This window comes from Trichosurus vulpecula, chromosome 3 (genome assembly GCF_011100635.1).
Source record: "Trichosurus vulpecula isolate mTriVul1 chromosome 3, mTriVul1.pri, whole genome shotgun sequence".
Taxonomy (NCBI): domain Eukaryota; kingdom Metazoa; phylum Chordata; class Mammalia; order Diprotodontia; family Phalangeridae; genus Trichosurus; species Trichosurus vulpecula.
The window spans coordinates 101,648,767-101,720,270 of NC_050575.1; the positions used below are offsets into that span (position 1 = coordinate 101,648,767).

The 71,504-nt window shown below is 43.2% G+C and overlaps 1 protein-coding gene across 1 annotated transcript; it reads left to right on the top strand.

The window, feature by feature from the left end:
- Nucleotides 1-11,618: 11,618 nt before the first annotated feature.
- CEP250 (centrosomal protein 250) lies at nucleotides 11,619-56,240 on the top strand. Its single transcript, XM_036750358.1, has 33 exons — nucleotides 11,619-11,781; nucleotides 16,772-17,075; nucleotides 17,425-17,481; nucleotides 18,316-18,398; nucleotides 18,606-18,771; nucleotides 19,209-19,315; nucleotides 19,673-19,921; nucleotides 23,272-23,368; nucleotides 24,838-24,939; nucleotides 26,914-27,072; nucleotides 27,665-27,843; nucleotides 28,147-28,329; nucleotides 29,950-30,094; nucleotides 30,343-30,489; nucleotides 30,610-30,840; nucleotides 31,937-32,130; nucleotides 33,004-33,131; nucleotides 33,287-33,456; nucleotides 34,810-34,989; nucleotides 35,353-35,487; nucleotides 35,793-35,936; nucleotides 36,502-36,626; nucleotides 43,586-43,724; nucleotides 45,985-46,333; nucleotides 46,614-46,735; nucleotides 47,854-47,974; nucleotides 48,468-48,589; nucleotides 50,007-52,538; nucleotides 52,724-52,837; nucleotides 53,067-53,225; nucleotides 53,401-53,502; nucleotides 54,189-54,251; nucleotides 55,569-56,240. The coding sequence occupies exons 2-33, from the start codon at nucleotides 16,893-16,895 to the stop codon at nucleotides 55,830-55,832; spliced, it is 7,251 nt and encodes a 2,416-aa protein (XP_036606253.1). The 5' UTR covers nucleotides 11,619-11,781; nucleotides 16,772-16,892; the 3' UTR covers nucleotides 55,833-56,240.
- The last annotated feature ends 15,264 nt before the right edge of the window (nucleotides 56,241-71,504 follow it).

Below are 71,504 nucleotides of genomic sequence, written 5' to 3' on the forward strand. Positions count from 1 at the left end.
GGCCTAATCATTTCCTCCTTTTGGAGGATGTTATCTCTATATTATTTTAATTTTTATTTGGCTATGAACATAGGTTAAAATTGTTTAAAATTGTAAGTTATTCATTCCTGCATCCTATTATAAGAACTTAGAGATATTCCAATATTCACCTATTACCTAATAGATTTAGCATTGTGCTTACAAAACTTCTTGACAATATAAATTTGCTATGAAAGAAAAGAGGCACAATGTCATATATCTTAACAGAAGGAAAGAACTCCCTTAGTTCTGTTTGATTCTAGGCATGAGTCATATCTGGTAGCCAATCATATAGTCACTATATATTGAAAGCAGGGCTTAGGAGTAATAGGTGGGAATTTTTCCTTTTCAGAAAGGAAACAGCAGAATTGGGAAATAGAGTCAAGAAGATCCTACCTAGGCCATGTCCAAGGTCATCTTTAAAACTTTTTCCCAGGCACAGACACACTTTAGAAGTTCTCAGCCTGTAATGCCTGCCATTCTACTACTGGCTTCATGAGATCTATCCCTGTTATCAGAGCTTAAAACAATATTAAATTGTAGTCCCATAAAATCTTGAATAGCAAATAAATATCCTTCAGATAGGACTCTCCCAAATTTCATTGAGCTAATAATTATCAAATCAAGCTACATAACTTTTCTATCTTTTAAAATACTTTCTCATACCCTCTTAACTTAAACCATCTGAAACTAGTATTCTCTCAGGACAGGAGAGGCTTAGCTAACTCCCATTTGTCCCCAAACCTTCGTATCAGCCTTTCGTATTTCCAATCAAACCTTTATTTATCTTTCCAAATCTTTCAAACCCATTATTCAGCCTTCCTTTACATTTCAGCCACCTCATAAGTTAGTACTTTTTACTGACATAACTATAACTGTCTGTACTGAAATCCCATTCCAGCTTAAACAAAGCAAAGAGGTTAATGACTAACCTCACAGGTTGATGAATTTGTCCTTGCTTCACAAGTTTGTTTATTCTTCCCTAATTATACTCATTCTGGAAGAATAAGGCACTTCAAGAATTAAATCCTATACACACATGTTAAGTTCAAACACTAATTTTAATGATTCAAATGAAAGTTTAATAGGTCTTCTAAAAATCACAAAAAAATTTTTTAAACATTTCTTCTAAAAGTGTTTCCTCTTTAAAAACAGTCTTAAAATTCATTCTGATGTGAAGAGGAATAGTTACTAAACTTTTCTGAAGAAAATTATTTAGAAAGTTTTAAAATGATATATGTCTCTCTCCTCTTCCTTAAAGCAAAAACTTTTCCTTAGTCAAAAAGGTGTTGTAATGGGGAGGACACTTAGTTTCTATAAATTACACACCCAATTAAATTAGCCTTGTCACAATAACAAAGTTTACCAGGGCTTTAAAACTTCCTCCATAGGAATTCCTCTACACAGAAAACTTTACACAAGATTGATAACAATCCATGACTAGATGGTTCCAAAAGTCCTTGTTTCAGTTAACAACCTCAATTTCTTAATTAAGTACAATTCTAATCTAACAACATCTAGATTATAAGAGGAATTGTTTTTCTAACAGCATAGGTAACACAATGTTAACCAAGTTGCATAATATAACAAATTTAGAAATATAAGTACACCACAAGCAATTATCATGTATTTAAAACTTGAAACAGAACTAATTAATTACCAATCAAGTGATCATAACTCAGTTAGATGAGCAAATCAAATCTGGATTCATAATCACTAGTGGTAGCATTTTAATTTCTAAGGCCCCATACTCTTAGCATTGTAAAAGAAAAGATTATTATCTATAAAATCACATTTTTAACAGTTTACAATGTATCCTGAATTGACAGGGATTATAAGAGGACCCAACAAGGCCTCTGTATAAATACTTGATTTATAGCAAAAACAATTTTAACTGAACTTCCTTTTAAATAAAGACAAAACTTGGAAGTTTATAATTTTTTAAGTTACAGCAATTGTCCAGCTTCTTAACCTAATACAACTCTAACAAAATTTAGACTATAGAAATATAATAATGCCCTAAACATAATTATGTATTTTATAACTTGAAACAACCCATTATCAATTTAGGTGAATGCATTTTTTTTAAATCTCCTTGCACAGAGAATCTTTCATCTCATCATTAATATATTGAAACTATAACTTCAAAACACCACATATATTCTCACAGTAGAAAAGTTTTCACATGGAAAATCTGCTCTCATAGTAAATATCAGTATTATTACTTATTACTTGTTATAACCAAATATAACAGTTCCAAATCACCAAATTTTTATCATATCCCTTTAAAAAACCAATTCACATATATCAAAATCAGATTAAAATTGCTATAATATCATTTCTATCACTCCATGGTCTTCTTAAACTTCACAATCCAAGACAATGCTAGAAATACAATATAATTTTAGAAATACAGAAACAATAAATTTCAGATGACATCAATTGCATTTCCAGATTATCACATACAGAAATTATTCAACTTATTACTTTTGATATTTAAAAACCACTTCAAAGTTAACAATTACATTAAAAAATGTAGTTTCTAACATATGCCAGTCATTATGAAATTTTGAAATTGTTATATCATTTTTGATCCCATAACAACCACCATCATTATCTTCCCTTTACAAATCAGGAAACAGGTCAGAGATAAAATGCAGTTTGCAATTGGAACAGAGAAGTATGATAAAGTTGCCTAGAGCAGAGGCTGGTTTCTCAGTGAAAACAATTCTTGGAGGCAGAGCTTAGGGATTGCTAGCTATAGTCCAAATCCATCTACTGCTCCCTTCCCCTACAACTGCAGAATTTCCTGGGCCTAGGGCGGTCTGCAGCTGCTGGAATAGGATGGGCAGAATGCACAGGACAGAATGCATCCTTTTGCCAGGTGGGGAAGAGTGATTTAAGTTTTCCCTCTTCTCATAATCTGATCTGGGATGAGAGGAATTTGTTTTAGCTACTCTAACTTTTACTGCAGCCCTGAGACAGGATAACAGGGCGAAAGATCTTAATGATTCTAACTTTTACTCAAGTAAACTTCACCTTTGTGTTCACTCCTTAAAAACTTTTTTTTTTGTACTTAAATCTAAGGGAAAAGATTCCCTCTTAACTCTGGGGAGGGAAGGGGGAATGATAAGTGATCAGGATTAGAAGGGGGTGTTTCAGCAAGAATGAGCAAGAGTATTAAATGATCCTCGGTACACAACCTAGGGCCCACAACGGATCCTTACCCTAGAAGGCCATCTCTAGGCATAGTGTGAGAAACAAAAGAAGGAATTCTGTTGCCACGGGATTAAAACTACTCCTAGCTTTGAGTGATAACAGGATGTGAGAGGTAACTGGTTCTAAGCAGAGCTGTGACGTAGAAGAACCAGGCTTCTGATTAAATAAAAGGTCAGAAGCTTGTACGCATGCTTAATGAGCTGTTTGAGGGGGAACATAACAAGTAAGAGAACATGAAGTAAGCAGTTCAGGATGTTGCATCTAGCCAATGGGGAGCAAGGGGGGGGAATTCGAATTGGGAACAGAACAAGAAAAGCCTTGCATTTGTCTGAGCAAAGGGAGTTACCCATTCACTAAGAATGTAAATAAAATGAGAACTTTCCTGACTTCACAACAAGTATTGCTCTTTCTAGAGTGAGCACATTTCTCACAATAGGTCCCCTAAATCTGTCACCTGTAACTAGGTAGAGAATGACAAAGCTGCCAGTTGGTATGTTTCCGCATTCTGCACAAGCCTGGGGTCCTCCCATATGGATCTGGGAACTCTTCTTGTCATGGTGCACAGCCTCAATTCTCTTTGCCAGTTGTTGGAAGGTTCTTTTCAATGTGCCCCTGATCAAACCAAGTCCCCAGTGTCCCTTTTGTATCCTTAGCATTTAACACAGTGCCTGGCACATGCTAAGTGCTTTAAAAAATGCTGGGTGACTAATCGACGTATAGATTTTTCCACATTTATTTCAAGTGTTAACATCCCTAATTCTGAATAAGTGTTGAGAGTGAGAAATAAAGAGTGGCAGAATCCTATAAAAGTTAATATCAAGAACACTAAAGCTCAGAATAAGCTTAACATGGTAATATGTTTTAAGGACAACAAAAAAGGGCCTTTTCTGCTATATTGGGGACATGAAGAGCATCAAAGAAGGAATAAGAATTTTGCTTGAGATGGATGGGATGATAAAAGATTCAATTCAACAAAATAAAAAATATATTACATGCCTAAGGTTCACAAGACACTCAGCAGATTAGCAAGAGATAGTAGAACTATTCATCTCTCAGTTTGCTTGTGCTTTCTCCACCAAGAAGAACGACCTATTGACTGGGAATGAAAGAACAAAAATAGTTCCTAGGAAATTGAAATCCGAGATAAGTGAGAAGATGGAAAAAGAGTATCTAGCTGCCTTCTATAGAGTTTGAACATCAGGTACAGACAGGCTGTTGTTGTTATCTGTCCTTTGTTCTCAAAAAGGATCAATGACATCATGAGCATGATGTCTTGACTTGCCCATGAGTTGGATTTAAGTGAGGCAGAGTTGCACAAAGTCATCAGTCTCACTCTCTCCTCCAGAGTCATTGGAGTCCAGAGGCAAGACAAAGGTCAAGAAGACTGTGTTAAGTGCTAAGGATACATGGTCCAGGATGTAGTGGGTGACCTTGGTCTTTTTAAATCAAGGTCTTTCTTCCCCTCCCCATTTACCCATTTTCACCTAAAGAACTCAGGACCAGAGTGGGTAGAGGAAGGCATTTATTACAATCCTTGCAAGAGAGGCAGGTACAATGTTCACTATGTATGGGACAGAATTTTCAGATAATAGGAGAGCCATCTTTAGGAGAAACAAAGTAAATTTATTTTACAAACCTTGCAAGATTTGGGCACACCTCCATAATGGAGGAGGCGAGATAAAAGGGAACCTGCCTTAATTTATACTCATCCACTTCTATCCCTTCTCACCATTGGCTGGGAGGCAAGCTTACAGTCTAGGCTTGAAAACGAGACAAAGGACCAAGGTTGATGGGTTGATGCGGTCTATTCAGGTTTTCACTATTGGGAACTCAACTGCCAGGGGTGGTATCTCAAAGTCTAGGAGAATAAATGGGGGGGGCAGGGAGAGACCTTCCTGGAGCAGAGAACAAATAGCTCACTGGAAGTCCATTATCTTCTAACATCTGGGGGGGGAAGGGCATGCCCATAGCTCAAAGCAAGGTCAAATCCCAAACCTCTCCTACTCCCTTAGACATTCCCTATTTGGGAAGAGTGTAACGCCTGTATTTTACCCTGTGAAGTCTTCACGATTATCCATCCCATTCAACTAGGAACACTCACACCACACTGATATAGAAGCAGGAGTGAGGGTAATCAGTTCCTCCATCCTTGTTTGACTTAGGGTTAGTTTACATTCTTTACTTTTTTACATACTTTTTTTAACTTACACAGTTTACATAGGTAGGATAGTAAAGACACAGAAGCAAAAGTGAAGTTAGTTCTATCTTCCTTATCTGAGTTAGGGTTAATCTACATTCTTTATTTCCCTACCTTCCCTCTTTAACATATGCAAATTATGCAGATCAGTAGGCCTGGACACTTGACCAGGACCTGACACTTGAACTGACATGATAAGCTTGAACTGGTTCAACCAGTTTAGCCTCTCTAGCTTCTCTGACACCAGGATGGCCATTGTCTTGGTAGATAAACTTTAACTTAGCTATATGGATAGCTTCTGTGGGAGCAAAACCAGCTACCATACTATCTCTTCTTACATACGGAAGTCTGGAAAGCTGGGAAAACAACAATAACTCACCTTTGCAAACCGCTCTGCAAAGTACTTGAAACTGAGACTTGAAGCCAAAAGGGTCCTGACTCCAAATCCAACACTCTCTCCCCTAGGTCATCCTACCTCTCTATTGAGAGTATTCTTATCCCCATTTTTAGGTGTATATTATATGAAAAAAGCCCTTGAAGGAAAATCAAGAGACCTGGATTCTAGTTTTGATTCTGTCACTGACTATATGACTTGAGGTAAATTCCTTAACTTTATTGTGATGAGGTAGATAAAGTGTTTGAGGCAGATGGGGCAGACAGGATGCAGGATGCAAGATATGAGATAAAATACAGGATATGACCAGTCATAGATTATGCACTAAAGCCCCCCACTGGGGACTTATCTGTGTGCTTTCACAAAGCACCCCCAACTGATGGGGTATAACATCTGGGAGCCCCCTTGAACTCTCCTTCAATCTTCCCCACTAAATGAAGCGTTTGCCTGAGGCCATAAACCTTTCATTATCACTAGGCCCAAATCTCTAGGTTACTCTTGAGCTAGCCTAGCCCACTGTCCAGCTACTTGTTACCCTTAAACTAGCCTAGCCCTACATGGTCTCTAATCTCCAGGTAGCCTTCAGCTACTTCCCACCCTTAATCTTATTCTCTTGGTTCCTGGAGTCTGACCTCACCCCAGTGCCATCAAGCTCCTCCTTAGACTCCTCCCATCACCCCAGGACCACCCTAGATCCCTCCCACAATCTTCCTGTATATAAGTTTCATCTTGCCTCCATGAAGGTGCTCAGATTCAATCTGAATCTGCCCTGCTTGTGAAAAAAAAAGGAGTTTCACAAATGGTGAGATTTCTTAAGACAACTCAATATGGTGAATCCGTAATAAACTTTTTCTCTTTGGCTGAGAAGGCTTGAGTCAAATTCATTGGAGCAGGACCTGGCGTGTTGGTATTTTGGGGTCTCAAGCACCCCTAAAAATATGGTTCCCTGACTTCATCACAACTATGTGACATGAGGCTGTGACAGTTCCAGAGCTGTGCTTGCCCCTTCTCCCTTCTCCTGCTCCCCATCCCCCATTCCATCAAACTATTTAGACCAGACACCTAACCTGGCCAATTGCTCTGCCTCCTACAGGGCCCCCCTGCCTATGGTAGTAGGCCTATTGGGTGTGTTAGCCTAATAAACACTTTTCTTTAACTTGGAGACTGTCCAAGTAAATTCTTTCAGGACGCTAGGACCCACCTGTCTATTCTTTATCAACTGGACTTTCTGTATTTTTTTTCCTATAAAGTAGGGGGATAACTCAATACTCTCTGGAGATTTCTGCCAGCTCTGACATTTCGTGATCTCGTAAGAGCACTGGGGGGCCTTCGGGCAGATAATAAAGATAAATCTTGTGCACCTCACAATTTTGATAAGGGCTGACCCCGATCATGGCTGATATGGATACAAATAATAGCCTAAGATTTAAAAAAAGTATTAAGGGTTGCTTTTCCAGTACTTTTCGAAGATCCTCCTGAGGGATGTTGGAGCTTGTTTTGTAAAACTTAAGGGTATCCTAAAGTCCTTTCCTCCTTATCTTGAAATACCACAAGACTTCTCTTTATCTTATAAGACCAAAAGAATTGGTTTTTTTCTGCCTTATCCTGTCAACCATCTTTCTCATCCTGTGACATAAGATTCCTCCTTATCGACTAATGATGGAAAATGGCATCCATATCCAGAAAAAGAAATATGGAGTCTGAATGCAGATTGAAGCAGACTATTTTCTTTTTTTGTTTTGTTTTGTCTTGTGTTTCTCTTTATCATGGTTACTCCCATTCATTCTAATTCTTCCATACAACATGACTAATGTGAAAATACATTTAATAGGAATGTATATGTAGAGCCTATATCAGATTGCATGCAGTCTTGGGGATGGGGAGAAAATTTAAAACTTATGGAAGTGAATGTTGAAAACTAAAAATAAATAAACTTATTTTTTAAAAAAAGATTTCTCCTTATCTTGTAAGCAACCTTCATCCTGTTTATCCTTCCCTAATCTTCAACCCCCATAAGAAACCCTAAAATTACATTATCATTCTAAAATCTCTATATAAGCCTAGTTCCCCAAATATGAGTACCTTTTTATTTAGCCCCATGGCTGCAGTAAAAGGTCCATGTGTGCTTTTCATGTAAATAAAAGCACCTTCTGATGGCTACAGAGAAGTCTAGCTGAATCCTTTCACACTCAAACGGCTCTCCCAAATCTAACCTCAACAATGGCCATGTGAAACCATTCCTACAATTAGCCAGCGGAGTATGAACTACAGGCCCCATCAAGGACAAGTCATGCCAGACTAATACGAGTTTTTTTTACAGGACTGCTAGACTATCAGGGACAGTGAGGTGGAACAGTGAATAAAGCGTTGGGCCTGGAGTCAGGAAGACTGCTCTTCCTGAGTTCAAACCTGGCCTCAGACACTTAGTAGTTATGTGACCCTGGGCAAATCACTTTACCCTGTTTGCCTCAGTTTCCTCATCTGTAAAATGAACTGGAGAAGGAAATGGTAAACCACTCCAGTATCTTTGCCAAGAAAACCCCAAACTGGGTCATGAAGAGTCAGACACTATTGAAAAATGAACAACAAAAACTGTCAGGGGAATGCCATAGACATAGCATGAGACTTCAGAAAAGCATTTGACAGTCTCTCATGCCTTACTTATAGAGGTATTTAGGCCCCAGTGATGGTAGTTAGGTCGGTTTAGCAATGACCAAATGACTGGACCTAAAAAGTGGTCATGAATGTGCTAACTTCAGTGTAGACAGAGGTCCCTGGTGGAGTGCACTAGGGACTTGTTTTTGGCCTTGTGCTATATAACATCTTTAGCACTGATTTGGACAAAGGCAGAAATGGTATGCTTGTCAAATTTGCAGATGATACAAAGCTAGGAGAGATAAGAGTCAAAGTGGGCTGGACTAGAACATTTGTCCAAATGTAATAAAATGAAACTTAATAGGGATAAATTTAAAGTCTTACAGTTTGATTCAAATAACTTCAGAAGAACAAAACAGTGAGGTATGCCTAGTTGGGGCATGGTGTCAAAGTTTAGAAGAGTCAGAAGAACAGCTAAGAGGAGAATGAAGCATGGTCTGCCTGGGCCTTTATCCAAAAAGGAACTCACAAAATGGAGAAGGATGCATAACCACTAGTCAGAAATACTATAGAGCAGAGGCGTCAAACATGCTGCCCTTGCACCACACATGAGTGCAGACTGAACCAGATTAAAATGTAATTGGGAAATATTTAACAAAATAAAAATAATATTACATTTTAAAACTAAGTCAATATGCAGCCCAGAGGGATCCTTATATACAGATTAGTGGTTCCATGTCTATTTAAGCTTGACACCACTGTTATAGAAAAGATTCCAATTCATGATTGGACCAGATAACTTCTGAGCTCCTTTCTGAGATTCTATATTTTAGATGTCAGGAGACAATATCTACAAAAGTCTGGTGTTGGGAAAAAGTGGAACCAGTCTGAATAGAATGGAAGATTAAGTTTTGAAAGCAGCGGGAAATACATTTCAAAAAATAGTCTTAAATGTAGGTATCCTCTAAGGTTCTATCCCAGGTCCTATTCTCCTCTTAGAGAATTATCAAAAATTTCCATGGGTTCATTTATCATCTCTATGTGGACACCTCAAATCTCTGTACCTTGGCCTTATCTCTTTCTTAAATCTGAGTTCCACATCTACCACTAAGGGACACTACCACAACTTAAATTCAGAGTGGTGCCAACTGAAATCACCTTTTTCCCTACACTTGTCCTTTCTCCCAACTTCCGTTTCTCTACTGACGGCATCATCATCCTCTCAGGCAATCTGCCAAGAAGTCTTTGACTCTTCCTTCTGTAAGGGGTGGTTCATCTTTGCATTCCTCTTCCTTAACATCAGGGATCATCTATATTCCTATGTGTACACACATCTTCCAATAGTGCTGATAGTAAGTAACCTTTCCATGCCATATGGAGCTGCTACAGGCAGAGCTGATGGCAAACCTTCTGGTGATCAATTCAGAGACAGTTGCTAGGCTAGAATTTGAATGAATGATAAAACAAATTAAGCACTTACCATGAGCCCAGCATACCGAGGATACAAACACAAACACAAATGTAGGCAGTCCCGGCTCTCTGGGAGCTTACGTTCTAATAGGAGAGTGGTATAGGGGGAGTGGTGCCTAGGGATCACCAGGTTGGTGAGGAAAGAACAGGAGGTTGGGGTGGGGTTATGGAAAAGGTACATACCTAGGTTGGGGTGGGGTTATGGAAAAGGTACATACCTAGGTTGGGGTGGGGTTATGGAAAAGGTACATACCTAGGTTGTCAATAAGATGGCTGGAGAAAACCGAATGTAGTGAAGCACAGCCTTTCTGAAATATTAGGCTAGGAAAGGAGCAACCATGTGTGGGAGGTTGGAGGTGGGGAACATATGTTTTGGAGATGAAAGAATTAAAACCTTAAGGACAGCAGAGCTGTTGGTAAGATTTTCTAGATGATCCTTAGTGGCAGTTACTTGAAACGTTTCCAGTTCATTAGGATCAAGCAAGAGCTTGCCCTCAGGAAGGATCACTTCTACACCACCACCTTTGGGCCATCTGAGGACTTCAAGGCACAGTCCTGTGCACCAGCTGGTACTGAATGTTTGTGGAACCACCTGTGGGGCTGGGATTCTTGTTCTCATTTTATAGAGGAAGATACCAAGGGACAATTCCAAAGGATTGTTAATGAAAAATACTGCCCACCTCCAGAAAGAAAACTGCTAAACTCCGGCAGATTGAAGCATTTTTTTTAAACTTTCTTTTCCTTGCCTTTTTTTTTTTCCTAAACACGGCTAATCTGGAAATGTTTTGCAGGACTCCATATACATAACCGATACTATATTGCTTGCCTTCTTCATGGGTAGAGGAGGGACTGGCGTAAAGGAATTCAGAGCTTAAAATTAAAAGATTATTTAAAATGCAACTGGGAAATATTTAGCAAAATAAAGAAAAATACAACAGAACACAGAAAGATAAGAAGCTCAGGATCTCAGAGATAGGAAGTGGCTTGTCCCAGTATGCAGCAGTCCCAGGTTTTCCCATCCCCAGCTCCAGGGCTCTTTGCGCTACAGGAGGCTGAGCGGGGGAGCCGATCCTAGGGCGCAGAGACCCACTCTGGGAGAGACGAGCCCAGCTGGGTGAAGTCCCCTGAGGGCTCCGAAAGAAGGGTGGGCTGGGCGAGAATCTCCAGCGGCCGAGACGCGCTCCGGCTAGATGACCGCAGGATCCACCGAGCAGGAACTGCAGGAGCCGAGCGCAAAATCTTCCGCGAGCGACCCCTCAAGGCCCTCAGGACTCAATGCCCCAGGGACTGAAAGGGCGGGGTAAATGGTGGGGGGGGAAGAGTCGGCCTCGGGGCGCAAGCGCAGTAGCCCGCGCTGGACTATGGGAGCTGCGGCACTTGTGCCTTGGTTATGGCCTTGGTTTTCCCCAGCCGTTCCCCTCTGATATCCATCCGCACCCCAATTAATTGTCTCTGGGTCTCAACATCATCATCTGTAAAAATGATAGGGATGCACCAGAAAATCTGTCTCCAAAGTGCCTTTCAGTTCCAACTCCCACGCGACGACTCGTAAAACTGTTCCTTGTCAAACTCCAACCAGGCAGTCATTCACGCTGAGCCTGCGCAGTGAAGGCGGGTCAGCGCGGCGGGGGGGCGGGGGGGAGGTCAGAGGTTAGGGATCTGAGTTCCGCCAGCTGAGCCGCGAGGAGGCGAAAGGGCGGGAAAGGGATGGGGAGGAGGGGAGTCATTGAGGAGGGGGCGGGGCCTGGTCCAATCCCATCCGCGGTCGGCCCCGGATGGACCCCTAGACCCGTGGCCCCAAGGTGGACCGGGCCCTCCCTGCAGGAGGACGCCGGCGCGTGGATTCCGCCGCGGAGGCTGCCGGGAGCGGGCACGGGCGCGGGCCGAGGTAGGGCAAGGCGGGGCGGGGCTGTGTTTAACGGTACGCTCCGCGTGTGGGGCAGCCAGGTCGGGAGGCTGCGTCTTCGGGCCCCCCCCAGGTCCAAGGCGCCTTTAAAAATCCCTGGAGTACCGCAGGGCCAGCGAGGGGCGGTGTAGACGATGCCTGCTCCGCCGTAAGGTCCCCAAGGTCAAGGGTCATGAATTTCGATCTGCTAAGGACTGTGGCGGGCAAACGCCCCCATTCCCCTTGCTTTACGGGGGGAAGGAACTCGGGCCTGGGGACGCGAACTGACCCATCCAGGGGTGCACAGCTGGCCTTGGAACCTGAGTGGTGCAATAGACAGAGCGCTGGACCTGGAGTCAGGGAGACCCGAGTTCAAACCCAGCCTGAAGACACTAGCAGTGTCACCTTCGGCAAGTCACCTTACCCACTCCTAGCCTCAGTTTCCCTGTCAGTAAAATGGGGATAACAAAAGCTTACTTCCCAGGGTTGTTGCGAGGATAAAATAGTATCTGTAAGGTCCTTAGTGAACCTTAAAGTGCAATATAAGCGCTAGCATGATTCCTGACTCCAAACCCAGAGCCCAGACCATTACGCCACCCCTTCCTCCCGCCCCTGCGCGAGCCTGTCCTGAGTTCACATGATGGTGTAACTGCACGGGCGCTCAGTACCAGTTCTGTGATGTTTGGTAAAACTAGTTGAAGAGTTATTGCCGACCATATTCCTCAGTCCCCATTAAAAATCATCCCAGAGACCCTTATTTGAGACGTGGGGCTGGGGGTTTTAAAGGGGAAGAACAGTGGACTTGGAGTTAGCAGTCCTGTCTCTAGCACTCGCAGGCTGTGTGACCAGTGGCAAGTCATTTAACCCCCTTAAGCCTCGGCTTCCTCCTGTGTGAAATGGGGGTGATGATATTTATTACTTAAACCCTAGGGCTGCTGTGAGAAAAAACAAACAGTCGTACACTCTCTGCAGCTGCTTAGACGATGGTCTCAACATGCGTTCTGTGTAAAGTTCAGACTCCTTTACCTGACATTCAAGGCCCTCTACAATCTGGTACCACCCTACCTTTCCACACTTATATGTTCCAGTCAATCTATATTACCCTCCCCAACATACCCTATATTTATATTTCCTTACCTTCTCTTGTGGCTGTTGGTTATTTCTAGAGTTTGCGTAATGAATTGCTGCCCAATCCTTAAAGGCTGATTCAAATGCCAGCTTGTCCCTGAAATTTTCCCAGATCCCATTCCATCCCTCTCTTTTACACTTACATAATATATAGTACAGAATCATAGCATTTAGAATTGATGTTAGAGATAATTAAATTCAAATCCTTTATTTTAGATTTTTTTTGTTACTTTCCTTATCTGATTGAGGGTACAGACTGTGTCAGAACTTTTGCAGAGCACAGTGATCTGCAAACATTAAGTGGTTAATAAATGAATGAAACAAAAAGATCTGTTAGGAGGTTCTTGCCATAGACTGAGTGGTAATAAGGGCTGGTACTAGCTAGTGGCAGTGGGATAGAGAAGGAAAGGACTGATGTGAGAGATGTTAGGAGGTGGAATCATCATGACTGTAACTGAATATGAGAAATGAACGAGGGAGGGAGAAGAATTAAAGAAAATCTGAAAGCTATCAACAGGGTGAATGGTGGTGCCACAGACAGAATCAGTAATGTTCCGAGGCAGAGTAGAATAGATGAGAAGCTAAAGGAAGAGCTGAGTCATGTAAATATAGGGTATGTTGGACTGGAAGCACTGGTAGGATGTCCACTTGGAGATTTTTTGGAGCTCAGAAGAGAAGTCAGACCTACTATGAAAGTGAACCGCCCCACTTCTGTTTGCTTCTCTCTTCTACCAAGAGTCTGGGCAGCTTTGACAACTTTTTCCCTCTCCCTGCACTAATGATCCTATTCTCTATCCTGTCTCCTTCAGCATATTTCTCCTTCTACATCTCCACTCTCTCACTTATCTTTAATCTCCCCCTGTCTTATGTACTTCCCTATTTCCTACAAATGTGTCCATGTCTCCCCCATTCTCACAACACCCTCACTTAATCTGTTCATCTCTTCTGGCTTTTATAGCTAAATTCCTTGAGAAGGCTGTTTAGAATAGATGCCTCCACTCCTCCTCATACTCTCTTAACTCTACAATCAAACTTCCAACTTCATCGTTGAACCAAAATTGCTCTCCCCAAAGTGACCATTAATCTTAATTACCAAATCCAGTGGCCTTTTCTCAGTCCACATTCTTCCTGACCTTCCTGGAGTCTTTGACTGTATATCACCCTCTTCTTGATAGTCACTTCTCTCTAGGTTCTCAGGGCACTACTCTTTCCTAGTTCTCTTCCTAACTATCTGCCTATTCCTTCTCAGTCTCCTTTGCTAGATCTTCATTCAGGCTGGGGGCTTGCTAACTGTGTGTGTCCCCTGGGCTCTGGCTTGGGCTCTCTTCTCCTCTCCTTCTATACTACTTTACTTGGTGATCTCATCAATTTCCAGGGATTCCATTCTCTCTCATATGATAATTCTCATATTTACTTATCTAGCCCTAACCTCTCTGCCTATCTCTGTTGACCTCCAGTCTTGCATCTCCAACAGCCTATCAGCTATCTGAAACTAGATGCCCAGTAGACATCTTAAACCTAATGTGTCTAAAACAGAATCCGTTATCTTTTCCTCAAAATCCTTCCCCCTTCCAAACTTCCCTATTACTGTCAAGAACACCACCATCCTTATAGGCTCACGACCTTGATGTCATGTTTGACTCTTCTCTTTCTCTAATCCCCTCCTCACCCTCTGCCAATAATTATTCTGTTGCCAAGGCCTATTGATTTCATTTTTGTAGCATCTGTCATACTTGCCCCCTTCTTTCCTCTGCCATTGCTCCCTGCCTGGTAAAGGCCCTTATCTTTTCACGCCTGGATTGTTGCAGTAGCCTGCTAATTGGTCTGTCTGACACAAGTCTTTCCCCACTCCGGTCCATCCTCTGTTTAGCTGCCAAAGTGGTTTTCCCAAAGCACAGATCTAATCATGTCTCCCCACTGTTCAATCAACCCCAGTGGCTCCTTGTCATTTCTAGGATCAAATACAAAATCCATTCAGATGCCTTCATAAACTAACACTGTCCCTCCATACAAACACGCACATACACACATACACACCCCTGCTCTTCAGTCCAATGACACTAGTCACTTTGCTGTTCATCAAACATCTTGGGGCATTTTCTCAGACTGTCCTCCATACCCAGAACTCTCCTTCCTCACCTCTACCTCCTAGCTTCCCTGATTTCCTTCATACTCTCAGCAAAATTTCACATTCTACATTCTCCTGATCCCTCTTAATTTAATTTGAGTGCCTTCCCTCTGTTGATTATTTCCCGTTTATCCTGTATATAGATGTTTGTATGTAGTTATTTGTATGTTGCTTCTTGAGGACATGGACATGGACTCATTGCTTAGCACAGTGCGTGGCGCAGAGTGAGTGCTTATTAAATTACTAACTGGCTAGAGATATAAATGAGTGAATCCCGTATCTTAAAGTGGGAGTTGAAGCTTTAAGAATTAATGGCATTGCTAAGAGAGAGAGAGCAAGAAGGAAACAGAAGGGTTGAGGATAGACCCTTGCAAAACATCTACATTAAAGAACCTAGAAGATAGGAATGAAGGAAAGAAAAGAAGCAGATAGACAAAAGGAGAACTAGGTGTCTGAAAGCAAAGGAGGAACCTTCAGGAGGAGTAAGTAGGAAAAGTGTCAAAAACAGGTCAAAGGGAGTGAAATTTGGCAATTAAGTCATTGGTGACTAGAGCAGTTTTAGTAGAATGGCAGGGGACAAGTCATACTGAAGTTGTTGGGCAGACATGAAATGTTGACAACTATTTCAAATCTCAGTGAAGGTAAGAAGAGAGATGGGTTGGGTGGATGAGTTAGCTAGAAGGATCAAGGGTTTTGTTTTTTGTTTTTTTTTTTTTATATGGGGGAACTGAGTATATTTGTAGGCAAATGGAAAGGGAGAGATTGAAAATACATGAAAGAAAGGGGATGACTGCTGGAGCAAGGAACCAGAAGTATTAGGATCACTGGAGGCTGTACACAAGCCTTAATGGAGAGTGAAGATAACTTCTGTGACCAGAAGGAAGGAAGAGAAAGCATAAATTGGTATTTGTTCTTAGCTCCCTCTTCTCTCCAGTTCCACACCTCAAAACCCTTCAGCACCATACTCCATTCCCTTCCCCTTTGCCCTAATGTCAAGACCACACCCTTTAACTCCATCCCTTTCTGTCTCCTCCAGGAGCTTATCCTTTCAAATTCTTTCTTTTCTCTTTTTTCATCCATCTCTTCTTATCCTGTTGTCGAGCTCCTTTCACAATTTTACAAATATACCCCATCTCCCCCACCCTGCCATCCTCACGCTTGGCTGTAAGTTCCATTCACTGTTGCTCTTAGATCACTTATGTGGCTGACTTTCCTGTTCCTAGAATCGTCATCATCGCCATCATAACTCACTTCTATAGTCCTACATTTAAGGTTCTCAAGATGATTTCTTCCCAATTGAGCTGTTAGATAGGGAGGGATAGTATCATTATTAACATTTCATAGATGAGGAAACTGAGGTTCAGAGAGGTTATGTGGTCACAAAGCGAGTGAGTTTCTGAGCTGCTGAAAGAGACCTTAAAATTCATGTAAGGGAAGTCTCTCACTTTAAGGGGGAAACTAAGAGAGGGTTGACTTGTTCACACATCGAGCTGTGGCCAAGCCTTGTGGCTCCTGTTCCAGGGCTCTTTTAAACTCTGCTGCCTTCTCTATCGGGCCTGTGTCTGAGCACTGATGAGATTGAGGCCCGTAGCCTGCATTTGGCCCTGTGTGTCCCTCCTTTGGCACAACTACTTTCCAAGGAGAGTGAGTTATCCCACTTGTTTTCTGCTTTCTTTTGAACTCTGCCAAGAGTCTGGGCAGGTTTGACTACCTTCTTTCTGTGCTCCTGTCCCACAGCCCAAGAAGAAATCTGAGCAATGCACTCATGGTGATAAAACCTGCCAAAGAGTAAGCGGAATAGACATGTGCTTCCTGCTGCAGAAAGACAAGACTCACTGGCCTGGTGTCTGGTCCTCAAATGGAGGCAAGAGACCAAGGGCACGACATGAAGCCCCAGCTTCCACATATGGTGCTGGAGAAGCAGATCCTGGCACTGCAGCAGCAGATGGCCGAGAACCAGGCTGCTTCCTGGCGCAAGCTGAAGATCTCCCAGGAGGCCCAGCAGAGGCAAGCAGTACTTGTGAGAAAGCTGCAAGCCAAGGTGAAGTAGCTGCTGTTATGCGGAGGGTTGGGGGACAAGTGAGAAGGAAGAGAGGTGTCTGAGAAGAAACATCTCTCAGGTGTTGAGGGTGGTGGGCTAGCAGCTTTAGTGAGATGAAGAAAGTCATTGGAAATGGCAGTCATGTTCCTTTCATGTGCAAAATGAGAATTCTGCTCTGTTCATAAGTGTAAACAGTTTCTCTCAAGGATCTAGGTAGGCAGATGCTCTAAGCTGGTATTGTCTTAATTCACTCTGATAACAAGAGCGCACGCAGTTCTCTGCAGGTTTGCTGGGCAGCCACAATCAGTGTCAGCAATATCCATTGAGTGTGGCCTGGGACTCTTTCTAGGTACTACAGTACCGGAACTGGTGTCAGGAGCTAGAGAAGCAGCTGGAGAACATGGGGGTAAGTGGACATGAGCTCTGAGCATCCATACTGTGTTTCCTCTGAGCATTCAATGATTGATGAAGTGTGGTGAGGCCATACCTAGGCTGAATACACTCACTCCTTTGCTGCTAAGAGCCCCATTGGTTTCCATTGCTGTACTGGCCCCAATTTTCTGTCTGAGTGCTGGCCTTTGATGAGGGGATAGTCAACATTAGTATCTCCTCCCCTTACCTCTTGGAGCACAATCACATAGGTCCCTTCATGAGGCACAGCCCTCCACATCAATTACTTCCAGCCTTAGGACTTCTGGCACTTGTAGCCCGTGGAGATTGCCTGCCTCTCTGCTTGCCAAGTTGAAACCTGTGAAACAGGAGAGAAGGAATGAATTTGTCCTCCTGCAGGTGCCAGTGATGGCTGAGCTCTCTGTGCACATATATTTGCGTGTGTGTGTGTGTGTGTGTGTGTGTGTGTGTGTGTGTGTGTGTGTGTGCAGGTGTGTATGTGTACTCGAGTACCCGTCCCAAACTTCACATGCTAAGGATGAGGGCTGGGTAACCTGTTTTTGCTTAGGGCACCTGCCACATGTGTGAGAGTTGGCTTTCATGGGATATGTGAGGGATATTCCTATATCCTAGTATTTACTATGGAAAAACATCTTCAGAGTGAACCTTGCTAAAGGGAAAAGGGGTCCCTGATTCTTTTTGGGTAGTAAGGATGCTACAGTTAAGATTGTGATTTACAAAAGGAGACTGGCATATATGGAGAAAAGAAGCAAGGGAAGGTACGTGGAGGCTTTTGGTCTGAGTGGTCTTGTTAGACATCAATAAGGTTTCTTTGTTTTGTCTGGTTAAGGGACCTATCCCAAAGAGGTGGGAAAGTGCTGAAGAGCCTAGACTGGAGCAGCTGCTGATCCGGCTGGACAAAGAACACCAGAGGTGATGACCCCAAGTTCTTCAGTGTGGGGATTGGGTAGCCAAGTGGATAAGGTTATTCTCAATAGGCCAGGTACCCCTATGTTTAGCTGCCACATCTCGGGTTCCAGACAAGGGACAGGGCCAGTATTTGCCATTGTACTGTACCCTCAGAGGTTAGGGAATTGGACCACACTTATATTTTCTATTTTTATCCCTACCCCAAATCAGATCTGAGAGTTTGGTGAAAGTGAACACACAGCTTCAGCAGCACCTGGAGAAAGCTGATGTGGTGAACAAGGCCCTTCAAGAGGATGTGGGAAAGTTAACAGTGGACTGGAGCCAAGCTCAGGATGAGCTGGCAAGGCGACAGAGTGACTGGCAAATGGAGAGGGAGGTAGGGTGTGCAGGGAACCCAGGCAGTCCAGCTATTTAAGGACAAGGAGTTTCATTTGCTCAAATAGGATCCATGGTCCAGAGACAGGGCTAGAAAAGGTTAATTTTGGGTTTCATCACAGAACTGGGTTGTCAGTGCTCAGAACCTTCAGTAATAGCTCTGGCTCCTTGGGGCCTCAGTTCAGTCCCCTACTGGGATGACTTATTCACGACTAGAAAGTCTCATTGATAAATGGCATAATACCAAGTGACTCCATTCGTGCAAAGGTGGCTTATGCCTACCTATGGGGGGGGTGGGCAGCTGGGACTGGAGGTTTTCTGACACCATTAGTATGGATGATGAGGTAGAGGACAGTGAGTTGGAACAGGTTCCATACCTCCTGGACTGGCAGTGGTGACCTCTGACCTTTGGGATGACCTTAGTTTCCAAACATTCAGTTCTTCAAGGGCTACCTGAAAGGGGAACATGGCCGCCTTCTCAGCCTGTGGCGGGAGGTGGTGACCTTCCGACGCCACTTCATGGAAATGAAGACAGCCACTGACAGGTCAGTGAGGAGAATGGTGTGGGAGGACCTGAAACTTTAAGTGGGAATAAGGAAAGGGAGCACATTCTCCTCCTTTCTAATCTCCGTTAGGATGAGGTTTGAAGGCACAGAAGTGAGTGAGAAAATAAGAAAGAGCATTTGAGATGGAGGCATAGCATGACATAAGAATGTGTATAGGCAGTGTGTAGCAGCAAGAAAATGAGGAGAATTGTCTGACCAGAGTAGAGGGCACATGTTGGGAAATAGTGACAAATTCATCCAGAGGATTCCCTCCAGAGGCAGGATCCTCAGGGTTGGTGGGCTTCACTTCATCATACCCTTTGCCAATTCCTCCCAGAGTCTTTCGTGTTCCCTCAGGGACTTGGCTGAGCTAAAGGCTGAACATATGAAGATTTCAGGTTCCTTGCTGACCAGCTGCCTGCACCTGAGCTTGGAATTACAGTCCCGGGAGCCTCAGGGGTCAGGGAGACGGGCTGGCAGTGAGCAGGCCCATCTACAACTAGTAGCCAGAACCCAGGAACTGGAGAAGGAAATACACGAAAGAAGCCAAGAACTTATCCTGCTGAAGGCCAGAGGGAACTTGGAGAAGGCAGAACTTCAGGATAGGTGAGATAGGGATCCTGGAAAGGGATATTAAAGGCAAAGCAATTCTCCAAGGAGCTGGGTATTGGTGCCAAATAGGTTAGTAACAACCCAGAGCCTTCCTGTCTTTATAAGAGGAAAGGAGTTTAATCAGTAAGCATTCATTAAACGCCTACTATTTGCCAAGCACTGTGGGGGATGCAAAGAGGATAGTGAAATATTCTGTCCTTGAGGAGCTTACTATCTGAAAGAGGAGGCATGTACACATATAAATAGGCTATACAAAAGAGAAATAGGAAAATTTCTGGGAGAAGGCACTAGCAGCTAGAGAGACCAGGGAAGGCTTCATGTAGAAGGTGACACTTGAGCTGAAGTCATAAAGGAAAATAATCATTCGGAAAGGCAGAGATGAGGAAGGAATATATTCCAGGCAGAGGAAATACAGGTCAAGCTTAAAGACACCAGTAGAAGAAATGAAATGCCATGTATGAGGAGCATCGAAGAGGCCAGTTCGTCTGAACTATAGTGTGCATGGAGGGACTAATGTGTGATAAGACTAGGGCCAGGTTTTGTCAGGCTTTAAATACCAAATAAAGGAGTCTATATTTGATCCTAGGGGAACTAGGAACCACTAGATATTTCTGAGGGCAGTGACATGGCATGACTTGTGATTTAGAAAAAAATCACTTTGCACCTATGTAAAAGATAGATTGGAGTAGGGAGACACTTGAGGTAGGGAAACCAATTAAGAAGCTATTGCAGTAGTCTAGGTGAGAGGTAATGAGGTCCTGAACTAGGATGATGATTTTGTGAATGGAGAAAGGGGAACGTATGAGAAAGATGTTTAAAAGACTTGACAGTTGATTGGATATGTAGGATGAGGGAGAGTGAAGAGGTGAGGATGAGATTAGATGAGGATGAGATTGCCAAGATTGGGAACCTTGAGTGACTAGAAGGATGGGTGGTGGGTGGTTCCCTTTGCAGAAATAGTGAAGTTTGGGAAATGAGTAGGTTTGGGGGAAACGGTGGTGAGTTCTGTTTTGGATCTGTTGAGTTGGAGATGCTGTGAGGCATCCAGTTTGAAGTGTCCAATAGGCATTTGGTGATAGGGGTTCAGAGCTCAGGAATAACTAGAGCTGGATATGTAGATCTAGGAATTATCTGCAGAGAGATAAAAATTGAACCCACTGAAGGTGATAAGATCAGTAAGATAATATCAAGACAGAAGAGAAGAGGGTCCAGGACAGGGCCTTGCGGGATACTTGCATTTAGTAAATGAGACATGAATGAAGATCTTGCAAAGGAAACTGAGGAGTGGGCATGTAGGAGAAAAAGGAGAGGGTATTGTCACAAAAACCCAGATGGGAAAAAATATCCAGGAGAAGAGATAGTCCACGGAGTCAAATGCTATAGAGAGGTCAAAAAGAATGAGGTTGGGGAAAGGGTCATAACATTTGGTAATTAGGAAATCATTGGTAACTTTAGACAAAGTAGTTTCATTTGTATGATGAAGCCAGATTGCAGATAGGTGAGAATAGAGAAAGTGGAGGTAGCGAGTATAGGCAGCTTTTTCTTTAGGAGTTTGGCTGAGAAAGGGGGGAGAAATAAGGGAGAATAATTTGAAAAAATAGGAAGGTGAAAACTATAGAGATTTTTTTAAAGGATGGGAGAGACTTGGGTGTGTTTATAGATGAGGACGGAACCAGTAGTTTGGGAGGGATTGAAGATTAGGGAGGGAAAAGGGATTATTTTGGGGCAATTTGCTGGAGAAGATGGGAGGGGATGGCATCAAAGTTAACTGTAGAAGGTAAGGGCCACATCTTCATTAGAGATTTGAATAAAGGAAGAGATAAAAAGAGATGATATCAAGGGGTGAGGTACCAATTAGAAAGTACAACTGAAAACTAAAATTGTGGCACATCGCTGATCTTTGTTCCTTTCATAGGATTTTTTCCTGTGTTAGATTTCCCTCCTGGCAGTTTGCTTCCACTAGACTAGCTGCTGAGGTAGTAATAGGGCATTTAAAAATCCCATGAAACCTTGAAGGGGTTACAAGTTCAGTAGAAGTTATGACCTTTACACACTCATGAGATGTTCCCTTTCCTTAGAGTATTTTAGGGTTATAAGACAGGAGAATGACAGTCAATGACTGTGATGAACCTTCCTATACTAAGTCCTTAGTCCCTTTCCTCCTGTTTCCATATGTAACAGCATCTCCCTATCAACATCCATATACAAAGACATTTCCCTATCAGGATTAAAAACATACCAGTTGAAAGTTACCTGGGCAGAAAAGTGGCAGGTGGTCTTTCAGTGTGGGCAGATGTAAGGGGGAAAATAAATGCAATCATCTAGGATTCTGGGCTGTCATTTTCAATCTCGGAAAGGGCCTGTGAGTCTTCCTGCACTATTTTCTGAAGACACTCATTCATTGTGCTGCCACAGTCAAAAATCCTAACCAGAATATCATCTAGAGGGAGATTAGAAACAACACAAACCTATGATGCATCCACACTGGAAGTGGTATATACACTTCTGAGGTGTAGGGAAGCTGAAGAGGGTCCAAGAAAGGCCATCTAAAATGAACAAGGAGATGAGGAAGTTGCTAGTTGAAGACAGACTAAAAAGATATGAAAAGACAGTCTGAGCAGTATAGCTGTGAGCAAAGTTTCAAAAGACATGACAGGAATGCAAAGGGTAAATCCAGAGAAGCCCAGGCAAAGAGAGTGCCAAAACTAAGGGGAAAACCTTGAAGACTGAAAGGTAATTTAGGACAAATAAAAGGAAGTTTCAGTTTACAGAGTAGGTCGTTGTACCTTTAAAAATGACACTGGCTGAAAATACAAATGAAATCAAAAAGGGTAAACTCATGGATGACAGATTTGTAATACGTGGTTCAGAAAAATAAAGATATTTAAGGATGTCCTTAATCTTTAAAGTTGACAAAATAGATATAAACGGTAACTATAAAATATACACTAATAGGTGCCCCATTAGAGACAGAATTCTAGGCTAGAGGGATCATAAGACTGTCCCGTTGTGGCAATTCTAATGTTCTTATTGGCTCCAGGGTACTTGACATCAAGACTAAACTGGGCCTGGAGAGCTCCCAGCCCAGGCTTTCCTTCACCTTTCAAGCCCCAAAGCAAGTGTTCCAGCCTTGAATTGTGGTAAATTTGTGCATGTGTTCTGAATTGCTTTTGGTTTCAGCCCAATTCTAGGCGTTAGCATTGTGTGATACTGATGGAGCACAGAGAGGGTTCTGGGAGCAGCACAGAGATGTAGTGGGATTTAGGAGAAAAGAGTGCTAAGGGGCATTCTGTTCTCGGCCGTGAACTGATCATCCTGCAGTAATGTTGTGCCCTTCCCCTTAGGGTGACTGAACTTTCTGCCTCGTTGGCTCAAAGTAAAAAGCAAAATGAGGTGCAGGAAAAGATGATGAAGGCTCTGAGGGACACCTTGGATATCCTGGTATGTAGTCTTTTGTCTGGAAGAAGTTGGAGGTCTCCTCTGTAACCAAGCCAATGTATTTTATATCAATAAGTACCCAGTTGAAGGATTTGGTGAAACCCCTCGGTTTGGACTAAGAAATTTTCCAAAACCCAAAGATCTCTAGGACAACTCTGGTAAAACATATTAAGTGTGTTCCCTTGGCAGTGTGAAGCTGACTCACTTTTTAAAAGGAAAACTCACTAAAGAAGAAGGTAGCAGGGCTACCTTCATAGCATAAGGAATAGTTGAAGAAACTAGGATGTATTGCCAGGATAAAAGACACTCGAAGCAGGACATGATCACTGTCCTTAAATACCTTTAAATCCGTAAGGACTAAGGAGAGGAGTAGGTTTACCCTCTGTTCCAGAGGACAGACCAAAGCATAGAAAGAATCTTACTCTGAGTGATTACTTTCTATCAGCTTTCCAATAATAGAATGGGCTGTCTCGTGAAGTAGTGTACTTCCCATCACTGGGGTGCTAGAGGGACTAGATGACCTCTGTCAGGCAGATTTAGTGGGGATTTCTGTAGGGATAGGAAATTGGATTCCTTGACCACTAAAATCCCTTTCAATTTTAAGATCCTGTAGTTCCAAGCTGTTCATTCTATGGCTTACAAGGAACTAGACCTACTTTGATCCTCTTAGATCTCTAAGCACTCATCAGCACTGATACAACTGAAGGAAATTAAAAGAGAAAGCTATTTAAGTGTTATCTCCAGCCTTACTACTAAGATTTTTTGGGCTCAATAGTTGGCCTCAGGCAGCATCTATTTCTTGTCTGAGGCCTTTTAGGGTACTCTTGGCCTCTCTGGGTAACCGAGGTGGAGGTTGGATTGGGTCAACATCTTTAGGATAAACAGAAAGGCAGCATGGTGTAGCATTTCATTTCCAACTCCTCGTTTGAAACTTTCCACTCAGTAAGGACAAGTTACTTTGTCTCATCTCCAAAGTGGGTATGATACTACTTGTGGTAGTATGGCTTAAAAGAAGAGATATGAGAAGATTCCCTCACCCTCCCTTCAGCAGGTTCAGAGGCCCATCAGTTCGGTGTATTGTACATATCCTCAGACTTTTGTAGTGTATTGATCAGTTATGGTGATTTTTTTCCCTCTTTTTATTTGTTGTCTTAAAAAAAAATACCACTTATTATGTAGGATAGCTGTCTGGGAGTGGGGGAGAGAGGAATACTGGGGACAAATACAGTGACGTAAAAATACGACAATCAATAACAACAATTTTGAACATAATACTCAAAGCCCCTGCTTCCCAGAGTTTTTGTAGGGATCAAGTGAGACAGTTTGTTGAGCACTTTGCAAATCTTAAAATGCTGTGTAAGTATTGGCTATTTAAGGGCAATAGGATGTGTTAAAATCCAGTTTGTGGCTAGGAATATATAGCTCCAGTTTGCAAGTCCTTAGCTCATATCTATGTTCTACTACCCATTTAGGAGATAAATTGTTCAGAATCAATGAAACAGGAGGCGTCTCTCACCAGAAATGCCTGGGAAGAGAAGTTGTCTCTGCAGCAAACGATCAAGGATATAGCTCAGGTATGGGTAAGCCAGAGATGCCTCTTTTGTCTGACCGAGACTACTTATCATTCACCTCCCCGGGCATCTTTCCCCTGTTTTGGGGTTTTTTCTCATAGTCCAAAGAAATTCATCAGTTTAAGCTTAGGACTTAATGGGTGAGTTTTCTTGGGGTTACATGTAGAGAAAAACTGTGAGATTGAAATATGAAAAGGATAATATTTATTATGACTGTTAGTGGTCATTTTTAAGTACTAGAAAAAGTGAGCCTGTATCTACCCAGCGAGTTCTCTCTTTCTCTTCATTAATTACATATTTGGGGCCAGAAACTAGATTAGGTTCCTATTAAGTGAAATTTTTTAAATTTTCTATAAAGAACCTTTCATTGATGATTTATCAACATGTATCCTATTGACACCCTAGATTTTGGGTTTAGGGATAGGGTAGGGATGATGGAGTTCTATTTTATCTTTCAGAATAAGGGATCACTAGTATGTTACATACTGGAATCATATCCTCTTCTCCCTAAAATCTCAACAGGTTGAAAACATGAGTTGAATCTAACAAAATGAAATTCAATAGAAATAAATATACAGTCCTTTAATTACATTCAAAAAGTCAACTGCAGAAGTGTAGAATGGGGAAGACCTCTTTAGACAGCAGTTAATGTAAAAGGGGCCTAGATGATACATAGAGATATTTTTTTCCCTCCAAATAACAAGTTCATTAAAAGTCAACATTGTGACACAGCAGCCAAAAAGTTTAATTCTGTTCTAGGCTGCATTAATGAAGTAGTGTCTAGAAGGGAGGCAGTATTCCCACCATAATATATCTGAATTATACCTTTGTATCCACTTCTGGGTTTGCCTAGAACAGGGCTGTCCAACCTTAGGTTTTTATTGAAACAATAGACAATATATGTTGATTTGCCATTTTAGTGAGTTCTGCACATTTATGTAAATTTCTGTGCTAGTAGGTGGGCTGCGTTTCGGACAGCCCTGGTCTAGAAGAAGGGAACAGAATGGTCGAGGGTCTGGAAGTCATGTTACATGAACATATATTGAAGGAACTGAAGATGTTTAGCCTGAAGAAGAGAAGACTAATTATCATGTCTATATGATAATTGTCCAGGAGTAAAGAGCTGAAAGAGGCACTAATTTGCCTTGTTCTAAGTAATTCTGGAGGTGAGAATTAGGACTAGTAGTTAAAAGGTATAAGGAGTCAGATTTCAGCTCTCTAGAAGAAACATTTTCTAATGGTTCGTGCTGTAAGATGACAGTAATGAGCTATAATAAGCTGCCATGTGAGACCTACTCTTCATCAAAGGAAATGTTCAGACAAAGATGACCATAGGCACTTGTTAGATGGTGAAGGACCTTTAGTTATGTTATATGAAGCCTGGCCTGATTGAAGGAATTAGATATGGTTAGCCTGAAAAAGAGAAAACCGAAGGTGGGCATGAAAGCTGTCTTCAAATGTTTGAAAGCCTCTTGTGTGGAAGCAAGTTTAGACTTGTTCTATTTGGTGCCAGAGGGCAGAACCAGGAATCATGGGTACAGGTTACAAAATGGCAGTTTAGGTTTGATGTTAGGAAAAGATTTTCCTAGCAGTGAGTCCAAAATTTGAATGGGCCACCTCAAGAGGTGGTGATTCCCCCACCTTGGGTGTTTTCAAGCAGAGGCTGGATGACCACTTTTGGGTGTTATATAGTTCCTTTTGTGGGTGGATTGGACTAGATGGCCAGTCTAGTCCCTTCCAGCTCTCAAATGTAATTCTGGGAATATTTTAGAAGGGGTTTGGGCATTAGGCAAAGGCTTGAACGAGGTAACCCCTTAGGTTCCTTCCAACACTAAAATTTCTATGACTCTGAAAATGTGGGTCGATGGGACTTTTCTTACAGAGCCCTCTGTAGGAGAGAGAACCTTTCCTAGGCTTGGTTCCCCTTTGGACATTTAGTGTTGGCTGGGATAGCAATACTTCTGCATTGTATTTCAGGTAGTGGTAGATGATGAGGACAGTGAGAACCAAGGTTCTGGACTAGAGAGCTCCCTAGAGCTGGAATCCAGTGGCTTCTGCCAGCTCTTTTCTGAAGATCCAGATAAGGTTCTTACATTGGTGCGCTCAGTTCTGACTAAGAAGTGCCAGGCAGTGCAGGTAAGAGGATGTACTCCCTGTTCCACAGGCCTAGGCATTTAGGCTGTCCACACTCCACATTCCTCCTTAGCCTCATCTGACCCTCTCACCTTGCAGAGCTTTACTGCTCTTAAGTATGTTTTCCTAGCTACCAAAAAATACCCATTTACTTCTTCATCTGGTGTGTGTGTGTGTGTGTGTGTGTGTGTGTGTGTGTGTGTGTGTGTGTGTGTGGAGTAGGAGGAGGAGTAGTATGCTTGTGCAAAGTGACACAGGCCTCCCATATAGCACTATCAGAACCTTTGCCTCAGTGCCCCGGTTTCCTGTCCCTTTCCTCAGCCCCAGGTCTCCCTGCTGCTATTTTACCTACATATCCCATCATAATGCCCCCAGACTTTCCTCCTTAGTTCCCTGACTCCCAAACTTAAAAAGGATCATGCCTTAGAAATGGTGGCAGCCCAGAGACCTCAGGAGCCCAATTTTAATGACATCCCATTTCTGTTGTTGATTTGGCCCTGGCTCATTATATCCAGCGCCGCCTGTGAAATCTCTTGCATTCCTCCCATGATCATGATTTGCTCTGCTGCCTTGTTCCTATTACACCTCCCGCCAGGGCCTAAGGCAGCAGCTTTCAACCTGTCAGGAGGCTGTGAGCTTCTGGCAGCATCAGCACACCCAGCGGGAGGAAGAGGGTGAGGCCCTGAGGCAGCGACTCCAGAAGCTCACTGGGGAACGGGATGTCCTGGCGGGACAGACCCAGGGCCTCCAGGGGGAGGTGGACTCTCTTAACAGGTAAGCATCCGAACGGTTGGTCTCTGAGCCTTTCTGCCCCCCTGCTTCTACTTTTGAGGAGAAGGGAAGAGCCTCACTCTGGGACTTGTCTGTCGCATCCTGCATGATACTTTCTTGAGACCTCATGCTTCTTAGGACCTTCATTGCTGTCCATTGTACTTACATTGAACCCTTCTGGTCCAAGGAAAGACTCTTTGGCCCCAATAACAAAGGTGGGAAATTCAGAGGAAGCACCTGTTAATGTCTGGCATGGGTAAAGATTTTTGGTCCCAGAGTCTGTGGCCACTCCTATTCTCCTCCCAGGAATCGAGAGCACCTGGAAAAGGCTAGGGAGGAGCTCCAGCAGCAGCTGGAGGTCCTGGAACAGGAGGCCTGGCGCCTCCGACGGATCAACACAGAGCTTCAGCTGCAGGGGGACCTGGCTCAGGGGGAGAAGGTGGAGCAGGAGGAGGAGTTGCAGCAGGCTGTTCGAGAGAGGGATTGCCTGTGAGTATTGCCACATCTGCTTTTCCTTTGGTATGTGACTTAAAATGCCCCTCTAAGCTTTTGCCCTTTTGTCTTTTCCTGTCCACCAACATACACTTCATTGGAGAATGGGTCAGTAAGAAGCCTATCTGAAACTGGGTCCAATTATGTGACCATTTTGTGGGGAAAAGAGAGCTCCAAAAGGAGGCAAGAAGGGGGAATCAGGGCTGGAAGGTCAAAGTTGTATCTCAAGTTGGGATTTTGTTCAACTAATAAACTTTGATGAAACTCATGTTAAAAAGAGATTTTAATGGTTGTTTCCCCAAAAGATATATAAGACCATAGGGTCATTGATTGAAAGCCAGAAAGGGCCCTTAGGGGTCATCTAATCCAAATTCCACTCTTCATTTTTTTTAATAAATCATTATTTATTTACTTAATATTTTTAGTTTTCTGCATTAATTTTCACAAGAGTTTGAATTACAAATTTTCTCCCCATTTCTACCCTCCAGCCCACTCCAAGATGGCATATATTCTGATTGCCCCGTTCCCCAGTCAGCCCTCCCTTCTGTCACCCCACTCCCGCTCATCCCCTCTTCCCTTACTTTCTTGTAGGGCAAGATATATTTTTACGCCCCATTGCCTTCGTATCTTATTTCCTAGTTGCATGCAAAAAACTTTTTTTTTGAACATCTGCTTTTAAAACTTTGAATTCCAAATTCTCTCCCCTCTTCCCTCCCCATCCACCCTCCCTAAGAAGGCAATTCAACATAGGTCACATGTGTATCATTATGTAAAACCCTTCCACAATACTCATGTTGTGAAAGACTCACTATATTTTGCTCCTTCCTAACCTATCCCCATTTATTGAATTTTCTCCCTTGACCCTGTCCCTTTTCAAAAGTGTTTGTTTTTGATTACCTCTTCCCCCATCTGCCCTCTCTTCTATCGTCCCCCTTTTTTATCTCTTTCCTCCTTCTTTCCTGTGGGGTAAGACACCTAATTGAGTGTGTATTTTATTCCCTCCTCAGGGCAAATCCAATGAGAGTAAGATTCACTCATTCCCCCTCACCTGCCCCCTCTTCCCTTCCTACAGAACTGCTTTTTCTTGCCACTTTTATGTGAGATAATTTACCTCATTCTATCTCTCCCTCTCTCAATATATTCCTCTCTCATCCCTTAATTTGATTTTATTTTTTAGATATCATCCCTTCATATTCCACTCACCCTGTGCCCTCTGTCTCTCTATATATGTATATTCCCTTCAGCTACCCTAATACTGAGGTCTCATGAATTATACACATCATCTTTCCATGTAGGAATGTAAACAAAACAATTCAACTTTAGTAAGTCTCTTATCCACTCCTCATTTTAAAGAAAAAGGAACAGGCCCAGGTGGGTTGAAGTCACTTGCCTAAGACAAAATTACAGATAGTAAGTAGCAGAGCCAGGATTCAGACCTGGACCCTGACTCTAAATCTAGTACTGTTTCCTTGGTGCCATTAAGGATCTTACAATCTAGACGGGAGAATATGCACACACATAACTGTTGTAAATGTTTACTATAAGGAGACAGCCTATTCAAGTATGTGCAGTCATGTTTTCATTGAGGATCCCCTCTCTCATTCCTTCTTCCTATAGTCAGGAGACTTTGAAGGGCCTGGAAGCCAGACACTCGGCATCACTGAGTGAGCTGATCACCCTGAAGGAGGCACTAGAGAAGAGCCAGCTGCAGGAAGAGCTGCTGAATCAAGAGAGAGCAGAGGTGGCAAGAGCCCTGGCCAAGGTAGAGCCCAGCCTTGTCCCTCAGCCATGATGAGCAGAGAGATGTCTCTGGAGAGAGGGCATGTGGCCCATCTCCTTTAAGCCAGAGAAAACAGAAAGGTAGCTTCAGAGGGGCCTTGCTCAAAATTTAAGCAGGAAGAGGAGCCTGCAGTCACCTTAACTATATGAAAAGAAGGCAGCTGGGGTGGGAGAATTGAGCTGTTTGGGAAGGCAGAAAAGGAGAAAATCTTTATCTCTCTTTGTTTATAGGCAGAGCAGTCAGTTGCTGAGCTGACAGGAGCAGAGAGCACCCTCAAGGCAGAAGTAGCTGATCTTCGGGATACAGCAGTCAAGCTGAGTGCACTGAATGAAGCCTTGGCCTTAGATAAAGTGAGGCTAAACCAACAGCTCTTGCAGGTGAGCTGGTGGGATCCCACTCCTTCATCTGTCCCCTAAACGACATATGTGTTTTACTGATATCTGCTTCTTGCCCTCCACTCCCTCTCTCTTAACACCTTTCACTTTGGGGGACTACAGTTAGAGCAGGAAAACCAGTCTGTCTCTAGTCAAGTAGAATCGTCAGAGAAGGCCAGGAGTGCTGTGCAGATGGAACTGGATGAATCGGAAAGAAGAAAGGAGGCCCTCTGGGCAGAGAAGGCACATCTCGAGATGCAGCTACAGAAAGCTAAGGATGCTGAGGCAGAGCTGCGGGAGGATCTAAGCAGAATGAGAGAAGACAAGACGGAGATCCAGGAGAAACTGGATGAGGTGAGAGGGCAGAGCACAGACCAATGGCCAGAGGGAGGTGGTTCATTAGAATGTGTGCTGGATCACAGTCAAGGGCCTGGATTCACATTGAAGCACTGCCATTTGGCACCTGTGTTACTTTAGGCATGTTACTTATCCTCTCTGGTCTTCAGTCTCACATCTCTAAAATGAAGGGATGAGGCAAGGGTTTCTTCCAGCCCTAAGCCTATGAGCTTATGATCTTAGTGTAATGATTCTCCAGCATCTCAGTGCTGTAGCCTTTCTTGTGGGCTCCATTGACCACCAATGACCATATTAGCCCTCAGGAAAAAAAAAACAACAACTTTGTTTCCACCATCAAAACAGCCATTTGAAGTTGTCTGGCTCATGTTTCTCCCTTAGCTCCACAATAATTATAAAAGCTGCCACAGGGAGAAAGCTTAGGCTCTCTTGTTTGACTTTGCAGTTTCCTTCTCTTGAGAATCTGAGCTTCACAACAACTCATGTTTCCTTTCTACAGTTCTGTAAGAAAAATAGTGCCAGTATTGTTATGTTTATTTTATAGATAAAGAGACTGAGGCTGGGGGTGTTGGGGGGAGCTGTGAATCTTGGCCTCCTAATTTCAACTATACCACACTGCTTCCCTGCCTTTAAGCTCCTTAGAAGGCCAACTCCTAATTTTGTAACCGTGACTTTATGGTTCTTCTCTCCCTATTTTCCAGACTATGCATATCATTTCCTAACTAGCATCATCTCAAGGGACAGAAGCCTTTTGTGAGGGACTAGAGTTGTTTCACCATCAGCAGTCATAGGTAGCTTTTTACCATTAAACCCATCAGGGACAATCGGGATTCTTTAAGACACTTATAGCATTGTTTCTGGAAAGGATCACATTAACCTGTGTGACAGCCTTGATTTTGCTTGTTCTCATCCCAAACACATACAAAACCCCAGAGGCCCTGCTTGATAGTAGATCCTTCCAGTGATCTGTGGCCTCTCCTGTGGCCAAGCTGTAAGAATCCCGAGGTGGGAAACGGCATAAGGAATGACCTCTTCTGCCTCATTCCCCTCCCCGGCTCCTCCTCTCACATACACTTCCGTTTTTTGCTCTTCTCAGGCCCGGCGCCTGTTGGAGGTGGCTACTGCAGAGCTAGAGCAGCTACATCAGGAGACAGCTCGGCAAAGGCTTCTGCGGGAAAGATTGAGCCAGGAGAAGGAGGCCCTGGTCCGGGACAAGGCTGCCCTGGAGGTGCACCTGAAGGCCTTGGAGCGGGACCGACAGGGTCTTTCTGAGCAGCTCCTGGAACTCAGGTTGGGACCTCTGTCACATTGTCAGCTCAGGCGTGCCCTTTTTCTAATCCATTATCCGTATAGCTGCCAAAGGATATTCTAAAAAGCCCCAACTCACTCTGTCTCCCAGTAGCTCCCTGTTACTTTTAGGATCAAATACAAATTCTGCTTAACAGTTTAAAAGCCTTTACAACCAGGCTCCAACCCATCTTCTGAGGCTTATTATACATTATTCCCTCTTAGCCACTCTACAGAGTCTGATCAAATTGCCCTTCTTCCTGTTTCTCACACATGATGCTTCATCTCTTATGCCTGTGCCTTTGCACTGGCTGTCCCCTCCTCTCCTAACCACTGGTGTCCTTCGAGGCTCAGCACAAGCTCTGCCTTCTAAATCAGACCGTTCCTCATTTCCCTCCCCTTCCCACTCCGCCCCACCAGTAGTATCTCCATCTTCCATATGACTGAATATTTATTTTGTATATATTTTACACATATTCTATAGATATTTGACTCTCCCAGTAGAATTTAAGCTCCTTCAGTTTTGTCCTTGTAACCATAGTGCTTAACACCATGACTGGTGCTTAATAAATGTTGCCGATTGAATTCTAGCCCATGCAGATTAGCATGGATACGGGGGTGGGTTGGCTGAGCAGTCTGCCTAGTTTCTCTTACCTCAATTCCATCTATCTAAGAAAGTTAAGAATAAGTCAGAAACCCAGAGCAGATGTTCCCTGCCCTTCCTCTGTTTGCTGAGAATTGGTTGGCAAGTCTGTGTGCCAGGGCCTGTAGCTTTCATTCCCAACTAAGGACGCTTTGGGCACACTTAGGGCTGCTGGACCTGGGGAGGGTGCACAGGGGCCACAGAGAGTCCTCCCTGACTTCTTGATCTCACAGCTCCGCCAAAGAGCTGTTAGAAACCAACCTGTTTGAGGCTCAGCAGCAGAGCTCTCTGATGGAGGTTACCAAGGAGCAGCTGGTAGTGCAGATTCAAACAGTCACACAGGCCAAGGAGGTGATCCAAGGTGAGCTGGGCTGGCCTGGGGCCCTTCCCTTTCAGAGAAGCTGGGGGTCTGCTCCTGGGCAGGTCTCAGTCCTGGAGAAGGATCTATCACATTCCCTTGGGGAGGGCTGAGCCTTGCCCATGAGGTCAGAGCATAAGTTCAGCCCCCTTTTACAGGGGAGGTGAGGTGCCTTCAGATGGAACTGGAAGCAGAGCGACGGCAGGCAGAGCAGGAACGGGACATGGTGGCCAAACATCGGAACCAGTTAGAACAGGAGGGTCAGACAGCTCTGCAACGGCAGCAGGCCAGCTATGAAGAAGAACTTCGACTGCTGCAGGAGAAGAGGGTAAGCTGACTGACAGGCTGGGGAGCACGAGCCCTGACCTGGATTAACAAGAGTGCCCCCATGAGGTCCCCTTTGCTCTCCCACTTATGTTGGAGAGAGGCCTATCCCAGCCATAGAAATGAGGTCCTTTATCCAGCCTTGTGGATAATTAAGTAAGTTAGGAGAAGGAACCCTTGGGATTTGGATTAACTAGGAGTGAGGTTGATTAATTAAAAGGTAGAAGAAGAGAATCTGTCCCTTCATGGGAACAGAACTGTGCCCGTTGGGTTCTTATGTGGAGTCACTTATCAGAGCCCAGGGCCAGGATAAGAATAGTGGGAAATGCTCTCATTTGCTAACATATTCCTAAAGCCAAGTTCTCCAGCAGAGGTTTCCACATAACACAAAATCACCACACTACTACCTCAAAAAATAAATGTAAATAATTTCTGTTAGCCTTAGAACTAGCCACAACTACTCACCTCGGCCCTCTTAGTTCTCCAGGCTTTGACTAGTAATATCTCAATACTCTGGTCAGGCTGAATATCAGAGGCCATGATTGGGATGCAGAGAGGCTTAGAATCTCCCGCTTTTTTCCATCTCTCATTATTCACATAATCACAATGGTCTTTAAGGATAAGACCTGTGAGGTCCCTGGTGTGTAGCAGGAGGGAACTGTTCTCTTGTGCATCCTCATCTTCTACCATAGATAGCCATCTGTCTTAATCCTAAGTTCTTCATTATCCATCCTACCATTCTAGGCTCTAAGGCTCCTTTTGTTAGCCAATCTGAATTAGCACTATAATTCTTAGGCTGCTGAAATGAACTATGTAAATGTTAACAATTGTTATCATCATCATTATTATTTTTACAGTGAATGTGATTTGTCCTTGCATATTATAGCTACAACAGGTTTCTGATACTTTCTGTGTAGTTTCTTCCATGAATCTAGCAGACAGAGTGCTCCCAGCACAAGCAAGAATTAGAAGAAGCATGGGAATGTATAGAACAGGGAACTGTGAGAAGCTGAGAAAGCCACTTGTGGAGGCCAGCACAGCTCTGGCATAAGTAGATGAGGAGTGTGCTCAGAGGAAGTCACGTGGGAGGTGTTAAGTGACTACAAGTTTTCTAAGGCTTTGACGGTCATGACACCCTGGGGACTCTTTTAGGTTGGTGGGTATTCTAGAAAGAACTGCTGCTGCTCCTGCCTAAGTACAACATCCTGATCAGACTGGGCCTGATTCTAGAAAGGCCAGTGTCTGGCTTTCCTAGAGTTCTTTTTTCTCACTGGGACCAATGAGTGACGTTAGGGAGCTAGAATTTGCTGTCTTGCTTCGCCCATCTGTGCTGATGCAGTTTCCTCCATGTGGCCAGGAGATGGATCACACCAAGCACAGGCAGGAATTGGAGGACATATTAGAACAAATGGAAAGGGAGAAAGTGGACCTGGAGGAGACCTGTGAGAAGAAGTTAAGGGAGCTGCAGAAACAGTCTGAAGCTGCTCAGGCACAGAGGATAGAGGAACATGCTCAGGCTGAGAGCAACAGATGTCAGGTAGGGAATAAATCCAGGGATACCCCTTGGATTCTGTATTACCTCCCATGTTTTCCCGTTCTTCCTCTTTGATAAATTTGTCTTATGTGGTGAATTGGTCACAGCTGTGGTGGTGAATTGATGCTCTGGAAGACTTGGGTTGTGACCACAAACACACAGTACTTTCAGGACTTCCTGGTTCTGTTTGTCAGATAAGTTAAGACATTTCCTGGCTTTCAGCATTGAACCCTGTTCTCAGTGCCAGCTGATTAAGCCAGGTAGTCTTAAACCAGCTGTGGCCTAACGGCTACAAGGGCGGTGCGCGTGGAAATCCTTTGAGCACCTCTGCTGTAATGTACATCGATGTTTTGTCTCTGTGTGTAGATGCAGCTAGAGATAGAAAAGGAAAGGATGTCACTACTGGAGACACTTTTGAAGACCCAGAATGAACTAGCTGATGCTGGCCAGCAACTGGAGCGGCTGAGGCAGGACATGAAGACCCAGAAGTTAATGGAACAGGTAGGGAGCCTGGCCCTATTCACGATGGGAGTGAAAACTGCCATCAGCTCAGAGAGCAAAGCAGAAAGAAGATGAGAGAACCTGACATAGCTGTGAAAAGTTACTGCAGAGCTGAAAAGAAAAATGGCTTAGAGTGCTCTTTAAGTGAAGAAGTGGTTACGGTGGAGGAATTGAAAGTTGTCTACTCAAATTGAAAGAGCTTGTGGACCAGGAGACATCTGCAACAAGGATCTAGAGCTTAAGCCCCTGCAGACAAATGAACTAAGTCACTATTTCCCACTTATCTTGTCTTTTCTCCTTCACAGGAGAATATGGAAAGCCTTTGGGCCCAGCTGCAAGAGGCTCAGAAGTCTCTGCAAGAGACCAGAAGAAAGCACCAAGATGACCTTGCTACCCTTCAGGAAGAGACGAGCGTCCTGTTGCAGCAAAGAGAGAGCCTACAGAAACAGGTCATCTAGAGCCCTGCCCCGCAAGGCATTGTGGGAGAAGTGTAAAGCTGCTCTGCATGGTGTGGGGTTTTCTTTTTAGAGTAAGGGAAGTGCAGGCCCAAGTGAGCATGTCTGCTTGTCTTCCTGTCAGAACTTCTTGGGGATTGAGGGGTGCTCCAGGCTGGAACATGTTCTCCCCACATTTATTGAGAGTAGTTTCCTTTCCTCAGTAGGAAGCCCTTCCTTTCATCCCCTGCTCTTTGCTCAAAAACTTTTCCTGTGGATTTAGTTATAGTCACCCGAGATCATTTGCCTGCCATGTGACTTTGGAGCAGCAGAGATTCTCCCTCCTCCCTCCCCAGCAATGTGTGAAGCAGAGGATGCAGATACCTAAGTGAAAACCAAGTAGTTGTTGCCAGAGATGAGGGGGAGGAACTGGTAGAAAGTCACTGACTTTGCTAGAAACTGCATGTGTACTTGTAAGAGACCGAATAATAGCAACAAACCTGAAGTAGCCTCCAACTCCGAAGACCCTGAGCAATTGCTCCTCCCTGACCTCTGGTGCCTCATGCTTTTGCTTTTCCAGGTGCAAGACTTAAAGGCCCAACTAGTCACTAGTGAAGACTCATGTAGGCTGGCAGAACACGAGGCTCAGCAGCAGCTACAAGAGGCCCAAGAGCATACTCGTGTACTGAAGCAGGAAAAAGCCAGGTAGGCAGCCACAGCCATCCAGCCATACTTTACGGGAGACCTTTGGCTACCATGCATATCATAAGGCTGGTCAAATCATCAGCCAACCAACCAGTAGGTTAACACCTGTTACTTTCCCAAGTCTATCTACTCTAGGTGCTGTGAGGGTATCGTGTTAGAGTTACAGGAGATATGAGAGTCACAGTCCCTGCCCTCAGAGCTCATCTAGTTGTTGAAACAAGAGTATTGTACGTTAGTAAATGACAGTCAACAGCCATTCATTAAGCTTTTACTATGTCCCCTCATATAATTTAGAAATAAGTGGACTATAGATTATGACAGCTTTAGGCAGTTAGGCAGCGTAGTGGTTGGAGTGCTGAGTCTGGAGTCAAGAAGACTCATTTTTCTGAGTTCAAATGTGGCCTCAGACACTTACTTGCTGTCTAACCCCTTAACTCTGCCTCTGTTTCCCCATCTATAAAGTGAGCTGGAGAAGGAAATGACAAACCGCTCCAGTATCTGTGCCAAGAAAACCTCAAATAGGGTCACAAAGAGTTGGACATGACTGAAAACAACTGAACAAAACCCAGTCCCTTCATTTTACAGAAAAGGAACCTGACTTGGCCAAGATAGATAGTAAATATTGTGACAAGATTCAAAATCAAGTCCTCTGACCCCAAAATCCAGCAATACTCTTCCTATTACACCAGGAAACAGAGATAGACAATTATAGGTTAGTGACCCAAAAATTAGTATTCAGGGTAAAATAAGTAGTTCTTTTGTACTACACCACATCTGGATTATTATATATCCAGTTACTATAGCTACATTTTAGGAAGGAAGGCTCAATGAGGATGGCGAGTGGGCCTAGAAACCATGTCATACCATGATCAATTAAAGGAACTAGGGATGTTTAGCCTGAAGAATAAACAATAATGTGGAAGAGGGATTAGAGTTGACCTATTTAATGTCATAGGGCAGAGTTAGTTTAGAATCAGTAAGTGGAAGTTTCCCAGATGGAGGCAGGGAGAGATTTCAGCTCAGTCTAAGGAAGAACTTTCTAACAAAAGATGCCTAGAAATGGAATGGGCTGAGCAAAGTCCCCCATCTTTGGAAGTGCTCAGGAAGAGGTTGGTTAAGCATTTTCTGAGAGATGTGGAGGGAATGAATTGTCTTGGGTAAGAGCTGGACCAAATGGATTCCATAGTCCCTTCTAATCCTGAGTCTATGAATCTCTCTATGAAACCTTTACTGTTCACCTCTGCTTTCAGTGATCTCTTCCCAGTATGAATTCCTGTAGTACTAGTGAGTGTCTATGCCATTCATTCAGCAATTTATGATAGGAGTTCCTGACTTCCCATCTCCATATGCATATCCATAGTACTTAGCCCCAATTCCTATACATAAGAGGATTTAGAAAATGTTGAATGAATGAATGGTAACTTGAGCTGGGTCTTAAAGCAGGGCTCTCCAAAATGCGGCCTGCCTACAAGCATAGAAATTTACATAAATGCTTGCTCTCAGAGCCCTGTCTTAAAGTATAGGTTTGATTTGGATAGGTGAAGAAGGAGGAGGTGGGAATGGGGAAATAGAAAGGACTGTGTGAGAAGAAAGTCCTTTCTGTGAATTTACTTCTTATTTATTGGTTTCATGGTCCACATGGTTTAATTATAGGTTCTTTGCTCCCTCTCTCTTCACCTTTTCCATATGTCTTCCTCATTGGGTCTGCCTGACACTAGCTCTTGCTTTCCCAGTCCTAGACCCCTGTTTTCTTTTCTTTCAGTGTATAGAAGTGAAAACTATGTTTGACATCTAGAGACTGGCAATCACCTTGCTTCTGGCCTGTTAGGTACTGCTCATATCATAAGTACAGATCCTGGTCTCTGTTTCACTCTACTCTGTGGTAATGAGGGGAGGTGACAGTCTGGTCCAGGGGTTCTTAATCTTTGTGTCCAAGATTCCTTTGGCCATTTGGTGATGCCTAAGGACTCCTTCTGAGAGTAATACATATGATAAAATACGGAGGATTGTAAAGGAAACCAGTTACCTTAAAATAGTGTATGTAGGCAGCGGAATTATGATCAAGTGCAGTCTAGTAACTATGGTAATTTTGAAGTAGTGACGAGTATAAATGATACTTTGATATATTTGAAACAACTATAATGTAATATGAAAATATCTTTGATTTCTGTTGGTAACAAAATCAGGTACTGCTAATACTACTGTAGTTTGTTACCTATATTCACAGTTGAAGGAAATGCTAAATTTCAGTTAGAGTCTAATGAAAATAAAGATGTAACTTCTTCGCATCCAAGTTTGTAATCCTCCTTGAAATCTATTCCTGGACCCCGTGCATCCTGGGCTATATGGAATTAGGCTGTCAGGGCAAAGGCACCCTGTGATGGAGCTGAAGAATGAAATTCTGAGATCCTCTTTTATAAGCAAGAAGAGTGATACAGAAGAGTCCAATCAGTAAGGGATTTGGGTATGCTATTTAGTGTTATGACAGTCATTATATCCCCCCGACACCACCAAGTGTATTCTTTTTCTCCACCCTCCCATTCTTATTTTGAATAATAGAATCTCACCCAGACTCTCCATCTAACTGGACTCCCTCTAAGACCCCTGATGTTGATAAAGTTCTAAGGGTATCATGTATCATCTCCCCATATAATGGTATAAATAAACAGTTTAACCTGGTTTAGTCCCTTATGATTTCTCACTCATATTTACCTTTTTATGCTTCTCCTGTGTCCTGTGTTTGGATGTCAAATTTTCTATTCAGCTCTGTTCTTTCATCAGAAGCGCTTGAAAGTCCTTATTTCGTTAAATGTCCATTTCCGCCCCCCTATAAGATTATACTTATTTTGCAGGTAGGTTATTCTTGATTTCAAACCTAGCTTCTTTGCCTTCCAGAATATCATATCCCTCCACTTCTTTATATAGGTAGTTGCTAAATGATGTGTGATCCTGACTGTGACTGTAGTATTTGAATTCTTTCGCTCTGGCTGCTTGCAATATTTTCACCCTGACCTGGGAGTTTTGGATTTTGGCTACAATATTCCTAGGAGTTTTCATTTTGGGGTTTTTTTGAAGCACATGGCCAGTGGCTTCTTTCAAGTTCTGCTTTGCCCTCTTGTTCTAAGATATCTGGATGGTTTTAGGCAGTTTTATAATTTTATAATTTCTCAAAATATGATGTCTAGGCTCTTTTTTTTGTTCATGGCTTTCAAATAAACTAATGATTCATAAATTATCTCTCCTTGACCTATTTTCCAGGTCATTTGTTTTGCCTGTCAGATATTTCATATTTTCTTCTGTTTTTTCAATCTTTTGACCTCATTTTATTGCTTCTTGATATCTCATGGAGTCATTAGCTTTCATGTGGCCATTTCTAACTTTTAGGAGTTAATTTCTTCAATGAGGTTTTGTAACTCTTTTTCTAAGCTGTTAATTTTCTTTTCATAACTTTCTTGGATAGCTGTCATTTCTTCCCACTTTTTTCCTCTGCTGATCTTATTTGGGTTTTAATTTTTTTTTTTTGCTCTTTTAAAATTTCTTTATCTCTTCAAGGAATTCTTAATGGCTTGTGTCCAATCTGGTTTTGTTGTTGGGTTGGTTTTTTTTTTGAGGTTTTGATTTCAAGTTTTTAAATTATTATCGTGTGTGTGTGTGTGTGTGTGTGCGCACACGCACGTGCACATGTGCCTTGAGTTTCTCCACCACTCTAGTAGTTCTTTACAGTCAGGTTCTTTTTTTGTTTGCTCATTCTTCCAGTCTCCTTTTGGACTTTGGATGTTATATTAGTGTCAGCTCACTTTGCAGTGGGGCAGTCTGGCTTGAGTTTCTGCTGCTTCTGGAACTCAATCTGGGGACTTGCTGGTTTTTAATGCTTGCAGAGTGGTGTGATCCAGGGAGAGGTCTGTTCACAGCCCTCCTGGTCCAAGCTCTGCAAGTTCCTGACGGGGATTTGAGTCTGTTGGCTTGTCTGTAGTTGAGTTTCAGTAGAGTGCTGATAGACTTAGTCACAGTCACCACTGGGGGGTTCTGCAGGTTCAGAGTGACCTTTGGTCTTGGTCTTCTGCCCTTGTTTTTCCACTGTAGGCTTATGCGAGGGGCTAACTGAGAACAGAGTCACTACTCTGTAGCTGGGCTTAGAGCCACACAGATGAGTTTCTAGAATTTGTTTTGTGCTTAGTACTCTGCTAGGATTCAGCTAGGTCACAGCCACTACTTTCCACCCTGGATCTGTCACCTGGAACTGATTAATGGTGACAGAACTGCCAGATGGCACCCATTCCTGCTCCCAGCACTAGTTCAGAGGTCCCCTGGGATCTCTTTTTGCCCCAGTGCTCTGTCTTGGTTTCCCTTCCATCCCTGGTTGCTCTTAGTCCTACTGCTGCTTCTGCCACCTCCTTGTTCTCCTGGCCAGCCCCAACCACAGCGTCTACAGGCCTATCTGTCTGTCTTCCTAAGGTGCCCTGGGCTGGAAAATTGACTCACAGTAACTTTTTCTTGGATTTCCAGATCGGAATTTGGTCTGGTACATTTTCTAGGTTGTTATGGAAGGAGGCATGTTAGAAGAGCTACAATGCTAGCTCTCACTCCATCATCCTGGCTCCCTCCCCATTCAACCTACTTATGTACTAGACTTGTGTGTAAATAACTTTGAGTCACTTCCATAAATCCCATCTACCTTTAGGGCAGGAAAAATTGCCACCATTGAGTATGTTCAAAATAATGCTATTCAGCAGACATTCATTTAGACCTTCTGATGAGCAAGGAACTATGCCAGGGTCTGAGGGATACAAAGATAAAACTACTAAGAAGAAGCTTACGTTCTACTTGCTGGGGTCTGAGAGAGGGTGTTCTATGTACCCTGGAAAGCATAATACAAGGATAAAGTATGATAAGGACGAAGAAGAGATCTTGGTTAGAAAAGAGAAAATTTGAGGCGAGAATGAATGAACGTTTTTCAGCTAGATGGATCCAGGAATCTCAGCTTGAAAGAAGATAAAAATTCTGAAAGGTGAAGATGAGGAAGTGTACCCTAGTGTGGAGGGGAGTGACGCATATGCAGAAAACTGATTGTATTGGAGGTTTTGAAGACTCATGATACAGGCTACACCCAGAATGACGAATGCATGAAATCATAGGATCATAGCTTTGGGCTTGAATGGAACCTTCGAGATCATCTAGAGCACTGGCGTCAAACTTAAATAGAAGTGTGTCCTTGCAGCTGCTTAGTGATTTAGAACATCACAAATTTAACAGTATATTTTGTGTTGTATTATGTTTTTATTTATTTTGTTAAACATTTCCCAATGACGTTTTAGTCTGGTTCTGACTGGCAGCTTGCTGCTGGTGAATTTGACACCTTGATTTTGTCCAGCCCCCTTACTTCACAGATGCAGAAGTTGAGGCCCTGAGAGGTTAGCTGACTTGCCAAAAGTCACACAGGTAACAGGTAGCAGCACTGGAATTTGAGCCTCCGACTCCAAACTAGCATGCTTCCCACTGTCCCGTGCTACCTGAATGGATAATAATGCCAGAGAATACACAATCAAGGGACAGAATGTATGGTTCAGTCGGAGGAAGGAGGGATCACAGTGGGCTGGAGGAGTCAAGGAAAGCTTCATGGAGAAAGTGGGAATTGAATTGAACCCAGAAAAATAAGGATCGGGTAGAGAAGAATGGGCATAGGAAGGAAAGAATGACATAAGTATTTATTAAGCGCCTGCTGTCTGCCAGGCGCTGCGCTGAGTGCTTTACAGATACCGTCTCATTGGATGCCCACAATACCCTGTGAGGTAGATGCTAACTATTCCCATTTTACAGTTGAAGAGGCTGAGGCAGATGGAGGTCAGGTGACTTGCCCAGGGCCCCACAGGTAGTACGTGTCTAAGGCAAGATTCAGACTCAAGTTTCTCTGAGTTAGCTATCTAGAGTGTCCAGTGGATAGAGTAAAGTATTCAGAGAAGTAGGATCAATATGAACAAAGACCAGGCAGCAGGAATGAGCCTGCTTTTGCTTACTTTCTCAAGGAGGGTGGGTGGGGAGGGAAGAAGGGAGAGAATTTGGAACTCAAAGTTCTAAAATGTTAAAAATTGTTTTTACATGCAACTGGGAAATAAGATATACAGGCAATGGGGTATAGAAATCTGTCTGGCCCTACAGGAAGGTAAGGGAGAAGGAGATTGGGGGGAGGAGCGGGGTGATAGAAGAGAGGACAGACTGGGGAAAGGGACAGTCAGAATACATGTCATCTTGGGGTGTGGGGGAGGGGAGAGATGGGGAGAAAATTTGTAACTCAAACCTTGTGGAAATGAATGTTGAAAACTAAAAATAAGTTAATATTTAAAAAAAAAGGAATTAGCTTGCTTATCACAGAATCTGACTAGATCAGTAAAATAATTTGTTTCAAGTTAGGTATGTGGGATAGGTCCAGATTATGAGGGCCCCGAAGACCAGGAAGAAAAATTTGAACCAGATATGGTAGGCAGTGGAGAGCTATCATAAATTTCTGAGCAAAGAAATAATAGTGTTTAGGAAGATTAATCTAATGGTAGTATTTAACGTAGTTTGGAGAAACTAGAAAGGAGGCCAGCAAGAAGTTCGTGGGCAGAGGAGAGGGTAGTCATGGAAATAGAAAGGAAGGATTGCTCTGATTAGATGACTTGATTGGCTACAGGAGTTCAAGTCAGAGGTCAAAGAGTTTTGACCTGGAAAACATAACAATAGCCAAGGGAAATCATTCTAGTTTGGGCTTAGGTCCACAATACTCACCTCCCCCTTTGATGATTGACCTAGGACTGAAGCAGTTTCCTTGAGATTGGACCAGTTATATTCCCAGTGTCTCTTCTTTGCTAGATGAACTTGTTAGCCATTGTTTTCTTAGATTTGTAGCGTTTAGTGGACATGACCAGCCAGGCAGAAGAACAGGTAACAGTGGTCTAGGTTCCATCTTCCTTTTCTTTCAGCCTGGTTCAGTCACTAGCAGAGAAGGAACAAAGACTCTTCACCTTACAAGAGGCTGATTCAGTCCAACAACAAGAGCTGAATTCCCTGCGCCAGGATGTGAAAGAGGCCCAGGGAGAACAGGAGCAGCTGAGTACCCAGGTACCTGAGTGCCTCCTGTGCCCTTCCCCTTACTCCCATGATTGAGGCTTTCTTAGCTTCTGTCCCGTAGGAAGATGTGTGGGGTGAGTCCCTCTCCATGAGTGCAATGGCCCTCTTTTAAAGTTTACTTTTATAAAGCTTTATTGATGTCTTTTATATTATAGTTCTTCCTGAATATGCCTGTCTCCAATATATACAACCAAGCAAGCTTTCCCTTAAAACAGTAAAAAGCTCTTAAATAAAACTAACTGACCCAATAACCACATACAGCAGCATGTGCAACATGCTGCATCAGCAGCGTCCCATCTTTACAATGAAAAGAGGGAGATTCGTTTCCTCCTTTCATCTCAGAGAACAAGATTAGCCATTACCAGACACCACCTTCAGCCTTGTTTTAGTGTTCTCTTCTTTTCCAGTGTTGTAATTACATGTACTATTATTTTCCTGGGTCAGCGCTATGATAACAGCTAACATTTATGTAATCCTCTCAATGACCCTGGGAGGTAGTAGGTGCTATTATATTTCCCATTTTTACAAATGAGGAAATGAGTCTAAAGAGATTAAATGAGGCAGGATTCAAACTCAGTCCCTCATTTCACAGATGAGAAAACTGAGGCTGAGAAAGGGAAAGTAACATCTATGGTCATATAGCTAGTTTATGGCAGAGTCAGGGGTAGGACCCAAGTCTCCTGTTTCTTAGTCCAGTGTGCCTCTCTCTTGTGGAGAATATAGCTGAGATTTTTTGTCTTGAACATCTAAAAGCATATAGAAGCCTGGACCCAGGCTATCACAGAATCTCGGAGTCAGAAGAGCCCTCAGAGGCCATCCAGTCCAATCTGCCCCTGATTACAAATGCCCTCTATAACAGAGATGTGCAGGTTTGGTTGTTTTCCTCAGTGTCTGTTCTTGTGTTTCACTAGAAGTTTCTCTCTCTGCCTCTCATGGTGTAGAATCCCAAATCTCAGAAGTGAACTTAAAGGTCGTCTCATCTAACCTGTAGCTCTTATCTCTGCCTCTCAGTCTCTCTTTTCTAGATTTCCCTTTTTTCTGCTTCTTCATTTCTGTCTCTGCCTTTCTCTGATTGTCTTGGTCTCTCAGCTCTCTGTATCTTCTGCCTTTCTCCGACTGTCTTGGTCTCTCAGCTCTCCATATGTTTGCTGCTGTCTGGGTTTGTTTCTTCAGTCCTCTAACATACTTTGCAAGGGGTCATCCAGTCTCTGCTTGAAAACTTTTAGTGAATAGGACCCTACTACCTGCTGAAGCAGCCCATTAATTTTTGAATGGCTCTAATTTATGTAAAGAAATTGTCCCTTGACCCTTGGCTCTGCCTCCCTGCAACTTCCACTCATTATTGCTTTTTCTTTCCTTCGGGACCAAGCATACCAAGTATAATCCCAGTTCTGCCTGGTGGCCCCTCAAAAGAAAACAGCTATCAGGTCTCCCTCACATCCTCCAGGCAAAATGTCCTACTTCATTCAGCCAGGCTCTGTATGGAATGATCCTTCACAATCCTAGTCACCCTTTTAAGGATGTTCTCCTGCTTAGAAACACTCTTCCTGAAGTGTGGCGTACAGAAATGAACACGATACTGCAGGAGTGGTTTGACCAGGGCACAGTGTCTGTTTTCTCACCTTTGTAGTCCTGAGACTGGCAACTTTGAGTCTCCTGATAAAACTTACTGTCATATTAACGTTTTTGCCCATGTTGAGTTTGTAGCCCATGAAGACTTTCACACATTTTTCACATAAACTGCTTTGTATCTATATTTTCCACATCATACGTTTGTGAAGTTGATTGTTTAAACTAAAATATAAGCCTGCCTTTATCTCTATTAAAGGTCATTTTAATTGGCCCACTGTGCCAGCCTGTTAGGATCTTTTTGGATCCTGATTATGTCATCCAATGTATTATCTGTTCTTTCTATCATTACATCATCATAGGTCTCTTCTCCAAGATGGGGGAAGGGAATAAGTATTCATATAGTGCCTTGTATGCACCAGACACTGTGCTAAGCGCTTAATTAATATTCTCTCGTTTGATCCTCACAACAGCCCTGGGAGGTCGCTGCTGTTATTATACCCATTTCATAGTTGAGGAGACTGAGGCAAACATTAAGTGACTTGCCTGGGTTGTTTGAGGCGATATTTGAGCTCAGGCCTTCCAGATTCCAGGCCTCTGTCTTCTGTATGGTCTAGCTACCTGGAGATGTTCTTCTCTCTTCTCTTTCCTTCCTCCATTGAGTATGTTCCTTCCCCATCAGGTACAGTTTCTGAAAGAAGAAGTGCAGAAAAAGGAAGTTTTGCTTCTGGATCAAGAAACACTTTTGGAGAAGCTGGAAGAATCAAAGAAGACAGAGCAGCAGTTGAGGGCCTCACTGTGGACGCAAGAGGCCAAGGCAGCCGAGCTGCAGCTCCAGCTGTGCAATATGGAAAGCCAAGTAGGGGCTCTGGTTTTAGAGCAGCAACATGGACGTCAGGCACAGGCACAGCTATCCAATCTCTACTCCATCCTACAGCAAACCTTTGGAACTACTGTTGAGAGCAAGCCAGAGCTGAACGGTGCTGGAGACGCCGCTCCCCTTCCCTGGAGCCCCAAAGCCTTGGGGCCAGGTGAGTCAGCTGCTGGAGAACTGATCATTTTGTCCAAGAAGCCCCAATGGGGTCCAATGCAGAGACAGGAGTGGGACCCTGAGAAAAAAAGAGGATTAAATTTCTGTGGTAGAGAACAGACTGCTGGAGGAGGAAAAGAGGGAGCCTTTAAGTCTAGGCCGAAGGGAGAGCAGGTAGATATATCAGGAGGGGTCTCTGACTGAACTTTAGCATCTTCCCTTTATCTAACACATCTATTTTTGAAGATAATATACCTATCCCTTTTTCTTCATTTTTTCAGAACAAGAGAATGCAGAGAATTTCCTTAAAAGCCAGATTGCCCTAACTGACTTCACTACTGAGGGTGTGGCATCTGCCCTTCATAAGCTCCAACGAGACCTCTGGAGAGCTCGTCATGCTCGGGTGTGTGGCCTTATTTCTTATTTTGGAGTCTGTACTGCCTTGCCTTCCCTCTTTTAGCTCTCCTGTCTTATCTGATGCAGGAGAGGGAGGCAGATATAAGTCTAATATCACATTCTTGAGATCACTTCAGGAATTCACAGGGATTCAGTCCTTTTCATGGTAAGCTAGCCAAGACTGGATCAGTTTTGGTTTCAGGGTCCCAGAAAGACTAGATTGATTCTAGAGCTTCCTAGGAGTTGAGATTGTCATCTTTTCAGCCCATGGTGTTCCCAGTGCTTCAGAGTAAGCTATGTCCCTAGGTCCCTCCAATTAGTTTTCCAGCCAGTCAGAAATACTTATTGAATATCTACAGTTTCCACATCCGTAAAATGAGGAAATAAGATTAGTTAGCTCCTTCTACCCCTAACAGTCTACAATGCTGTGATTCTGTATTTGACCTCGCCATGCTAGGCACTATGGGAGATACTAAGAAGGATAAAGCATGGTTCCCACTTTCCAGAGCCTTGACTTGATCAAGGAGACAAGATACACACAACTGAAAAGTAAAATAACTTTACAAGTGTTTAACAGGAGTAGGCCATGGTACCGGAGCTGTCACAGGGACATGATACCCAGTATGTGACACTGATAAAGAATACTAGGATACTCTCTGTAAGTGAGAGTGATTAGTGAAGCCTTCCTGGAGGAAAAGAGAGTTGAGTTGGCCCTTGAAGGACAAACAGGAAAAAATCTCAAGGGCAAGGCTGGACCAGAACTACTGAATGATCTAGTCTCAGGCTGAACCTCTAGGATTTGAAAAGAACCAGACTGACCTTGGAAGCAGCACACTGAATGATGCTAGCCAGTTTCTCCTGTTCTTTCCCCAGTTGTTATTTGATGGTCCTGTCTATAACTCCCCAGCGTACTACTGGTGGGAACTGACTTGTAGATAAAAGACATAGTCTCTGGCTTTTCTCAAGGAAGTTGGATCTAATTGAATAGATGAAACATACACAGCTGGTTCCACCCTAATATGGAGGTTGCCATTTTTTCAGACTTGAATTCCACTTCTCCCTCTCTTCATCCCAGTCAGAATACTTGGTGTGAACCAACACTGCTTTTCCTATTTCCTCCCATAGGATAATATGAAGTGTCAGGTTGAAAAGCTGGAGCAGCGTCTGTCCCAAGCTGAGGCTGAACGGAACCAGTTTTCTACCAAAGTTCAGGAGCTTCAGAGACTGCTCTCCCAGAATCAGAAAGGTGAGGTGGGCGGCCTGGTAGACCCTGGAGTGAATAAGGCCAGAGGAGGGATGATAGCTAGCAGAAAGAAAGGTAGGGATAAATGCCCAGGGAGGATAGACTGTAGGCCAAGGAGGCTTCTTATCTCTTCCCTTTGCAGTACATCCATGCACCAGGGACATTGATACTCTGGGCAGCATGTTTGAAAGTTACGCACGTCAGATCCAATAGTTCCCCATTGCACAGATTGACTATGTTAGAGCAGCAAGCAACTAGGTTGAGAACAGTGTTGAAATGGTAGCTAGAGGCAGTACTGGGGTGTGGCAGTGAGAACACAGATGTGAGATTGGAGATATACCCAGAACCTAAGGAGTTGCCAAAGTTTTAGATTTGTAAAAATCATGTAACCTTCTTCCTTTTCTCTTTTTTCCCTTCTAACTCCCCTCCTCATCCTCTTCTCCATGCTTCCCCTTGCTATTTGTTCTCTCCACATCCCTTTCTTCTCCTCCCACAGAGAAATTGAAATGGGAAGGAGAGCAGAGCTCCTTGGAGACAGAGTTGGCTACACTTCAGGAGAGAGTGGCCTCCCTACAAAGCAGCCTGAAGAGTGCTGAGCAGCAAAGGGCAGAAGCCCAGGTGAGATGATTCTGGTCTCTGAGCCAAGATTGCTCTAGAAGTTCCCTTCTAAATTGATACAGTGGTCCCCAAGGAGCCAAGAGCCTTGGTTCCCCAGAGCCCAAGACAATAACCTGCCCCAAGTTTAATTTTAATCTCTCACTGCCCTGTCCCTTATGTCTCATTATCTGTATCTTGTCCTAAGAATTGCTAGCAGGGCCTTGAAGGATCCTCATTCAGTTGTTTTCTCTGGCTTAAGGATTTTATGTCTCTTCAATTCTTTCCCTAACTCCTCTGAGAAAGAATTTTGTTTGGGCATTGTGAAATACACAGTATAAGGGGCAGCTAGGTGGCGAAGTCAGTAGAGCAACAGCCCAGGAGTCAGGAGGACCTGAGTTCAAATCCGGCCTCAGACACTTGACACACTTACTAGCTGTGTGACCTTGGGCAAGTCACTTAACCCCAATTGCCCTGCCTCCCCCCCCTCAAAAAAAAAAAAAAAAGAAATATACAGTATAGTGCAAGGGGTGCTCTTCAATGTTAGCCGTAGTTCAAACTTTCACTTCTATTTCTAATCCCCTTTTTGAGTCGGTCTCCCTCAGTTTCTTCTTCTGTACTGTTGGACCTCTTTAGGTACTAACCCAACATAAACTATTCTTTCAAACACTTCCATCTGTGGCAAGCATAAGGCAGACCCCGTTTTCTTCTTTTTTGTGCTGTTGATTTTAATGTACATTTGTCATTTAATTTAGAAGGATGCTAATTTTGTGACTTCCTAGGAAATGGGAATTGGGATGAGACAGAGCCTCAATCAACTAGAATGTCTGTTACACAGGCGAATTTGGGGCCCTGTTTTTTATGGTTTTCATTGTTCAGCCAAAATGCTAGAATCATTCCCCAATTTTACATGGATAATTTTAGAGGGCTAAAAATTTGGCCCTACTTTCCCAGTTGTTCCCCTGACTAAGACTTTGTGTTGCCTTGTTCTAACCTAATAAGAATTACAAAGATGAAATTCCAGAGGTGAAGCTTCAAGCAGTAGTGAATATTAATTGACAAAGGATGGAATAGCCTACATGCCTACATTAGCCATTCTCCTCAGGGCCCTTGGGATGGGAGCGGCATTATTTTCAAAACACTAGTGTCCCAGAATTCCAAGATGGCAGAATTAGGTGAAAAGATCACGAAGTTAGGAGTCTAGAAAGCTGACGTGCCCAGAGACAGGAGGCTTTTCTTCTTGAAGTTCCTTTGAGCCCAAGGATTCTGCAGCTGGATTCTAGTCTAGACTTCACCTATAAAGCAGTATGGCTTCAGACTTAAGTCTCTGTATCTCAGTGACCTTTGTAAACTGGGGATGATTTGTTCCAGCCTTGCCCTCCAGGGTGGATAGAGGCAGTGGGCAGTCCAGTTTTTAAGATGGTTCTGTTTCTGTTTTCAGAATGAACGGGAAATGTTGTGGGCAGTCAAGGAAAACTTGATATCAGAGGTGGAACATCTTCAAACATCAGTTGTAGCCACTGAGGCACAAGCTAGTGCCATAGAAGCCCTGGAAGAAGAACTCAGAGCAACGCACTTAGCCCTGAGACAAAAGACTGAGGAAGCAGAGAGCGAGAGGGAGAGAGCAGAGACCCTGAAGAGGGGAAATGAACAGAAGGTAGCCCAAGGGAATGCCCTGCAGGAAAATCTTGATCTTCTGACCAGATCCCTTTCTGAGAGAGAGAAGGAGCTAGAAGCCCTGCAGGGAACAATTCAAGAACTGGAAGAGCAGAGGGAAGCACAAAAAGTGATGCAGGAACAACTGTCTCTGAACCTAGAGAAGAGAAGTCAAGTGCTGGAATCCCAGCGAGAACAGATCCAAATGCTGGAGAAACAGAAAGCTGGGCTAGAACATCTGCCTGTGGCCATGGAGGAGAAAGAAGGGCAGATAAGATCCCTGAGAGAGCAGATTGAAGAGCTTGAGAAGAAGCAAGAAACTCAGGGAAGCATCCTGGAACATCAGGCTCTGGATTTACAGAAGAAAATGCAAGTGATAGAGTCCCAGAGAGAACAGATTCAAGATCTGGGGAACCAATTGGTCACTCTAGAACATCTGGCTTTAGAAGTGAAAGAGAATCATCAAGAAATAGAATCCCAGAAAAAAAAGATTGAGGACTTAAAGAACCAAAGAGAAATGCAAAGGACTACTCTGACCCACCTAACTTTGGACTTGGAGGAGAGGAGTCAGGAAATACAGTCACAGAACAAACGGATTAAAGAGTTAGAAAACCACAGTGCTCTCCTGACAGCAGATCTTGAGGAGAAAAGCCAGGAGATGAAATCTCACAGAGACCAAATGGAGGAGCTCAAGAAACAAAAAGATCAACTTACTTGGGACCTAGAGAGGAGAAGCCAGGAGTTGGTTCTACAAGAAGAGAAAATTCTGGCCCTGGAAGATCAAAAAATGTTGCAGAACAAATTATTAAAGGAAGACCTTGAACAGATGAAATTGGCCTTGAGGGAAAAAGACAGGGAAATTGAGTCTCAGAGACAGCTCATGATAGAGCGGGAAGAGGAGGAAAAGGGGCAAGCCAAAGCCCAGCGCAGCAGCCTGGAGCACATGAAGCTGATCCTGAGGGACAAGGAGAAGGAGGTCGAGTACCAGCGGGAGAGGATCCAGATGTTCCAACAATATGGAGAACAGCGAGAGGAGCAACTACAGGGCCTTCGGAGAAAGATTGGAGAAATGACACTGCTCTTAACCCAGAAAGATCGAGAGTTGGAGACCCAGCAACAGCACATTGAGAAAGCCCAGGAGAGAGGGGAGTCCAGGGAAAGGGCTCTACAGGAGCAGCTGGAGAGCGTGAGGGAGGCCCTGCGGGCCAAAGAGGGAGACCTGGAAGCCGTCCAACAGAAGGCGCAGGAGCAGCAGGAGAGCCAGGAACAACAGGCTAGCACTCTGAAGGCATCCCTGGAGCAGGCCAGGGCAGCCCTGGAGGAGCGTGAGCGGGCAGTTGAGGCCCACAAGGAACAGAACTGGAAGGTGCAGCAACAGCAGACAGCTGCAGAGCTACAGGTCCGAGCTTTGGAAGAGCTGCTGGGAGATCTCAGGGCTGAGTTTCAGGAACAAGAGAAGGTTCTGGAGGCCCTGCGACAGCAGTGTACAGAGCAGGGACACAAGCAGGAGACAGAGGCCAGGCAGTGGGAAGAGGCCACAGCAGGCCAGGTCCAGGCTCTCCAGGAGGCCCTCAGAGTGGCACAGGCTTCCCTTCATGAAAAGGACCAGGAGCTCCTCCAGCAGGCAGAACTAAGCCAGCGCTTGGAAGTCAGTGCAGCTGCTCTGCAGGCAGCCCTGGACTCTTGTCAGATGCAGGCCCGGCACCTGGAGGAAGCCCTGAGGGAGCGAGAGAATGAGATCGGGGAGCAGCAGCTGCAGCACCAAGAGATGGTCCAGCAGCTACAGCTGGCCCTGACACGGAGGGACCGGGAGCTGAGGCACTTCAAGGAAAACGGGCAGCAGCAAGAGGCAGCCCTCAGCCAGCGAGGCAAAGAGGAGGAAGAAGAAGCAAGCAAGGTCCTAAGAGAGAATCCCAGGCATCTCCAGCTGTCCCTGTCTAGGAAGGACAGAGAAGTCCTCCAGCTGCAGAAGGTCTACCAGAGGCAGGGGCAGGAGGCTTACAATGAGAGCCACAGCCCAGAGAAAAAGGAGGAGGAGGAGGAGGAGGAGGAAGCCTGTGGGATGGGGATGATGAAGATGTCCCTACGTGAGATATCACCTGTGTCCATGGAGGAGACCAAGCTTCAGGAGGAGCTTGAGCGGGTAAAGAATGCACTGAGGCAAACGGAGGCCCGGGAAATCGAGTGGCGAGAGAAAGCCCAAGCCTTGGCACGTTCTCTGGCTGACAGTGAGGCCAGCATCTGTAACTTACATGAGGCGGCCCTGTTCTTACAGGCCAAGGCAATGGAGCAAAACACAGAACACCTGCAGCTTCAGGTCAGTTACTGGGTGGGGAAGGGTGGCCAAAATAGACTGAGGGGAATCACAAAACTAGCTCAAGGATCATTTGCTTCGCGGGAGGAGGGAGGGATTTCTCTTATCCCTGCATCAGTGAGAGGAAGATGTGGCTTTTATGAAGATCTTGGCTGAGGGGATGCCCTTGTTCCCTGGTCACCACACAGGAGCAGTTGCGACTCACAAGACAAGCTCTAGAGGAGGAGCGGTCCCAGAGCCAGGGTTCAGCTGTTGGGGCAGAGCCAGGGCTCCAGGGAGACCAGTGTACAGCCCGAGGACAGGTGAGTTGGGTTGGGCTGGGGAGTTGGGGATAACAAAAGAGAAGATAGACTAGGTAGCAGGGAGGGACAGTGGTCCGTTTTCGTGGCTGGTTTCTGGGGTCTTGCACCCATCCTGACAGAGTCGGGACTCTGAATACTGTGCCTGAGTGGCTGCAGTCTGATTTCTGTCCCTTCCCTTTCTCCTGAGGGGCTTCCCAGTGTACATCTCACTGTAAAGTGTCTCCTTCAGGCCACAGGACCAGATGATGATGGGTCTTGTGTGGAACTTGAGAAGTCACAGCGATGGCAGAAAAGGCTAAAGTACTTGCTACATGCCATGGCAAGTCTGGAGCATGAGAGGAACCGACTTCAGCAACACAACTTCCAGTTAAGGATCACTCTAGAGCAGGTGAGTAATTGGACCCCTGTGCCCACCCAGGCAGCTCACCCACCTGAACCCACTCCTTTTTAGGTCCAGTCTTTTTCCTCCCCCTCTCCCCCCATGGGCTTCCCCTGCTGGGAAGGGGGCCCCATTCTCACATCCATGCACAGAAGGACTGAGCACGTCTCTTCCCTGGCAACAGGTAGAGCGGGAGCGGAAAAAGCTGAAGAGGGATCTCAGCCGCGTGAGCCGTGCTGCCACTCCCCTGCGCAACAAGAGCACAGGCCTCACACCAGCCCAGCAGGTATTTGTTTTCCCTAATTCCTAGGCTAGGAAAGGCCTTTTGTTGGGGTATCTTAGGTTTCAGAATTCCGCAGCGGGGTGAGGATAGGGCCAATTTAGAAAGTGGGACACTTATTTCATCCCACCCAGGAGTCTCTCATGACCAGGCTCAAGAGGAGCCAGCCGGCCCCCAGGGCCTGTTCTCCTGTTAGCCTCCCAAGCACTGTGCAGCAGAGGAAGAGGCTACAACCTGGCCTGACTCCTCAGCTGGAGGTGGGAACTACAGCCTCCCTGTTGTATTACATGATTGTAGGCCCAGTCCTTTGGGCTTCAGGTCTCATTTGTTGATGACTGCCATTTGACTGTCCATCCTTCCTGCCTCTACCCAGGACAGCTGCCTTAGGCACCTTGCCTTAGCTAGGCTTACCCACTCTAATTTGGTGGGGGTGAGGGAGTTGCAGATCTCCCAGGGTCTCTCCCTCCCTGGACCCTCAGGCTACCCAGAGTGCAGAGCACCAGGGTCCTCCGTCCCCCTCCCCCCCCACCCCCACCCCCCGCCAAGGATGGCCATGAGAATGTCACACCTTTTTAACTGTGGCATACCTGCTCTTACCTTCAGGAAACCCTGGGAGGCAGAGACCCTGACTCTTGGGGATAGGGGATGGGATGAGTGGCAGCCCTACAGAGCTGTGATCATGTTTTTCTCAGCAGGAAAATGGGGAACAAGAGACTCCCTCAGAACTGAAACATGTGGCAGAGTTACAGAGGCAGGTGAGTGCTTGTGGCTTCAGTGGCTTTTTTTTTAAGCCCTTTTGGAAACTGACTTTAACATGTCTTCATTAAGCTTTGGCTTTATGTCAACCCTGTTTTTAGCATGTAGGGGGATATAAGTTATAGTCTCTGCCCTCAAGATCTCATAGTCTAATTGAGAAAGACTCAGAAAACAATTGGCAGTCAGGCTATCACCAAGACAGAATCATATTCTAGACCACTTCTCATATCTTAAAGAGTGGAGGACTTCATGTTTGGAGGAGGAGGAATTTTGTTACCACCTGGCCCAGAGACAAGAGGCCAACAGACAGGCATCCATCCTTTTTTTAAAATTTTTAAATTTATTTTTTATTTTTAGGTTACAACACTCAGTTCCACAAGTTTTTGAGTTCCAAATCTTCTTTCCCTCCCTCTCCTTTCCCCTCCCTGCCAAGATGGCATGTAATCTGATATAAGTTCTACGTATACCTTCACGTTAAACTCATTTACATAATACTCAAGTTGTAAAGAAGAATTATAACCAATGGAATGAATCATGAGAAAGAAGGGAAAAAGAGAGAGCAAATAGTTTGCCCCAATCTGCATTCAGACTCTGTTATTCTTTCTCTGGATGTGCATGGCTTTTTCCATCATGAATCTTTTAGAGCTGTGTTTGAACCTTGCATTGATGAGAAGGGCCAACTCTATCAAAGTTAGTCCTTACAGATACTGTATGTCTATAATCGTGTACAATGTTCTCCTGGTTCTGCTCCCCTCACTCAGCATTAGTTCATCTAAGTCTTTCCAGGTTATAATGAAATCCGTCTGCTCCTCATTTCTTATAGCACAATAGTATTCCATTACATTCATATACCACAATTTGTTTAGCCATTCCCCAATTGATGGGCATCCCCTTGATTTCCAATTCTTTGCCACCACAAAAAGAGCTGCTATAAATATTTTTGTACATACTTGTCCATTTTCCCACTTGTGTGATCTCTTTGGGATACAGCCCTAGAAGTGGTATTGCTGGGTCAAAGGGTATGCACATTTTTATAGCCCTTTGGGCATAGTTCCAAATTGCTCTCCAGAATGGCTGGATCAGTTCACAACTCCACTAACGATGTAACAATGTTCCAGTTTTCCCACATCCTCTCCAGCATTTATGATTTTCCTGTTTTGTCATGTTAGTCAATCTGACAGGAGAGATGTGGTACCTAAGAGTTGTTTTGATTTGCATTTCTCTAATCAGTAGTGATTTAGAGCATTTTTTCATGACTATAGATAGCTTTAGTTTCTTCCTCTGAAAACAATAGGCATCCCTCTTACTCCCCACAGGTGTCTGTCCTGCAGGCACAGCTGGCATTGGAACGGCAACAGAAACAGGACTACATCTCCCGCTGTGTACAGACAAGCCGAGAGCTGACAGACCTGCACCACAACCTTTCCCACTCCCTGTGGGCTGTAGCTCAGGCCCCTGAAGCCAACGTCCTGGAGGCAGAGGCCCGAAAGCTTGATAAGTCACTGCCTCACAACCTGACGTCTCCTAGGCCATCCCCTCTATGTTGTACTCCCCGATCAGCCCAGGCTACCTTGCGGTAACTAATGGTGTGTAGTGGAGGCAGGACTTAGGCCAGCTTGAGAAGTCTCAATTAACATACCTGTGAAGGGCTCAGGCCCCTCCATATACTTGCTTCCTGAAGGTGAAGACCCCTATACCTAGCCTGGGTTTGACAGAGGAAAGATTAGAGCTGGTTTTTCTGTGCCAGAATACAAGGTAGGTCTGCTGCTCCTGTCAGTGCTCTCAGCTAGAGGATCAAAGCTGTAAGGGTCAGGGTGGCCCCTTCCCCTGATGCCCTCCCTCATTGGCATCTTCTTGGAGTGAGCAGATGCTTCCCACAAAAGGGTGAGCCCTGACTGAGATGCACACCCAGGCTTCTAGTGTTTACCTGTATTTATTGAATCCATCTATTTTACCTAACCCCTTATAATAAAGTATTCTTTGTTTTCCTTTTGTCTTCTGTTCTTTTTGTCAGCAGGGTAGAATCAACACCTTGTACATGACAAGTTCCTGACAGTCCTGAGGCCAGCCCAGCTTCAGCCACTTCCATACATCCATCAGTCAATTGGCATAGATTTATTGAATTGTCATATGCCTAGCCCTGTGCTAGGGACTGAGTTGGATATAGAAGTATAACCCTTAGGCTTTGCTCTCAGAGAATTCAGTCTATTTAGAAAGACAAGAATCATATATATGGAAAAATTAGGGAGTAATTACCACTAAATTTTATTACTATAAGAAAAGTGTTTCCCGAATTTTCAAGCACTATAATGCACACTATTAGCATCCTCCTCATCTGTGCTATGGGGATTCAGAGAAGAACAATATCCTTGATGTCAGAGCATAGTGGTAGGAGGTAAGCTAGAATGCACCCACCTTGCCCATGAACTGCCTCTGAGAGCTTCTAACAGAAGGCTGGCCAGTCCAGGTTAAGGAGGCTCTACCTCCAGCTATTATGGGGCAGCTGGGGAATCAATACTTCATCGCTGAAATAGGGCCACCCACCTTAATCCGTTTATGAACCTGGGCGGTTTGTCTAGAAGCAAAGAAGTTGGAAGGAACTGAGGGGCAGATGTTTAAGTTCAGTGGATCTCTTATATTCTTGATGTTTGGGCTCTTTCCAGGGGTCCAGAGCACTATCAGTCCACATTTCTTCATCCCATATATGCTCCTCTCGGTGGGGAAGGTGTCCATGGTGGCCTTTCCATTAGATTTCTTCATAATATGAGGGTACCGATGCAGCAGGACGGCTACCTATCTTGCTGTGTAACTTAACCCACCCCCTTTTCCATTTAGTTAATCAACAGTCATGTATTAAGTGCATATGGTGTCCCCCAGACACTGGGGGTGCAGATAGAAAAAATGAAATAATCTCTGTTAAGGGAGGTTATATTCTATTGGGGAGAACATACATACCTATGTCATATTTACGAGATAAATATAAGTTGGGCGAGAGGGCAGTGGCAACTTTTTTAGAGAGTCTTTAAGGCAGCATTTGTTCTACTACATCAAATGTTCTTGTTATGGTTCATAAACAAGTCCAATGGGAATCTCTATTCTTTATACTTTTCAGTCAATTGTTGACTAAAGATGTAGTCTACTGTAGAATGCCATTTGTGGAGACCTGCCTCCTCCCTTCTCATTACCTTCAATCAAGGATGCCATCAATGTATGTATAGATTTTTCTCATAAAAGTTGTGGATAGCTGGGAAAGGAGGCATCTGGGTTGGCAGTTATTAATACTCTCTTAGTTACTTTTTGGGTAATAAGGGGTTAGATTTTTTTCCCCCACTCCTTTGGTATCTTTCTCTTTCAAATAGCTTGAGAATCCTTCAATATCCTCAAAATTGTGTCACCTTTAGCACACACCTTCTCTGTATGTGTTTGGTCTAGTTCAACTGGATGCCCCACTTTCAACGCCCTTTCCATTTCCTCATGAAGGCTGTGATGTCAGAGAACAAATGTGATGGCTACACTATAAAAAAAGCAATAGTGAAAAGAGTTTGTTATAAAAATATTTCCCCTTTTCATCTGTGGTCACAATTTTCCATCATCCTTCCATTTCCAGGTCAGTTCTTTTCCCAATGAGATATTTCACATTTTCTTCTATTTTTTCATTCTTTTATTTAATTGTTTCTTGATGGGTCATAAAGTCATTAGCTTCCACTTGCCCAGTTCTAATCTTTAAGGAATTATTTTCTTCATTGAATTGTATATCTTTTCCATTCGGCCAATTCTGCTTTTAAAGGCATTCTTCTCTTCATTGGATTTTTGTGCCTCTTTCACCATTTGGCCTATTCTGTTTTTTAAGGTGTTGCTTTCTTTATTATTTTTTTGTGCCTCCTTTACCAAGCTGTTGACTCTTTTTCATGATTTTCTTTCATCATTATCATTTCTCTTTCCAATTTTTCCTCTATCTCATTTGATTTTTTAAAAAAATTTTGATGTGGATTTTCAAGATACCTGTACTAGGCTAGAAGTATGGTCTTTAACTGAGGAACAGAGAGAAAATGAGTTCAGAACCTACATAGGAATGATACATATGTTGCTGATCTTTTTTTTTCCTGGTGTAGGATTCTTTTTCTTTTCTAATATTTATTTGTTTTTAGTTTTCAACATTCACTTTAATAAGATTTTGAGTTTAAAATTTTCTTCCCCTCTTTCCCTCCCCCCCACCCCCACCTCAAGACAGTATGCAATCTGATATGGGCCATACATGTACAATCATATTAAACATATTTCCACATTAGTCATGTTGTAAAAAAGAATTAGCACCAAAGGGGAAAACCATGAGAAAGAAAAAAAAAACAAAAAGGAAAAATAGTATGCTTCAATCTGCATTCAGACTCCATAGTTCTTTCTCTGGATATGGATAGCATTTTCCATCATAAGTCCTGAAATTGTCTTCAGTCATTGCATTGCTGAGAAGAGCCAAGTCTATCAAAGTTGGTCATTGCATAATGTTGCTGTTACTGTGTATGTTTTCTTGGTTCTTCTTACTTCTCACTTCACTGAGCATCAGTTCATACAAGTCTTTGCAGGTTTTTCTGAAGTCTGCCTGCTCATCATTTCTTATGGAACAATAGTATTCCATTACATTCATATACCACAACTTATTCAGCCATTCCCCAATTGACAGGCATCCCCTCAATTTCCAATTCTTGGCCACCCCAAAAAGAGCTGCTATAAATATTTTTGTACATGTAGGTTCTTTTCCCATTTTTATGATCTCTTTGGGATACAGATTTAGAAGTGGTATTACTGAATCAAAGGGCATGTACAGTTTTATAGCCCTTTGGGCATAGTTCAAAATTGTTTTCACAAATGGTTAGATCAATTCACAACTCCACCAAAAATGCATTAGTGTTCCAATCTTCCCACATTTTCTCCAATATCACCTACTTGATTTTAAAGTCTTTTCTAAGCTTTTCCAAGAACTCTTTTTGGGCCTGTGACCATTTTATATTCTTTGAAGCTTTATTAGTAGCTGTTTTGACCTCATTGTCTCCTTAGTTTGAATTCTGACCTTTGCGGTCACCATAGTAACTATCTATGGTCAGGTTCTTTTCTTATTTCTTACTCATTTTTCTAACAGCCTATTTCTTGGCTGTTAACTTTATGTTAGGGTCAGGCTCTGTTCCCAGGGTGTAGGGGTATAATGTCTTAGGCTTCAGGTTTTTCATGTTGTTGTTTTCAGAGCTCTATCGGGCGGGTCTTTGTCTTTTGGGTTCTTCCAGTGTGCTGTAATCCAAGGCCAAGTGTGTTCACTGTGCTCCTCCAGTTTACACCTTGGTTTATGAGTGACTTCAAGTACTCCTCTCCACCCCTGAGCCACCACCAGCACACACACCATCCCCACCACTGCCACCACAAATGCTCTCAACTCTGCAGTCCCAGAAACATACCACTAGTCTCTATTTCTCCCCAAGTGTCAGTTCAACCCTCTACCCTGGAACCCAAAACAGGGTTCTCTCCTGCAAGTGACCACAGTCTTCTGGGTTAAACAGGAACCATTAGCAGGGCCATGCCACTCTGCAACTGCCATCACTGGTTTGCGTTCACTTCTGTTAGCTGTAGCCACAACCACACCCAGTCAACAGCACCTGGACCCTGTGTTCTGCGCCAAGGGAGCCTACCCCCCAGCATTCCCCAGAATAGCTGCCTATCATTCTCCCCACCCCCTCTCCATCAGTGAGGCAAAAGTTTCTAAAGCTAGGGCTGCCACAGACACAGATGCCCCCAAGGCTTGTTTGTTGACACAGTGGTAGTTTCACTTCAGTCAAACCAGACCACTCTGCAGGTAGGTCAGATCTTTCCCAAAGTCTTCTCAAATTGTCTTAGGCTGGACAACTGCTTTACCTTAACGTTTTATTATTTCTGCTGCTCTAAAATTCAATTTGAGGTGTTATTTGGAGGCAAATTTGGGAGGGCCAGGTAACTTCCTGTTTTAACAACCCAGCTAGCAGCTTCTGTGGGGGCGTAAGATGCACCCAGGAGGCTGCCGGCATGCCAGAAAAACACAGGTTCTTTTTATCTGCTTAAACAAGGAAAGGAGGGTGAAGGGGTTGACCAGCTTACTTTAATTGATGATTCAGTTAGCATACAGACAACATTCATTTAGTTCAGGGGAAAAAAACGCCAGCATTCAGTTAGTTCAGGGGAGCATACAGGCAAGCATCAACAGACAGGCCAAATACAGATTACAGTCAGCTAGTTCAGGGGAACAAACAGCCAGCACCCTGAAGTTCAGAACATTCATTTAGTTCGGGGGGAAAACAAACCAGCACCCCAAGCCTCAAAACCAAAATACAAACAAATTACAAATATCAGCAGACAGACCCAATACAATTCATAGTTACAAACATGAACATTTGACATCATCAAGCGCCGCCTGAATGACCAGGGCCGATTGGTTCTTGAGTTGGCCTCTCCCCCTAGCGTAGACCAGGTTAACACCCAATAGGGCGTGGCTCTGGAGTCAACACCTCCCCTTAGCCAGCCCCATGACTCATCACACAGGAAGTTCTCTGCTCGCAGGCCATGAGTCTCTGGACTTCCTGCCCCAGAAGAGGTCACACAGGAAGTTCTCCGCTCCCAGGTATGGCCCAGCGAGGCTCAATGAGGTAAGCTGAGTCACTCAAAGAAAACAAAGGCCACTCTGGCTACACTTCCTGCCTTATTCCGCCATCTTCCCACTAACTATAATAGTTTCAACTCTTACTATTAGGACATGCTCTGAGGTCCCATTTCCTTCTTATTTCATTGTCCTTCCTAAAATATGGTACACAAGAAGCTTTCACTACTTGTTTGAATGTAAATTCCCTAAGTAGAAGTAACACCTATAGATATAAAAAAAATCCAATTATAGGTCTGGTGTCTGAAAGCAGATTTTGAATTTCTAGATCACAGCTTAAAATGTAAGAATAGTGGACCTTTGGCCAAAGAAAAAGGACAACTAAAAGGGATTGGTAAAACTGTACTGCTAAAGGAGACTGACATGGAGAATAAAGATAGCAACAGGGTGAACATTTCCTGGCTATTATTAACAGTTCAAAAAAAAAAAAGTCCTGGATTGCTTTAATAAGGAAAATTAAGGTAAACCACTGAATAATTAGAGGAGACTATGGTCCCACTCTCCCAGAACTTTCTCCAGTTATATAACTCTGGTATGCTAAAAGCTTAAATTGCACCCAGTTCTAGTTAGAACTGGCTGTTGAAACATCCCAGCAAGATGGTATAGTTCTAATTCCACTTTACTCATCCTCCATAGGTCTTTCTGGTTAATTTTTTATATATCCCCCGTTTTGCTATTTATCTATGCTCCTTAACACCAATGCCCACCAGCAACATGACAGCTGCCATGGCCATGGCCAACCCTTGGTCTCAAAATCCTATGTAAACCTGGGCCTCTCATAGTTCTGGGTCTTCAACCAAAGAGCACCCTTCATATCCAATCTGTTCCCAAGGTCTGCTGATTTTACCTTAGAAATATCTCTCACATATACCCCCTTTTCTTCTCTGACATCATCACATTACACTGACAATAGTGCAATAAATTGTTGGCTGGTCTCCCTGCCACAAGTGTCTCCCCACTGTTGTCCATTCTCCATTCAGCTGCCAAGGTGATCTTCCTAGGCACCAATCTGACCATGTGACATACACACATCAATAAACTCCAGTGGCTCCCTACCACTTTTAAGATCAAATATAAAATCTTTCATTTTCAAAACCCTTCATTACTTATCCACCCTTTCTAGTCTTCTTACACCTTACACTCCACCCCCATGTACACTTCAATCCAGTCACACTGGTCTCCTGCTGTTGCTTAAACAAGACACCCCATCTCCCAAATCCAGGCATTTTCATTGTCTTCCATATGTGGAATGCTCTTCCTCCTCCTCCGCCTCTCTGCCTTCTGCCTTCCCTCAAGTCTCAGCTAAAACCCTTCTACCTTCTACAAGAAGCCTTTCCCAATCCCCCTTAATTCTAGTGCCATCCCTCTGTTGATTATTTCCAACTTGTTTGTACATATTTATTTACATTTGGCTTCCCCATTAGATTGTGAGCTCAGTGGCAAGGGCTGTCTTGCCTTTCTTTATATTTCCAGAGTTTAGCACAATGCCTCCACATAATAGGCAATTAATAAATGTTTACTGACTGACTAACATCCCACTACTCCTCTAGGCCACCAGCCTACATGTTGTCCCAAGGGGACAAAGGAAACCACATGCAACTCAATCCCTGACTACATCTGTCCATACCTTGCTATGTTGCAATAAACTATTCTAGCCCATCCTAGTGTTGCTATTTGCTACCCACACACCTATTCCACCCTCTGTGGAAATTTCTCCAACTTGAGACAGAACTCATTTTTAATAGTATTTTATTTTTTCTAATTATGCATATAGTTTTCAACATTCATTTTTTATAAGATTTTTTAGTTCCAAATTTTTCTCCCTCCTTTCTTCCCATACCCCCATTCCAAGATGTCAAGCAATCCGATATAGGTTATACGTATGCAATCATGTTAAACGTTTCCACATTGGTTAGGTCGTGAAAATAGAAACAGAACAAAAGGGAAAAACAAAAATCATGAAAATAGTATGGTTTGATATGCATTCAGACTCCATAGCTCTTTCTCTGGATGTAGATAGCATTTTCCATCATGTTTCTTTTATAATTGTCTTGGATCACTGTATTGCTGAAAAAGCTAAATCTATCATAGTTGACCATCACATGTACAACGTTCTCCTCATTCTGCTCACTTCACTCAGCATCAGTTCATATAAGTCTTTTGAGGTTTTTCTGAAATCCACTTGCTCAGTATTTCTTAGAGCACAACAGTATTCCATTATATTCATACTTGTTCAGCCATTACCCAACTGATGGGCATTTCCTCAATTTCCAATTCTTTGCCACCACAAAAAGAGTTGGTATAAATATTTTTCTACATGTGGGTCCTTTTCCCTTTTTTATGATCTCTTTGGGATACAGACCTAGCGGTATTGCTGGGTCAAAAGATATGCACAGTTTGATTGCCCTTTGGGCATAGAACTCCTGTTTTTGAAAAACAATGCTATGGAGATAACTTACTTACAGACTTAGTAACTACATGAGTGGAAGAGATGATGCTTGTAGGGGCAAGCATCAATAAGACACATTGAAAAGTATGGTCTCCAACCCAAAGGTCTTACTGGAAAATATGTTGAATCCCATTCAGATCAGGGCTATAAGAGGGAGAGAATCACAATGGAAGTGAGGATGAACACTGGTAACATGTCCCAGTGGTAAGTGAACCTTGGGTTTACTCCATTATAGTGGATTGTAGAGTTTAACAGAGTAGTTATGCTAATCACTGAGGCTGTTCCTTATCTTGTCAATTTGGTAGACCAGATATCCCAGGTCCCAAGTGTGTGTTGTCTACTCTTGTGGCTGAGACTAGTCAAGAATATTTTGTTCTCACCTGGGAAGAGGCCCATTTTACTTTTGCTATCCTTCCCCAAGGCTACCTGAACTGCTTCCTATACTGTCACATTCTGATAGGAAAAGACCGAAAAAGAGGCTCCACTTACTAAAGCCATTGATGCCCACCACACTGATGACAGTCTGGTTGACCAGATCAGATGGCAAGATGCCTGTGCAAGGCATGGTGTCCTAGTGGACACCCTTCACTTTAAAGATTCTGTGATCTCTTGTTCTCTCTCTTCTTCACAATTCCATTTTACATGGTTTTGTTCTCTAAGTAGGATGTTACACAGAAACTACGTAGACTGCCCTCTTCTTTCTCCAAATAGCATGTTACATCAAGAAATGATTCTCTAGATGTTTGCGTACCCAAATCTTAGATTCAGAAATTCCTGAGCTTGGGGTTACCTAGTACAAGATATCCCTCAAAGCTAGTGCGGGCCCAGGAAATCTCCTTTCTCTGCTAGAAGGCTATACTCTGGGACTGCATTGCCTAGGGAATTCAGTATCTCCATTCTTCTACAAAAGAGGTTGGGGTTCTCCCTCTCTAGTCAATCTGGACCTGGAATCAGGAAGACCTGAGTTCAAATCCAGCCTCAGACACTATCTTGTAACCCTGGGCAAGTCACAGCCTGTATGCTTCCGTTTCCTCAACTGTAAAATGGGGATAATAATAGCACCTACATCACAGGGTTGATGAGGATCAACTGAGATACTATTTTTAAAGAGCTTAGCACAGCGCCTAGCAGATAGTAAACATTTAATAAATGCTTGTTTCTTTCCTACTACCATGTGTTTCTTCAGTCATAGGTTGCCATTACTGTTCCTACTGGGAGAAAGGAAAGAGGGGGAGAAACATATACTGCCCCACCACATCCTCATCTTTTCTGGACTCTCAAAGAAAAAATAAGGGAAAGGGTGGAGAGCAAGTTTCCAATATCCCATGGACTAAAATTCTATAAGGGAAATCATTCCAGGAGAAATAGAAAATTCTCAGTAATGACATTTTAAAGATACAATATCAAGCAATTCTGCTTAAAAAGGACAAAGAGAGTTGTCTAAAGAAACTAATTTGGATTAAGAGAAAACTCACTGATTTGTAAATTTAATTTGTAAATTTAAAAACTCACTTAGAATTGTAAATCACATGTACAGAAGATAGAAGTAAGGATAAGTAAGAAAGTGAATGAAAAAATGTGAAATGGCCTATTGTATGTCAGGAATGCTGAAGCTCAGAATAAGGTAAGGCATACAAGGAATAATCAGAACAGTAAATAGGATGGGGTTTCTTTTAGATACACTGGGGAAAAGAAAAGGTTCAAATAAAGGATAGGGCCATTGCTTAGAGTGTATGGAATGATTATAATAGGCAAGGGAAAGAAGGCAGAACTACTGAACTCTAATATTTTTTTCTCTGCCAGACTGGTAAGAACAAAAATGGCTAATAGGATGTTGATCCCCAAGATAAGTAGGGAAATAAGAGAGAACCTAGAGCTATTTGGGAAGAATTCAAGAGGCCATGTCCTGAGAATTACTTCTAAGGATATTCTGAAGGAAATCCATGAATCAGTCATGAACCAGAGGGCCTCCTGATGTGTACATTGACACCAGGCCAAATAAATCTCCTTTTGTTGACTGTTAGATGATCTCCAAGTATCACATTGAATTTGAATTCTGAACCCACAGCACCACACAAGTCTGAGTAAGGCCCAGCCTGCAATAACAGGTCCCATTATATTTATTCTCTTTATATTTCTTCTGCATGTGCTTATCTGTTGCCTCTCCCATTCAAATGGGCCAAAGGATTAAGAAAATTTTCTATGCTATATCTAGGTACATTTGTTCAGAAAACAAAAGGAGGCTGAAGAGTCACTAAATAAGCTGTATATGTTGGTCATCACTCTTAAAAACTTGTAGAAAGTCAATGTGGTTGAAAACTAAATTAAACTTTATTAGGCTAATGATAATTAGGCTGCTTGCAATATTTTCTCCTTGACCTGGAAACTCTAGAATTTGGCTTCCTAGGAGATTTCCTTTCGGCATCTCTTTCAGGAGGTGATTGGTGGATTCTTTCAATTTCTATTTTCCCCTCTGGTTCTAGAATATTAGGGCAATTTTCCTTGATAAATTCTTGAAAGATGATGTCTAGGCTCTTTTTTTGATCATGGCTTTCAGATAGTCCAATAATTTTAAAATTATCTCTCCTGGATCTGTTTTCCAGATCAGTTGTTTTTCCAATGAGATATTTCACATTGTCTTCCATTTTTTCATTCTTTTAGTTTTGTTTTATAATTTCTTGATTTCTCGTAAAGTCATTAACTTCCATTTGCTCCATTCTAATTTTTAAGGAATTATTTTCTTCAGTGAGCTCCTTTTCCATTTGGCCAATTCTGCTTTTTAAGGCATTCTTCTCCTCATTGATTTTTTTGGACCTCTTTTGTCATTTTTTGAAGTGTTTTCTTCAGAATTTTTGAGGTCTCCTTTAGGAAACTGTTGACTTGTTTTTCATGATTTTCTTGCATCTTTCTCATTTCGCTTCTCAATTTTCCCTCTACTTCTCTTACTTGATTTTCAAAATCCTTTTTGAGCTTTTCCATGGCTTGAGACCAATTCATATTTTTCTTGGAGGATTTGGATGTAGGAGCTTTGACTCTGCTGTCTTTTTCTGCTTGTATATTTTGATCTTCCTTGCCACAAAAGTACAAATCTACAATCTGACTTGTTTTCTGCTGTTTGCTCATTTTCCCAGCCAATTAGTTGACGTTTTAGCTCTTTGTTAAGGTAGGACTCTGCTTCCAGTGTGAAGGGTATACTGTCCCAAGCTTCAGGAATTTTGTGCAGCTGTTTTCAGAGGTATTTCTAGGGATCTGTAAATTTCTTCCAAGTTCTTCCAAGGTTGTATGATCAAAGGAAAGGTATTTACTTCTCTGCTAGTCTGTGCTCTGGTCTGTGAGTGACCTCAAGCACTCTTTTCTACCTTGGAACTGTGAAGAGGATTCTCTCTTCACCACCACTACAAGCTTGGCCATGCCAGCGCTCCTCACCCCAGGACCACCACCCAAGACCGTGACCCAGATCAAAGTACTGGCAAAGCAAGAGAACCCTGCCTCAGAACTAGCAAAGAGATCCTTGCAACCCGCTCTGATCAGCAGCTTGATTCCCCCACTGTCTGCAAGCCAAGAGCTCCTGAAGAAGCTGGCTGCTGCCTTGGGGCTGAAGCTGAACCACTCCTCTCTCACCCAGATCACAGACCTTTCCTACTGACCTTCTAAGTTGTCTTTGGTATTTGTGGCAGTCCCCTAAGGCCTGCTCCAGGTTTGCCGGGGCCCTATCTATGCTGGCATGGCCCACACTGGACTGCATTCTTCTTTCAGACTGGTGCAACAGACCTTTCCTGTCAACCTTCCAGGTTGTCTTGGGCTGCAAATTTGTTTCACTCTGTCATTTTGTGGGATCTGCTGCTCTAGAATTTGTTCAGAGTCATTTTTTACAGGTATTTCAAGGGGTTTGGGGAAGAATTCAAGCGAGTCCCTGCTTTTACTCTGCCATCATGGCTCTGTCCCCCTGAAACATTTTTTAAAAGAAAATCATAACTGAAGAGATTATTTTCTTCTTAAATACCCCAAATAACAGAAATAGCAGGAAGAGGGAAGGTAGAGGTATAGCAGGTATAGACAACAGTGATAATATAAAGATATGTATTTCTAAATGTACACAGGGAGACAGAGGGATGTACAAAATGGTGAAGCTGGAAATCTGGTAGAAGAAACAGCGAAGAGTTGGACAGGAGCATTATAGACAGAACCTGGTGAAACCCAGCTTACATGTGAATCAATGCTTCTTTTGTGGGACTACATTACAACATGGAAGGGCACATATAAAAGGAGAAGGGGATCAAGGGGATAGAGAGGAGTTTATAATGCACCAAGGACAAATGAAGGGGTAGCAATGAGGGAAAGGTGACCTCTGTGGTTTCAGAAAGAAAAGATCCTACAGGGGAGTAGGGGAGGAGAAGTAAGAAAAGATTGAAAAAGGGAGGAGAGCAAGGAGGCCTTACTTTGAAGGTAGAAGGGGGTTCCACTGATAAATGCTCCTATGGGAAAAGAGATGGTCAGTGAAGGCAGATGAGGACCTTTCACTGGATGAGGTCTGGGAGATTTGATGCCTGAAAAGTCTACTTGTTCTGGGAGGGGGGTAGTTGGAACCCCTGAGAGCAGCTGGCCCCTGGAGGAGTAGGAAGGCATGGACACAAGAAGATTTTCAGGCAAATATAGGAAGGAAAAATGCAACAAGAAAGGATTTAGATCAGTGGGGATGGGAAGAGCCCTACCATGGGACAATGTCTTCTCTGATACCCATCATAACCGGTATTGTTCTGAGAATGAGGCACAAAAGAAAAAGGGAATCCATGAGACAAGCTCTATAAGGTAGTAGCAGAAACCACCTAAAGAGGAGAGCTTAGAATGGATATCCTGGATGCTCTGACTGCATAAATATAGAGAAAAGAGACAACATAATTTTAGGAGTCATGCATCAGAGCACGATAATCTCGAGTAAATAGAAAGAGAAGACAGATAATGAAGACAGAAAAATCCTTTTTTGGAAAGGGGTGCATAAAAAGAAATTTTAAAAACTTAAGGAATAAACCTAGCTAAAGACAAGTAAAGGAAGTGGGAAATCTACTTTACTGACAAAAAAGGAGGGGGAAGAAATGTATAACCAGATAAAAACAGGAGAGAAAACAGAACTAATAAACAAACTCCTAAATGGAAAGGAATAAAAATCATCTGGGTAAGAGATGTATTCTTAAGGAAACAAGAAATAGAGGCAATTACAACAGGTGAGACAGATAACTTTGATTGTATGAAAATTAAAAGCTTTTGCACCAACAAAATTAATGTACCTAGGATAAGAAGAAAAGTATTTAAATGGGAAAAAGTTTGTGTATCAAATTTTTCTATTAAGAATTTGGTATCGGTATTAGTAAGGCAAGACTCATGACCTCAAGGTGACCATGAATATGCCTGTATAATTCAGAATATAAGTATAAGAGATTCTCTAGGTAGAAGGCAGAGGAAGTATAGCATTTATTCAGATACCAGAGGATCAAACCCCAAGACCAATAACTCCAACCCAACATAGCAATAGTTGTATTCCAAAGCCAGTAAGTCCACCTCAATGTAACAGCAAGGAAATTATAACACAGTATTACAGCAAAGAACCAAGTCATTCTGTAACCCTCCCCCCACCCCAGAGCCTTCCCATAAACACTCACTAATCCCAACTGTCTGCTTGCCTTTGTTTTCTCTCCCCTCAGTTCTCTAGTCTCCACTCTCCACTCTCTAAGCAGCTTTGTCATCTTGGAGTTCTTACTTCTCCTCTTTGGGCTGAATTCTGACCTTACAATAGCTACCTTCTGGGTATATATACTTTTTTTAGGGCCCGAGGGCTTCATCCCCAATCACTGAAAGGGTGTAGGCCTGGGGCTTAGTAGTAAGTAAAGGGTGTAGGCTTGACTACAAACAAACCTCTAATCAAGCTTCCCTTAACAGGCCCTGCCTGCATCCTATTGAATGGGCAAGAAAGATCTTTAATCACTGATTGGCATTACAGTATCCAAGACATATCCACAATTTAGACAGCTATGTACACAGATAGATAACTAATAGCCATTCCCCAATAGATAAGTGGTCACTTACAAACACTTCTCAAAAGAATTGCAAAGTATTCACAACCACATGAAAGAATGCGCCAAATCACTAATAATAAGAGAAGTACAAATATAAACTGCTCTTAGGTTTCACTTCATACCTGAAAACTGGCAGAAATGACAAATGTCAATGTTGGAGGGTTTGTGGAATGAAAGAGATGCACATTAATACATTGTTGGAAGAGCTGTGAAATGGTACAACCGTTTTAGAAAATAATTTGGAATTAAGCAAATAAAGTGATCCTTTGAAGAAGAGACTCTATTTCTGGGCTTATACCCCAAGGAAGCCATCAATAAGAGGAAAGTCCCCATGTACACCAGAGCATTTGTAGCTCTGCTTTGTGATATAGCTAAGAATTAGAAGCAAAGACTGATTGGGGAAGAGCTAAACAAACTGTGGTAACATGAATGTAATAGAATATTGCTGTGCTATTAAAAAATTATAGGGATGAATACAAAGAAGCATATTAAGATCTATATGAACTGATGCAGTGAAGTAAGCAGCACCAAGAAACTAAAACAATGTAAATGAAAGCACACCAAAAAAAAGGTAAATGTAACAAAATTATAAAGATCAATCTGGACCTAAATGAAGAGATATGAGAAGATACCCTCAATCTGCCCTTTCATGGAGGTAGGAAGTCCACAAGTGTTAATCATTGCACGTTTTCAGACTTTTTCAATGTGTTTCTTTAAAAATTACTATTTGCCATATGGATTGGCTCTAAGGAAGGGCAAGGAGGAGAGATACTTTGGGATAACTATGATGATGTAAGAAATTATCAATAAAAACTTATTGGAAAAAAAAGATTGTGGAGAATAGGAGAAGTACAATAGGAATGCAGAAAGACAAAAGTTCTAATTTTTCAAGAGAAGATGAAATACGAAAATGAAAGAGACAGGAGCTTGCCTTTGATTCAATGGGTACTTTTCTTATCTAGGAAACCAAAGCCCTTTTCAGTTCTTGGCAGGTGGCACCTGAACTGACTCCCTGAAGAAAGTTAAGATTCTAAGAGACATGAGGTGGGGAGGGAGGGTATTCCACACACCTCATATAGCCTGGACAAAAGTAGCGAGGTGGGAAACCAAATGATGTTTCAATTCTAGAATAGAAAAGATACTTAATGACCATCTTAAAAAGGAAAGAATGATCACAAAGTGTCAGCATGGCTTTATGTCATACTAAACTAATTTTCTTTTTTAACAGGCTTACTAGACTGGCAGGTCAAGGAAATGCTGCTGATACCGTCCATCTGGATTCTAGAAAACCATCTGATGTGTTTTGACGTTACCATTATTTTCCCGTGACTTCCCTCAAGAGAATCTTCCCTTGTGGCAAGGAAGTACGGTTAAGCAAAACAAGCTAACAGTCTATGTCTGATAAAACATGTTTCATTTTGTACCCATAATCCACTACCTCTTTCTGAATAATGGGAGGCATGTTTTATCAGTAGTTCTCTTAAGTTAGATTGGTGATTGTATTGAAGCAAGTTCTGTCTTAGGATGTTATTTTCCTTCTGATTACTGTAGTTATCACTGTAATCTGTTCTTCTGCTTTTGTTTACTTTTCTTTGGTGTGGTTCCCACCTTACAATATTCTCCTATACAAAACAGGAATGTGACCCGGACGATAGTATGTCAACTTGGAATAAGATACACAGTTAAGAGGCCTAAGGGTCTGTCTCTCACCTTTCACTATTTAGCATTTTTATTGAAGACTTAAAGGCAGAGATGGCATACCTATCAAATTTATAGATGATATAATTAGGAGGGATATTTAAACAGTTTGACAGACTCAGGATCTGAGGAGACCTCAGTAGGCTGAAACATTGGGCCAAGTATCCTAAGTTAACATTTAATAAAATAAATGTGAAGTTTTAGGTTCGAATTCTGAAAATCCGCTTCACGAATACAAGACTGGGAAGCTGTCCAGTTCATTTGAAAGACAAGTGTTTTAATGGCATAATTAACTCAGTATGAGTCAATGGTGCGATGGTGAAATTAAGGAAGGCACAGCAATTACGAATCAAACGGCAGA

Coding starts and splice junctions, on each gene's coding strand:
- CEP250 (XM_036750358.1), top strand. CDS start 16,893: ATGGAGGCAAGAGACCAAGGGCACGACATGAAGCCCCAGCTTCCACAT. Junction 35,937..36,501: donor GAGAGAGCCTACAGAAACAG/GTCATCTAGAGC, acceptor TTGCTTTTCCAG/GTGCAAGACTTAAAGGCCCA. Junction 46,334..46,613: donor CCCCAAAGCCTTGGGGCCAG/GTGAGTCAGCTG, acceptor TCATTTTTTCAG/AACAAGAGAATGCAGAGAAT.